The sequence below is a fragment of the Chelon labrosus genome (genome assembly GCF_963514085.1).
Source record: "Chelon labrosus genome assembly, chromosome: 5".
Taxonomy (NCBI): Eukaryota; Metazoa; Chordata; class Actinopteri; order Mugiliformes; family Mugilidae; genus Chelon; species Chelon labrosus.
Genome location: NC_140341.1, coordinates 30,785,924 through 30,855,418, shown reverse-complemented (window position 1 = coordinate 30,855,418; position 69,495 = coordinate 30,785,924). Strand labels below are relative to the sequence as shown.

At 40.6% G+C, this 69,495-nt stretch overlaps 1 protein-coding gene across 1 annotated transcript; it reads right to left on the bottom strand.

Moving 5' to 3' along the window:
- Positions 1–9,819: 9,819 nt before the first annotated feature.
- Positions 9,820–56,550, bottom strand: tfpia (tissue factor pathway inhibitor a). Its single transcript, XM_084545552.1, has 7 exons — positions 56,322–56,550; positions 30,986–31,189; positions 20,101–20,277; positions 16,473–16,547; positions 15,711–15,770; positions 12,060–12,248; positions 9,820–11,939 (listed from the first exon to the last, which is right to left on the bottom strand). The coding sequence occupies exons 1-7, from the start codon at positions 56,404–56,406 to the stop codon at positions 11,872–11,874; spliced, it is 858 nt and encodes a 285-aa protein (XP_084401678.1). The 5' UTR covers positions 56,407–56,550; the 3' UTR covers positions 9,820–11,871.
- Positions 56,551–69,495: the final 12,945 nt, after the last annotated feature.

Genomic DNA, 69,495 nt, shown 5'->3' with positions numbered 1-69,495 from the left:
TTCCCTTTCTCACGCACAGCTTCTGTGCACGGCACCTTCTCAGCAAGCAGGGGCGCCTGCAGCTGGGGGTGACAATTTGCCAGTTCCCCACACAGATATGACAGATAATAGAAAACCATGTAGCAGAGCAGAGCAGATTTATTTATTTTTTTCCAAGTGCCCGTGCCGCCCCCTTGTGTCATGAAAAAATGCCACCCCGGGCAGCTGCCCGGTTCGCCCGTGCCTAAAACCGCTACTGTGCATCCATGAGCAATGCCCCTTAGGGTAAACAGTACTTCTTAAATAGTGGGGTGCGCCCCTCAACGCACTGCAACTTCAGAAAACTCGTGCAAATAGACTTACAACATTGGCAAATACAAAAACGCTCTGCAAGTACAGAAATGCACTGCAAGTTCAAAAACATGCGGGAAATACAGAAACGCTCTACAAGTACAGAAACACGCTGCAAGTACAAAAACGCGCTGCAAACACAGAAACGTGCTGCAAATTCACACAACAGAAATGTTTCCAGAGGAACCTAAACAGTGATGGACCTTGTTTGCTCAAACCCCTGATCCTCATGAGGAATAAAACAGGTGTTTGAGGTTTTGGTAAATGCAAATAATAGCTGGCTTTGCTGCAACTCCCACCTGAACATCCCAGAAATGTGTCCCTCACTTTATTCGGTAGGATTCCTCGAGGATTATTTATATGTTAAGTGTCTGTGCCCAACATAGCTAGCCTGGTAGCAGAAGTTAATTAGATAAATAGCCGGCTAATGAATTAGCCTTAGGGTAGCCTTCCAGCATAGCTCTGGCGTGTTAGCGAGGCTATCGGAAGGCTAGCGGGAGGCACCGAAGTTAAAACGTAATATTGAAGTTTTAGAATTTAGAGGGATGATATTTTTAAATAAAGCGCATCTGTGTGAAGTTAGAAAATATTATTCCACCACATAATGTAGGAAACGGTGACGTTGACTTTTTCCATACGATCAATGTTACGGTAACAACGTTAATGACAGACTTGGTTCGGTTTGATATAAAGTGTTGAGCTGTGTTCAGTTACAATAAAATATTAAATCTCATATTACAACATGGATCCATACATAACATTAGTCTAGAACAATATTATTGAGCTGGAGTTAGTCCTTGAGGTTTAAAAAATGTACGCATTTAATCACAGTTTGCATTCCAAACAACGCAGAACTTTTGTCAGTGCACAATTTCCTGGTACAGCGATTACACGGAGGCATACGTCAGAGCTCGGCTAATCGCTACCAAAATGGAGGTATCGGATGAAAGCACAAGGAAAATTTTTTTTATTTATTTAAAAAAAACAACAACTACCTGATGGAAGCCTTGATAAAAGCGGTGTTTTGTGCAAAAAAAAGTTTACATACCACTGAAGCACTTCAACCCTATAGTACCACCTAAATGCAAAGCATGTTGCAGTGAGCACAGAAACTGCAGGAGCTATTAGCGCTAGCAGTCCTGGTCCAACAAGACATGTCGGCAGCCCAAATGTTCTTTTTTTTTTTTTTTATACCAAGTCAATACTGTTCTGAAAAAGTACTTAAAGTACTTAAAATGGCATTTTAATTTTAGGTCTGTTCAGTTTTGGCCAGGGACATTTTTCCAGACATTAAAAGAGCTCTCAATGTAAGATTATGCCATACATTCTTAAACTATTGCTTGAATAGTAGTAATAATTTTTGTTATTAATAAATAAATTATTATGATTAATGATCAATTATTATGATTTGCCTGTACTTTCAGTTGACAGTGATATTTTAATATAAAATGTATCATTTACCGTCAGCACAAAAGAGTGTAAATACAAATAGAATTTATTGAACCTATAACTTCTGACTGCAACAGAACTTAAATGCAAGACATTAAACACAAAATGGTGACTGTATTTCAAACTATAAAATGTAAAAGTAAACAGGTAGTCAAACAAGGTTTGTACAAGTCTCAGTGGGCCTAAGGGTGGGGTTATAGGAATGAGGAAGAGCAGAGGTGTAAGTGGGTGCATATCCTCCTTCATCATGGTGACCAGCTTGATTTGGCTGACCTCTTGCATGTCACTGCCACACCAGAGAATGATGAGGATGTTCGGCAGCCCTTCCTCACAGGGAGTAGGAAAAGAAGAGGAGAAAGGTTTCCATCAAAGTTCACACCAGCCAAACATCAGATGCATACGTCCAGCCTGCGGAGGTTTCTTCTGAAGGTCTCTGGCTCTCTAGGCCCCACGCTGGACAAACCTGTAACCAATGATCCACATGGTAACTATGGAGGAAAATAAAAGTACAAATACTTACAGTAATGAAAAATATAAAGGCAATACTATTCTGTCATATCTGTGTGATAAAAGAAAACAAGACCTTAAAATATAGGTGACATTTTTCAAATATAATTAGTTGAATTAAGATAACATAATACCAGCCGTCTGGAGGAGGCATCACAGGTGGGTATGAGCTGAACCAGTTACTAAAAGAGAGAATCATCTTGTAATAAACATAAATGCATCCTTCATTCATAGCCGTAATAATATAGTGTTAACGTAGCTGACTGCAGTTTAAAGGGGAACTACCGTTTTTTACAACCTGGACCTTATTTCTGGCATATAATACGATCATTTACTCACCCATATAACTTTGGTGTCATTTTTAGTCCTTTGGAAGATATTTAGCTCCAGTGCAGCGCCGTGCATATCCATATAGTGGGAGTGATTTTGGCACCAAAACACAGCCTCTAAATAACACATTATCTGCCGTGAAACTCGTTCATTTCGCCAATATTTTGTTATGATATGCTAGTGCTATTCCCCGTTGAGTCCAGAATTACCTGTTATCTATTCGTGGACATGCAGAAGTTTGCTGTTCTTTGGCCAGCTTTTCCTCTCTCTGCCTCCACATCCTCCTTTCAACGAGTTCCTCATCCATATACTCTGGCTCAAAACGGTAAGGACGTCCATCATAAACAAAGTCGTCGTCCACAACCTCAGAATCGGAAAAATATTCAGCCATTTTGCAAAAAACTAGTAATAGCAAAGTACAGGTAAACAAGCTGCACGGCGCTCAGAGATGACATCATCCAGGTCAGAGGTTAGTAGGTCAATCTACAGACCCCGAATGATGATAACAGCTAACTCCGGACTCAACTGGGAATAGCACTAGTGTATCATAACAAAATATTGGTGAAACAAACGAGTTTCGTGGCAGATAATGCTTTATTTAGAGGCTGCGTTTTGGTGCCCCGATCACTCCCACTATATGGATATATGCGGCGCTCTGCTGGAGTTAAATATCTTCTGAAGGACACTGAATGCCAGAAATAAGGTCCAGGTAGTCAAAATCATAAATATGTGCTCTATTTGCTTTAGTATCTTTTTTTTTTTTTTTGCTTTAGTATCTTTAGTAGGCTTATGTCCGCCCGGTAGAAGTGGGCTGCCGTGGATTTGTGGCAAAGTCGGTGATTGCTCTTCTGAGTGAGCTGAGCATACGAGGAAGAAGCCAGAGGACTGCGGTTAGCAATATGTCCCGGGCAGCAGAGAGAGCCAGTGATTGGTTATGGGTACGCAGAAAGCATGCTAGCTGGGGAACTAGCTAAGGTAAGGATGGCCGCATGTAGGCCACGATCGATTTGTTTGTTACGTGATTTGTTTGTTTGTTACGTGTTTCGGCCCGCAGCAACGGGGCGAATCATGGTAGATTTGTTTGTTTGTTACGTGGTTCAGTCCGCATCAACGGGGCGAATCATGGTAGATTTGTTTGTTTGGCTCGTGGTTATTAGTTACTATATTAGCCTAGTTGTTGATAGACATCGAATGGTGAGGGAAACAGGGTTGTGCAGTGGCGGTGTGGAGGGGGGTGACTCCAGGACGCTGGAAGTCACTGTTAAGCCTTCTCGAGGTGTCGTGGGCCTAATTTAACGAAACATCGGTGAAGGGAGGTGCCCACTTGAAAACCCCAATGACATGCTGCATACTGCTGTTGTCTTCTTGTTACGTGGTAGCTATGGTTAGCTGCTGAGCGGGCCATACAAGCCAGCAGCGTTTAGTTAGTTTATGTTTTATAATGTCTGAACTATGCTGCTCAATGGGCTTACAAGCCAGCAGCTTTTACTTAGTTTATGTAGATTATAGGTTAATTGTCATATTATATGACCATAGGTTTGGTAGGGTCACTTAGCTGAACAGGGCCTCTAAATGTGTTTTGCCTGGGATTTTGGCACAAGGGATTATAACATCTTATCCTGTGTATTACTGAATGAAAGTAGGAGCAGTTATGTAAGCAAACCAGTATCAATAACTAGTTTATAGTAGGGGAGAACGGTGCAATGTGAGACATCGGGTAATGTGAGACACCCCCTGTATCTAGGCAACGTGAAACATTTGTGGTCATGTGACATTATATTTTGAAGCCCCTCCCATTTTCCCTTGGCCATGAAGGAGAGGACCTCATAGTGCTGTGGTAAGCATGTTTTTTTTCACGAAAATATATATTTTTTTGCATGTAAAAGTAAATTTTCGTGCTGTCGACTTAATCAACTGTTGTGTCAGAGCAAATTGATTTAGGTAGAAAAGCGTATATCATACATGTTGATGAACTACCAACATATAAAACCATGTGATGATGCTAGCTCATGATTAGCCTGAATTGCTAAGAGAGGTTGTTTTTTCTAAAATGGTGGTGTTGGGGTAAAGTGAGACAAATGCTGTGGGATAAAGTGAGACACTGTCTCACTTTACCCCACAGCATTTGTCCCACCATGAGGCACAATTAAGTTTAGTCTTAACATCTTTTAACGTAATATTTCAGTGGGCCTACATGTTTTATTTTTAATGTCGTAAACATTGTAGAAAAGCCAGCATGCCAAGGCAATACACCAGGAAGACAGCCTGGGGCAAAACCCCCCTTGCGGAGATGGAGAGTGCAGCCGCTCAGGTCAAGGAAGGAAAGTCCATAAGAGCAGCTGCAAGGGATCTTAATATTGACAAGTCTAGCCTCCTAAGATTCATAAAGAAACAAGAGAAAGGGAAGGTAAAATCAGTAGCCTGGGGTGCAGTAGCTGAGGCAAAGAGAGTATTCACAGATGAGATGGAGGAGGAGCTTGCCGAACACTTGAAACAACTACCTGAACAGTTCCATGGCCTTCCTCCAGTTAAGTGCCGTCAACTGGCATTTGAATACGCAGAGAAAAACAATATCCCTGTCCCTGCCAATTGGACAAAGACACAATGTGCAGGTAGGCTAGGGTGTGCAAGAGATCACATGATTCTGTAAGTTAACTAAGGCCAACTGATCTTGCCACAAAGCTAAATCTTATAATAATGAATTGTCTACCCTAGGTAAAGATTGGTTTGGCAGCTTCCTATCACGTTGCCATCTCTCTGTCTGAACTCCAGAGGCAACATCCCTGGGAAGGGCTACAGCCTTCAACAAAACCACAGTCGGGGAGTTCTCTGACAATCTGGCTGTAGTGATGGACAGGTGACAGAATTAATTCTTTAGTTGCAAAGGCTAGGCTTTACCTGTGAGATTTGGTTTTGATTCTGATAAGGTTCTTCCCTTGCCTCTCATCTTTAACAGGCATACTTTCCCTCCCCACATGATTTACAGTGTGGATGAAACAGGCGTCTTTACAGTGCAAAAGCCACAGCAGGTAAGCTACACGTGATACAGTAGAGAGCACCAGACTGATACTGAGTGGTTGTGATAATGACCAGCTATAGTTATTGACAGAAGGCTGAAATTAATGCTATTAGTAATGTTGTGAACCTATGAGCTGGAAAAAATGAATGGACAGAAAGGAAATACAATGTACCTTTAGACCAGCAGTAGCCCACTGATTGCACCTGCTATTGATTCTAAACTTTCTATTTGATACAGGTTGTGACTGAGAAAGGAAAAAAGCAAGTTGGTTCTGTCACATCGGCTGAGAGGGGAGAACTGGTGACTGTGGTGTGTGCAGTGAATGCTGCTGGGAATTCCACACCTCCCATGTTTGTCTTCCCCAGAGTTAAGTTTAAGGACTGCTTCATGATAGGAGCACCTCCAGGGGCCAAAGGTACCTCCACCAGAACGGGATGGATGACTGAAGACACCTGGGCTGAGCTCCTTGAGCACCTGATACAGCACACTAACTGCACCCCCGACCGTACCATGCTGCTAATCCTGGATAATCTCAAGGCTCACATCTCACTCAAGGCAGTAGAAATAGCCAAGAGCAATGGTATTGTTCTGCTCACCCTCCCACCCCACACATCCCATCGCATGCAGCCTCTCGACGTGACCGTGTATGGCCCATTCAAGACCCAGTACAGCCGAGCTCTTGATGGGTGGATGAGATCCAACCCTGGCAAAACAGTCTCCATCTACCAGATTGCAGGACTCGTGAATGAGGCCTTCATGTCAGCCGTGACACCGCGCAACATCACTTCTGGATTTGGGTCCACTGGGATTTTCCCATATAACCGAGAAATTTTCCCCGATGAAGCGTTTGCACCACCCATGGTGTCTGACCGGCCAAACCCTGAACTGCAGGCTGCCCCTGCAGATGATCCACCCCATGCAGATAATTCACTTCCTGATGCTAATCCATCCACTGCGCATGGTCCACATGGATGTGCCTTGCCAGCTGACTCAGATGTGCCACAAGTTCCCAGCAAACCTGGATATAGATAGATAGATAGATAGATAGATAGATAGATAGATAGGTTTTATTTGTCACATGCACAGTTATACATAGTACAATGCACAGTGAAATGTACTGTTGTACCTGCAGCCAGTAGTAAACAGTAGTTACTACAGTAAACAGTAGTTGCACACAAGGTAAGCGATATAAGTGTAATGTACACCGATAGAGAAATAGAATATAAAAAAAATAAAATAAAAAATAAGAATAAAAATAAAAATATAGACTGGTAAACTTGGGGGGTGGGGGTAGTTGTATATGTACATAAATTTACAGTATTAAGTATTAAGCAGCTACATGAATAAAGTGCAGTGATATTTTAAGTCCAGTTAAGGCTCAGAGTTGAGCAGGCGGATGGCATGGGGATATGTGTCTCCTCGTGAAATCCTACAACTTCCCAAATGTCCCCCCAGGACACAAACCAAACGAAAGCGTGTGAAGACAGCCATCCTAACTGATACTCCTGAGAAGCAGGCAATTGAAAAGGCTTATAAAGAAAGACAAAAGAAACTTGCAGGGAAAAAGCAAAATAGCAAAGAAAATGGAAAACCCAAAAAGAAAGCAACCAAAAAGAAAAGCTGCTCTGAGGAGAGTGATGTCCCTGTCCCTCTTAATAATGTGTCTGATGAAGAGTGCTCTGAGGATCAGAGAAGTGATCCAGTAAACACAGATCTGTCCATGGGTGACTTTGTCATAGTTAACTTTTCAACCAAACACAGGAGCGTCTGTTACATTGGCATGATTGAGAAAGTTGAGGATGACGAAATACTGGTACAATTTCTCAGAAGAATCCAGGGAAACACGAAAGAGTGGGAGAGACCCACGTTTGCTGTAAAGGAAAATGATGTGGCACATGTTCCTAAAAGTGATGTGGTGAAGGAGCTGCCTCAACCTAAAAGGCCTGGAGGAACCACACGGAGAGAGCAATCTTTCCCTGTAACCTTCAGGGCTGGAATGTAGAGTAGGCCTAGTTGTAGAGAATGAGAGCTGATGTTCTTCCTGTGTTGTGGGTCCCAGGGTTTTCTAGCTGGCTCTAAGGGTCCTGTGTTCTGACTGGTTCTAATCTTGTATCTGTCATTTGAATGTTCTTTGAATGTTATATTATGTTGTATTTGATTTTGTTTAGAGTTACTTTCAACTGTTTAGGAAAAAAATGTGCTTAATTGACCAATCCCCACTTCTAAATGTTACAACATGTGTTGCTATGCTAGTTTCAGAGTGGAAAAAGTAAGTGGATCACTTTACCCCAAGCTGGTTCACTTTACACCCTTGATTTCTCTGGTCTGTCTCAGTTTACCCTGAAGCTGGGGTAAAGTGAGACACAAGACCACTTTTTAAAAAACAATCATATTTTCACTGCCCTTCATCCTGAATACATTCTGATAATTTCCATTGATAGGAAACATGCTGAATTAATGGAAAATGTGTACATTTTACTGATATATCATTTTAGCTTGCTTAGAGGGGAGCAAATGTAAAAAATGTCTCACTTTACCCCACTCTCCCCTACTATAAATAGCAACCATCGAATGTAACAAAGCTTAAGAACCACTTAATAAAATAATCAAGTGATCCAAATAAACTACTCTGCTCAACTAAAGAAAAGATCTAAATTTAGTTTCACTATTTTGATTAACTAACGTATTTTTAAACGTGTTTTGCTGCCGCTGAAAAATCTATCCAAAGCTATGCAACACTGCAGCACTTTAAATTGAACAATACCATTTTTTAAAACGTTAAACGAATTTGTGTAGTATAAGTTCAGTCAAACAAATCATCATAATAGAGTGTGGTATAGTGTAGGTTAACTTACCCCAAGTAATGTGAGGTGGTAATTGTAGCATCATGCAGGAGCAAGTAGCGAGGCCACCGTGTTAGCTGGCTGCTAGCACGATCGGTTCGTTTTGAGCAATTATGGTTTTGAGCAAACCTGGTCCATCGCTTTTTAGGGTCCTGTGGAAACATTTCTGTTGTGTAAGTTTTTTAGTTTGCAACGCGTTTCTGTATTTGCAGCGCGTTTCTGTGCTTGCAGCGTGTTTCTGTATTTGCAGCCAGTTGTCAGTCTATTTGCACGTGTTTTCTTAAGTTGCAGTGGGTTGAGTTTTTGTGTTTGTTGGTGTTGTGAGTTTTTTTTGTTTGCAGCACGTTTTGTGTTTGCTGGCGTTTGGAGTCTATTTGCTCGTGTTTTCTTAAGCTGCAGTGCATTCAGCTCCCCTGGCCACCGTATTCAGTCAATAGGTGGCAGCAGGACTCAAACTAATCAACAGGCCGGTCCCACCACATCATCCCAGTGAATCTTTTGCACTTTTTTCTCTGACTTCTCTCTCAGTCTGTTTTACAAAATAATTGAGAACCACTGGACTAAACACATTGTTAGATGTACTCAGCCAGGAACGACTGCTTGCCCCCAAGTCCCACACAGTCAGTAAACAAAATAAAGTCATGAGAAATACCATTTCCCTCAACTCTCAGAACTTATCAACGTAGTATGAATAGATATCAGCAAGCTGCAGAGGCCTTAGAATGGTGAAGTTTTCAGCAAACAGCATAGACTATAGTACAAGGTAAATGGTAACAGCACACAGCTCACGCCAAAATAGCCACCGTAGCTGAGACAGTGTGGTTCCAGGCTGGAAGCAAACCTCACTGCAGCAAGAGATGGGTGTTGCTGACTTGCTGTGAGTGTTGCTGCTAGAGTTTTAGGCTGAAGACTAGCCACACTGCAGCAGATACCTAGATAACTGCAACAAGAGGACAGGCCTCAGAGCAGATAGAACAGGCGAAAATTCTCCTCGGAACAGCTCACAAAGAAATAACAAGATAAATAGGCCACTGTCCCAAACTTTCTAAATAGTTAAAGTAAATTAACAAACAGCCACATGAAAACCTTTTATCAAGAGTGAGGAAGGCACTAAAATCCAGTTAAAACACACAAAGAGCAGACACTGAGCAGACAAAGGACATGCGGCCATCTTGGATATATTAGATTGCATTCATGTTCATTGAATTCATCATTCATTATTTTCTAATTATCTGGAATAATGAGTGTATAAACCAAGGGTTGAATGCAGAATGTGCGAAGACTCGCCAGATTCCAAGAAAAAAAATATACAGGACGTACTACTGCTACAGCCTTGGATATTGACCAGCAAATGTAAATATCAAGTTTACTTGACACAGTTGGATTTCATTAATGAATATGGATTAGATTAGATTTGATTTCAGAAATCAGACAAAAACAGAGGGAAAAAAAATATGTTGTTGAATTTTATTACATAAACCTTTACAGCGCAATCCATTACAGCCATGATTATAAAATGAGGCAACAAAGCAAACTGCCAAGAGGAGAACCTATACAATCATTATGCAACACCGCCCTCTTGTGTTTTTGTCTTTGTTTTTTATTAAGACTGAAATACCCCCTCCCCCCCCCACACACACACATACACTAATAGGGTAATTGTTGTCATATTGCTCATATTGGTTAACATAACTGGACCAATACCAAAACCATAGTAGTAAATCATCAATGTATACATAGCCAATGAGTAGTAAAAGCATTCATTTTGTTGCTGGAAAAAAGAGTATTGCAGGGAAACTGTAAAATACAAAAAAGATAAAATATATGTGTACAAAGTAACTTATATAAAAATCATTAATGCGGAGACCTGCCATGTTACACATTAGCAAAACAAATGTTTGTCAGTGAGATATTAAAAGAACAAAGCAGTACAGCATACAGTATAATGATTCAGTTAGAAACAACGCTATTTCAATTACACGAAAATAAATTGTTACACAAGGACTGGTTTCTTACACAACATCTGCCTCAATTTGCATATTTTTAATCATGGTATTTCTTCACAGTGAACTGTCCTGGGAACATCAGACACCAAGGAAATAGGCTATATTGTGAGGCACTGTCCCTCACCTGCACTTTCACAAGCAATTTAGCAAGTAAACAAAATCAGCATCTGGGGGTTTATGTACTCAGTCATGCATTATCATTTTCCCACAACCACTACTTTAATCATCTTTAGTATATAATAATAAGATGCCCATGTCTACATTGAAGTTGTCATGTTTCATATTGCGTATAGAATAAATATGTTCTTGTAGATAGAAACAAAATACTCCAAAAGAGTTAAATAAAAAAAAAACAAAGGCTGATCTAAGCCACATTCAAACCTTACTTGAGTTGTTCTGTTCCTCTTTCAATTTGTTGATATTAGAGATACAATTCAATCACTTTATGGCAATGTTGAAAGCAATCCTAAACCATGTTCAAAATGTATTCTTACATTATTTTTATTTTAATCACAGTTTTGTATGGAAAGCTGTGATGTAGTGGATAGAGAACCAGCTTTGGAACCGAAGGATTGCATACTGCTCCCTGGGTGCTACTCAAATGGCAGCCCACTGCTCTGAGAGTACATACTACTGTGTGAATAAATGGGTGGGTCAGCTGTAGACATCAATAGGATCAATAAAGGAATAATAAAGAAAGAAATTAATTTATAATCCCTCTGACATCAGGGCTCACCTGACAGCCAATTTCTCAGTTGTCTCAAGTTGCTAAAATAAGCTATTAGCATTTATCTTTTATCTTCTTGAATTCTTTTGCAATTACAGAGATTGCACACAGGTCTTTAGGACATGGACATTATTTTGGACATTATTTATAAGGTGACTTATTATTTGTCCCTTGAGTCAGAAGCTGATCTTTCCGCTTCCTCTCCCTTTAGGTTAGTTTGTTTTTCTACTGAACATCGTGTAAGTTCTCATCACCAAACTGAAGGTGGCTCACCAAGCAAGGCCGAGTCTCTATATGAAGGCAGTAAGAACCACTCTCATCCTGGTGCCCCTTCTGGAGAAATGAACGTCATATGCATGTTTAAAATGATGAAACGCGCACTTGCTTGTGCAATGCCAGGTATTGTACAGTGCAGCTCAGCATGGCGTACTCAACCAGATTTATTTCTTTAATATTTCCAAAAAATGGCATTTTACATGACACACCAGATCAATTGAGTTCAACATATTGTGAAGAAAAATTATGTCACGGGTTGTAAACTTGACTTGCGATATCTTGCAGCACTACAAAACAGGAGCTATGAATAAAGCTAGAAAGAAAATATCAACATAAATACAAATGACTGCACAGCAGAGCAGGATCTCATGCAGAGGCAAGTGTTCAGACTGAGCGGTTAACAATGCTGTCTATGTTCTTCTTCTTTATTCGGATCATCACCTTGCCATGAACTGCAACAGAACCAACACGATGACATTAAAGTGTGACAAATGAAACTCTTACTGTTGATTAAGGAGATTATTACACATTTTTTAAGAGGGAACAGGGACTTTGGAAATGAATACTCATACCCTTTCTGCTTCGAATGCACTTGTGAATGCAGTGTTTTCGGGATTTGAAGTTGTTGTTGTTTCCCCCGCAGCCACTGTAGGCAAACATCTGGCATCTCTTGGTTTTTGGGTTGTATGCAAACCTCTTCTGTGTACCGTGACATGGTCCACCTTCCACAGGACTGAAGCAGATTTCCGAAGGAATGAGGTCTGAAATCACAGTTAGAGACAACTAAGGATTAGATAGATAGATAGATAGATAGATAGATAGATAGACAACTTTATTGATTCCTTTAGGAGGTTCCCGAGGTTCCATCGCATACAGCACTGTCGGACATACATGTACACGAATTGTATAGAAAAACAGTGAATATACCCAACACCCAGAAAAGAATAATAATATAAATATCCTTTTTGTCCTCCTCCCCCGAAGTGAGTGGTGGTTAAACAATTTGATGGCACGGGGGACAAAGGAGTTCCTCAGTCTATTTGTCCTTTCATTTTGGGAAGAGCAGCCTCTCGCTGAAGGTGCTTCTCTGGCTGCTGAAGGTCGTGTGCAGAGGGTGGCTGGCATTGCCCAGGATACCCGTTAGTTTTTTTAGTGTCCTTCTCTCTGCTACAGTAGCCAGAGGGTCCAGCCTCATGCCAACCACCGAGCCAGCCCGCCTGATCAGCTTCTCCAACCTGGAGAGGTCTGCTTTTGAGGTGCTCCCACCCTAGCACACCACAGCGTAGGACACAACGCTAGCGACCACTGACTAGTAGAAGATCCCCAGGAGCTTCTTGCAGATGTTGAAGGATCTTAACCTCCTCAGGAAGTACATCCTGTTCTGGGCCTTCTTGTACGGCTGCCCCGTGTTGCTCGTCCAGTCCAGCTTGCTGTCTAGCCACAGCCCAAGATATTTATAGGTCTGCACGACCTCCACCTCCTCCGCTCCTAACAGAACTAGTGTGGGGTTGGGTCTGGCCCTCCCAAAGTTAATGAACAGTTCCTTAGTCTTTGAGGTGTTGAGCTGCAGGTTGTTTGTGTGGCACCAGACAACAAAATTCCTCGCCAGGCTCCTGTACTCCTCCTCTTTGTCGTGATACACCCCATGATGGCCGTGTCATCCGCGAACTTCTGAATGCGACACGTTTCAGAGTTGTAGCAGAAGTCCGCGCTGTACAGAGTGAAGAGGATAGGGGGAAGCACAGTCCCCTGCGGAGCTCCAGTACTGCTGACCACAGTGTCAGATGTGATGTCCTTCAGCCTGACGTACTGCAGTCTATCGGTGAGGTAGCTGGAAATCCAAGCAACCAGCACTAGCGTATTTTTGATTATCAATCAGTTTCCTTGACTATTAGTTGAAACCCACGTTTTTGTATAGCTTTATTTTAATGGCACATCATATTTCAGTTTGACTCCAATTGTCGGAAGGGGGTGGAGGATATCATGGTCCCGAAGCAGCTGAAGACCAATACTGGTTTGCTTTTCATAAGAATTGTCTTAGCTTTAAACTTCCACCTGGGTTTATACACTCATGCATTGAGCTTTAGTTAGATTGGAACAGATTTATCTAACCTCTGACCTGGAAGACCTGTCATCACTGAGCGCCGTGCAGCTTGTTTACCTGTACTTTTCTACTGCTAGTTTTTTGAAACATGGCTGAAAATTTTTCCAATTCTGAGGTTGTGGACGACGACTTTGTTTATGATGGACGTCCTTACCGTTTTGAGCCAGAGTATACGGATGAGGAACTTGTTGAAAGGAGGATGCGGAGGCAGAGAGAGGAAAAGCTGGCCAAAGAACAGCAAACTGCTGAATAGATAACAGGTAATTCTGGACTCAACAGGGAATAGCACTAGTGTATCATAACAAAATATTGGTGAAATGAGTTTCGCAGCAGATAATACGTTACTTAGAGGCTGCGTTTTGGTGTCCTGATCACTCCCACTATATTAATATTAACCAAAGTTATATGGGTGAGTAAATGATCGTATTATATGCCAGAAATAAGGTCCAGGTTGTAAAAAATGGTAGTTCCCCTTTAAGAACTCTGACACTTGTTGCTAGTTTTTCAGTTACTTCTGTTTTGTCTCTTTTGTTTTAGGTCCTATTATACTTTACCTGCCTTCTCCTTTTTGCTACAGATGCAGCTTTTTGCCAGCCAACTCCTGTAGACTCTGTTGTTTCTTTTTGGAACTGCACTCAAGCTTTTGTTAACTTATTCATTAAACTCCTGTTTCTGTGTCTGAACACTTGGGTCCTGCGCCCGGGACCTTCCTTGAGTTGTGAATTCTCTACACCATAACAGGTAAACTTCAATGTCCAACATTTATCTCATAACTTTATTTGTTTTGGTCAACTGGAACAATATGGAAATAATTCAAATAGTGTTTGACCAGTTTATCAATACATATCTTTTATTAAATTACTAATGTTACCAGTAGCAGAAAAGCATATGATGTAATGTGTGTAATACTAGAAGAAATCCTATTATAAAACCACCCTATGATGAACCGGAGGAGAAACTAAACATTTGCATGATATCCCAAACATAAAATGATGTGGTAGAATTTGTTTCATCACTGCACTGTTTACACTGTGGAATTCATTCTATCAAATCAGCAAATCCAAAGATGCACAAGAGGAAAAACTCAAGGACAAAATGATTCAGTTGTAGTTAAATTCATTAATGGTAACGGTATTGTGCACCAGTACTTGAAATTGCTGCCTGTGAAAGTAGTTGCAACCAGACATGTTTTTAAAACATACACTTCTCTGTTTTAGACAAAAAAAGGACACATAGTGGCTTCTTCCAAAATAAAGGTGTGCATCATCAAGCAGCCACAAGATGTCAGTCTTTGGTTTCAGTGCACTTGGACCAACATCTGCTTGGCAGACAGAATTCTATATGCAAGCCAAATTCTGTAATGCTCATTTTGCAGCTTTTGTGACGCTAAAGTTCAAGTATTGAAACCTTTGTTTGAATTATCACTTCATTTTCTCAAAATCGGTTCAATTTCAAATCTGAATAATGCTACTCTAAAATTGACTTAGATGTTAACACCGTTTAGGAGATACGCTCTGTTACATGTAAGAGAAAAATATACACAAACAATCTAGATGGCTATGATAAAGAGGGACTAAGGTAACTCATCCTCTGTCTTTCATGCTCAGTGTTTTCTGACGAGTGAAACTGAATTATTAGAATTGTAAGTCTTTGAGTAAAGGGCGTCAGACCACGGTCTCAATGTGCTCTCCTGCTGCAGCACAAAAAGGCCTTGGAACACAACAGCTGTGATATATGCTCCCTCACTGCTAATACACAGAAAATTAATAAGTGGCTATACGTGACAATTGGGATGTGGAAGGAGACCCTGAACTTTTTGCTGCAGCTTTTCACAGCCAAGGCAATTCTGCGAGCTGTCCACCATCAGTACATCACTGCACCTTGACATTGTTTTTGTCTTTTTATGAAAAGCTTCTGGCACTGCACACTGGTTTAATAAATGGCATGTGTGAGTTTACTTTGAGGGCAATGCGTATTTCAGACAAAGGATGATGGTTTTTGCATACAGATCTTCACCAAACTACGCGAACTGTTTCCACTGACTTTATACTGTGTGTGGCACACCTAACATTGATCTAGTGTCCTGTCTGTATACACATCCGGAGTTGTCTCGTCTTACCTGTTTTATCTTGATCAGTGACATTCATTTGCAGCAGAGGTTCATTTACAGTCAGTTCCCCTGAAAATCAAACACACATGCATGTCAAAGATCAATCAATTAATCAATTTCTTGTTCTGTCCTAGACTGTGCTGGAAACATTGACTGGACATTCATGTCTTCATATCTGTGTTTTAACTAGAACTATAGTATAATTGGCTGTTTTACTTGGCCTATCAACACAATTTGAAAACTGGTATATAGTTTGAAGTTAGCACGATTCCAGATGGTTAAGTATAGAACTGGAAACAGATGGTGACAGTAGAGCTGCAACAACAAGAAAGGCACCCAGGGGACATCCAAACCAGATGCCCCAACCACCTCAGCTGGCCCCTTTTGATGTGAAGGTACAGCAGTTCTACTCTGAGGTCTCTCTGGCTGTCCGAGCTCCTCACCCTATATCTAAGGCTGAGCCCAGCCACTTCATTTCATCTGCTTAAGCCTAAGATGCCTAAGAAACAGCTCAGCACAGCTCTCACTTTGGTTATAAAGGGACCTGATGGCTAACAGTGTCAGTATATGAGATTAATTACTGAGCTGTGTGATACCCCCATAGTTGGAGCACACCCTATGGTCCCCCTTTTTTAAAGATGGGTTCTGTTGCTCCACAGGTACTATTTCAGACCTCCATGCAACACTGAATTGGCGAGTCAGCCATGACAGCCCAACAATATCGGAATGTCACATAGTTTTATGTAATGTGTGGTGTATTTTCAGTGTTACCAGTTAATATGGTTGGCTGTTCATCAGCTTTTCTCACAGACTGTGTATAGACTTCAGGTGCCGTGGTTGGTTTTCCTATATTGACACACAGAAAAAAAGTAATGTTTCAGTAATTTGTTTCCACTATTCACAGATCAATCCAAGGAAGTATACTTTGAACAAAATTCATTAAACCCCAATGATCAGTCATAAGTTTCATTAGTATTAGACCAACTAAACTGTTGGTCTGCAAAACTAAACTGCCAGTCATCTGTTTGAAATTACTGTCATATTTAACCACTGATTTTCTATATAACCCCGAAAGCTGGTGGAACTGGTCACAGCTGAGAGACTTGCTCATTATTTTTCTTGACAATTTCAATATAATGAGTTTTAGATCTTGCATAATTAAGTATGCTTTGGCCACTTTAAAACAATTTTAATGCTAAATCAAGGTGTAATGTGATTTCATGGCCAACTAAAATTCATCAAATTGTAAATTTTCTGAGGTGGAACTATTTTGGTTATGTCACCTGAAATGAGTTTTGATTTATTTATTTATTTATTTATTTTAATTCTTGATTGACATTCAGTAACCAATATAACATGTACATCTATTTCGATTATCAGTTATGTTTCTGCCTGACTGTACTTTTTTTTCTAGAACCCGAAGGACAAAACATCAAGAACATTGTTACAATATTAACATATAGGGAGTGAGTTGTTGTTGTCATACACATACTCGGTGTATTATCTAAACTTTACAGAATCAAGTCCAGCCTGTGTGGTATTATATATTCCATCCATTTCCTCCAACGTGAAATAAACAAGTCCCTCTTGCAGTTCACCTCAACTGACATTCTGTCCATCCTGCAAAAAAGTTTCGGCTCATATCAGATCATGAATCTAGATGTCTATTTAACCGGCTCAGTTGAGTCCTACCATGTTTGACTGATATATAATCAATAAATGGCACCATTCAAACATCTTACATCTCACTCGGCAGAGAAACAAAACGTACTACCCAACTTGACCACTAGCAAACTAAGGCACTCAGCCACTCACTCACTTACGCACAATACGCAGAGAAACGAAACTTAACCGACTTATAACCACGGTTAACCATTTGTTTCTTATTTTCTTGATTTCTTCCAATATATCATGTGCTGTTTTTGTTTTATATGTCAACATAGCTTTGGACATGGCCGCAGCAAGTTACAAACATCAAGGATGCATAAAGCTCCTCCCCCTCCCCCCACTGGGCAGTTTTGACCACATGCTTCTGCTCCCTGCCTACATACCTTTGTTAAACAAACAACCACCAACCAAAAGGTATGTGAGGAGATGGACTGAGGAGGCCAGTATGGCACTGAGGGACTGCTCTGACACCACAATACACCACCACAATACAGACAGCTGCCACCTCCAGAAATTTTCTGATGATACAGCCATTGTCAGTTGTGTATCACAGGGAAACGATCTGGAGTACAGGGAGGTCATCACCAACTTTATAGACAGGTGTGCACTGAACCACCTGCCAGCAAGACAAAGGTGGAGGTGATTGACTTCAGCAGGAAACCACTGCACCGATGAACATCCAGGGCTTGGACATTGAAGTCATGGAGGAATACAAATACCTGGGTGAAAAAAACATTTGTAAAACCCATTCTTTTTAGTTATAGTTTCCTTACAATCTAAGGCGGGTTTCCTGTAAGTACACTCACTTCGTGCTCATTCTTTCCTCATTTCTGTTAGAATTTTAGAATTTGGGTTCAGGAGGCCATTTACATTGTAGGAGATGACTTTAACCTTGCCACTAGCCATTCTCTGACTGTCTGAATGTTTTTGAAGTGTTATAGCACGGTGCAATTGATCCGTTTATTTCTGTTAAGGGTTGCGGGGGTCTGCTGGAGCCTATCCCAGCTGTTATCGGGTGAGAGGCAGAGGTACACCCTGGACAGGTCGCCAGTCTATCGCAGGGCTAACATAGAGAGACAGACAACCACTCACACTCACACCTACGGCCAATTTAGAATCACCAATTAACCTAATGAGCATGTCTTTGGAGAGAACCTACGCAGACACAGGGAGAACATGCAAACTGCACACAGAAAGGCCCAGTCGACCCATGGATTCGAACCCGGGACCTTCTCACCTTGAGGCATCAGTGCTAACCACCTCGTCACTGTGCCGCCCCTCTGAACATACATAACTAAACATTTCAATAGAGCTGTATAGAAAGACGGCTGCAAAAAAAAAAGAAAGAATATATATTGACTTCTAATTGTGGGGTCTCCAATATGACCCTAAACAGGCCCTGATAGAAGGGGGCTTCGACGGGGGGCCTCTCTCACCTGTTGGTGGGAAAGGGCCTTCCTTTGCCATCCAGCCAATGTCCACTCCTCTGATAGCATACGCAAAATGACCATTTTAGTTTTCTCTTTTGCTAGTATATGTAGCCTACACCTCAATGCATAATCATTCTGCCATGTCAGTTTCTCCTTTCTTCCTTCGTTCTGTAGCTACGATGGACAGTGGTGCTGTGTTGGGTGGTGGTTTTTCGCATACTAAAGCGTGATGCACTCTTTCCACATTTAGTTCAGAGTCAGACAACTATAACTACTAACTAATAAATGTTCTACAAAAGCAACCACTGATGGAGGATCATCTACGGATGCCTCTTTGATGCCGTGCATTCTAACATTTTGCCAAGCTTTTTCTATCCTGGACGGACAGAGAAAAAGCTTGGCATCCATTTCGATATGGAGTTTGAGCATCCTCCTGCTTCCTCGTTAGTTTGTATTTCAGCCTCTATGAACCTTTCTTCTGCCTCTTCTACTGTTTGTTTTAATTTAGCTTTTCTGAATTTCGTTAATTCAGTATAAGGTCCAGGCTCGCGTTGTTAGCTTGTTCTCCCACACCTGCTGACATGTCGTTGTCCTCCATGGCGCTGCTAGCAGGTGAAGTCTGATCGTCAACGTCTACCTCGTGTAACTCATACTGCATAGATTTCTCACCGTTTTTTCCTCTTGGTATATTGAAGCCCTCAGTCTTATTTCATACTTTCACTACAGTATTTGTAAATTCGAGTCGCTACAGGCTTTTTTTTTTAAGTCAGATGTCGGGAGCATGTTCTCCTATACTGCCATCTTCTAGCTTGCCAATCTGGAAGTCCTGAAATGAGTTTTCAGTTGTTGTACAGCAGTTGTGAGCTCCTGTGTCTTGTCCAACTTTGAACCTTGCATACTGTTTTGAAGTAAAGACAGGAAAGTTATAATTTTTACAAGATCAAATTAGAGGGCTCACACTCAAGTAAAAATGGCACAGACTGCAATTTCACATTTGCAGCTTGACTTGCATGGCTGAAGTGAAATATGCAAGGCATTCGAATGCTTTTATTACAAATGGTGTACGAACATATATCTACATTTATGATGAAAACTTGGTTTATGGTTAAGATGACTAGCAGCTAGTGTTCAGGTGAAGTGTCCAATAGAAATAAGTGTGTGCGTGTGTGTGAGTGTGTGAGTGGATCATTCACAGTCGCTGAGCCTCTGATTGTATCTGTGTTTCGAGTAATGCTGCTGTACTGACATCTTGGCGTTTGCCAGTCTTTTGTGTAAGGAGACACACCTTCAACCTGGCCTACCTGGGTTCTGACATCTCGCCTGACACTCGGCCAAGCTCCTGAAATTGTTGGCATTGCCAAAGCAGCCCCCGTAAAAGAAATGCTTGCACTGCTGGCTGCTGCTGTGAAAGTAGTAGCGTGTCACCAGGCCTCGGCAGGGACCAGGAGCTTCTGGTAAATGACATGGATTCTTGTCAACTAAGGAAGTAAAAGAGAGAGAGAAAAAAAAACTAAGTTTGCAAGTCCATTACAGCATTTAAAAAGCCTACCGTATTCAGACTCAATTATTATGAGAATATGTGTCTGGTGACAATCGATTTGGACTTCATCAGGGGCATGTTTCAACTGATACAAAGAAAAACTACATGCCTCTGCATGCAATTGGATAGTCCTGCAACCAGTCACAGCCATATTGCTGTAACTCCAACTCCATTATGCTCAGATGACATGTATGACTATATCCGTAACTTGTCTGTCCATCACTGTATAAAGCTCGTCCAAACAATTTGATTGGTCCAGCAGATCTTTGCCTGAGTAACACTACTATTTTGTTTCACATTTTATACATTTGCATGATGGCTTACTAACTTGGGATTTCATCCTTTGTGGTTTTGGATTATCTGAAACCCAACAGACTGCAGTAAAAGGTTGTGTGAAACCTAATGTTTATTTCAATGTTCTGTAAAAACTATACAAGCCAGCAACAGGCTCAAACAATATGTTCAAACCCACTGGATGTATGGATGTATGGAAAGATTTGTAGGGTTTGTTATACCTTTTAAATGTCTCGTTAGGGCACCACCTCCTTTTATCGTGGGAAGAACACGGTTTAAGTAAATTTATCAGTCTCGGTTAAATATATTTCATAACTAAAGAAATTAAAGGTGCAGTAGGCAGGATTGCGAAGGACTTAGCCAAAAAATTTGAACATCGACAACTTCTCAGTCCCTCCCCCCTTTCCGCTAAAGCCCAAAACGGTCTCCCAAGCCCCTCCCCCCACAAGGGAGAGCTGTGCACGATAGAGCGCGTGCATATTGGCCCTGGAATACTGTACACGAGCAGAGAACCGAGAGAGAGCGAGTAAACAAACTAGCATGGAACACACCGACGTAAGAACAACAAAATAGTTTTTATAATACCCTTCGTTATTGCTAAATAATTTGACCGACAGACCGTGCGCGGAGAAGGGGGAGGGGAGGGCGCTATGAAATGCGTGTGCATGAGCAGTGATTGACACTCTGTTAGATACACCCCTGCGCTTGATTGGTGCATTTGAATGCGGAGCGTTCGATGTCTTGCAAATCGCGTTACAGGCTCTAGGTGGGACCAGAGGAGCCGAATTTTTTTTAAAATGACCTGCTTCATGCAATTATACTTGAACATAGGGTCAGTTTCAGCAAATATGACAGAAAGTTAGTTTTATAAGACTTTCCTACTGCACCTTTAATTCTTAACACAATTTATACCATTAATTCTCTGCCGTAAAATGACGTCACAGACAACTTCTCAGGTGTGAATGAATATTTATTTGCTGAAGTGACAACTATGAATAAATGAGGTACGAATAAGATATTTGAATGTGTAAAATCAAATAGAGTGGATATGATGAGACCTGAAATAACAAATTAGGAGTGTCTGAGGACCGGTGGTGAAGGATGGAGATGTATTATGGCTTAACTAACGGGAGCGGATCGACTAATCTGATCAAACTTCTCTAAAAGATATTAATGGGGAGTTTCAAAGTAATGACACCAACTCTTTGTCTCAAGCGGGTAACAGCAGCAGAAAGATTCATCCTACTTTTCGTAGAGGATTCTCAGCAGAAGACAATGACAGAGAAGGGTTGTCGTGCTCTGGTGTGACGTGGTGGCAGGGCCGTTTCTAGCTTTGTGGGGGCCCTAAGCAAAATGCTGTTTGGGGGCCCCTAGTTCATCAAACTTCGATGAATAAATTCCTAACCCTTAGATGGTCTACTAAGACGCCACAATCTATTACACTTCATGAGCAAAACAGGCTACAGTTAAAATTAAACATCTTAAGTTGAGCCACGCAGCCAAGTTAAACTGATGAAAAACTATAATACAAACAACAATCCTCTATATGTCAATAAAAAAACATATTTTGAGTTTTTAAATTAAAAAATACAACAAACCAACATCTATTTTAAGTGCAAGAATGAAAACAAAACAACAATGATGTCCTCATATGACAGATGCTTGTATGGTTGATGAGGAATGTGATGTTCCTGGAGCTTCCTGGTCAGGAGTTCAGAAGATCCCTCTGACTCAACGTCCGGAGCTCCAAAATATTTTAGAATTGCTCCTGCAAAGACAAAGCTACTTATCAAGCAAAACAGATCATGAGCGCATATTCCTATTTTATAACTGCAGTGATGAGGCAGCAATACAGAAAATTAAAATTAATCTGTTTTTATATTAAACGTTGTGATGTACAGTGTCCCTTTAGAGCTTGTACCTAATTACAAAGTTGTCACTTTAAAGAGTTTTCTGCGTTTATTTACACATTGGACTAGTTAAAGAAATAAAACTAAGATAAATGATCCATTGTGATGCCACAATAGTCTAAAATAATAAACACAATGCCTCATAGCCTATTTATAAATCACTTAAAAAAACAGACCTTTAAAATATTGATTTAAATTATAAAAAAAAGCACACTTCTAATTAGAGGACTATAAAACACACACTTAACTTTGTAAATGAATCCTAGGTAACGCTAAAATAATGTTAAGTGTCAAATATCTGAGCGACAACTTCCACTGAACACTGACAGAGCAAACAACAACATGCCCTCCCTCTCTGTAATACTACTACTACTAGTAGTAATAATAATAATAATAATAATAACAAATGGGTCTGGAGTCAGTCAGTCATTCCATGTCAGGGGAGACTGTCCATTCACATGCGATATATTAATTTATATTAGCCAGCTTTCATGAAGCAAACACTAAAGCTGAGTTTATAACAAACAAATCCAAGCCAGCTAGCTAACATTTATCACAACATTTATTAGATGGCTAGCTAACATTTATCCAGTGCTAGCTAGCTGGCTAGCAGGACAAATAAACAAACCTTCTAAAAAAGGTTTTTCCACCTTTCCAGCCCACATCACCAACAAATGCCTTATCGTAATCTTTTTACCGTTTTTCGTCCTCCGTTTTCTTTTCTTCCGTTTTTCCGCGCCACTGAGATAACTTCTTTTTGATGTCATTACTGTGTTTGTTTTGTTTAATATTCACGCTAACGGGAAAGATGAGTAGCTGTCAATCATTCCCATCATACCTGTCGGCGGCCCGGTAGGCTACGTCTCGTACGTCACTCCCTGTGTGACAGTGCGGTCCAACGAATATGACCTAATAATGCCACAAAAACACCAGCCACAGCTTATCATTGCAGTTTATTTTATTTATAAGGTACGTTTATTTTGAAGCATAAGGTATGTAACAAACACACGAGATAGCAACAGATAAAGACAGAACATTTTAATTCGCCTCAGATGAGGACAGACATGCAGCTTTGGGGGCCCCTGGTGGCTTCTGGGCCCTAAGCATTCGCCTCGTTCGCAAGAAACGGCTCTGCGAGGTGGTGACGAAACTGCACAGCTGGAGTAGTAGGTCCCACTGGGACCGGTAGACAGGTACTCGTTGCGTGGTCTGCAACTCAAACACCCAGCGGGGACACTTCGTTGTAGGTGTACAGTTTACAATGTCTTTGTAGGTGACGGTGGGAACCGGATGGCTTTTCTGGAACAGCTCGTTGCTATGGCGACAGTCTTGGTTTATTGATCTGTGGAAGAGAGATTGGGCCTTGCTCTGAAGTCCCCAAAAAACTACACTGAATAACTTATAAAACCGACGAGTGTTAACTGAGGATGGCTTTCTTACTCCATACTTCGGCGCGCAGAATAGAACAATGAATAAACTTAACTATAATAAAAGTTAAGTACAAAAATTGTGCGTCGAAAAAAAAGTTCGACTAGAAACAACAGAGCTTGGAAATTGTTGCAGACAAATATCAAATAACAAAGTTGTTGTTGAAAGACAAAATTACAAAGTATAAAACGTGAATAAATATGCAAAGAAGAAGACGAAGACAAAAACTAAAAAGCAAAGACTAAAGAATGAGAGACGAGCGGAACTGAGAGCGGAAAGAAGAGAAAGACAAAGACGTCCGGCTGGTTTTAGATGTCATTTCCCGGGGCGGGTTGTGGATAGGGTTTCCAAATTCTTCACGCGGAAAGAGACGGCAACTCCTATAGTTCTTTGTCTAAAGATATCCTGTTACCTGATCTTCTTAACCTACTTTATATTGACTAATTATTAGTCAATATGGTTATCAACCTTTTTGGGGTCCTGGACCCCCTGCATATTTTTGATCGACCCTGAGGACCCCACCACCCGATCTGGTGGGTGGGGGTGCAATTTGATATAAACAGCAGAAACTGCATTTTTAATTGCATTATGACATTTATTCACTCTTTGGGGCAAATATGAGCTTTCAGTTGTGACTTCCAAAATCATACATATGCAGTAGCTTCTTGGCATAATGTAACACAACAGCATGCAGTTTCCAGAAATGATTTTGCGCCCCCCTAAACTCGGACAATTTCCACGTGAAAAGGTTAGCAAAGTTAGCACAAATGGAAATATGGATTTGAATTTAAAACCAAATCGTCAACATAATCAAATAAATGTGGGCAGAATGTAAATGATATTCAAGATGCTCTTGCCTTGACGGCATAACACATCCTATGGCATGGAATACGACAAGGAAAGTTATTGCTTGGCAGTGGGAGAAAGCACACATTTGTCACACTATAGAATAACAGTGTGCCTAGATGTGTTATGACCCTGTTTGTAAGGGTCATCATCAAACACAGATGTGTATTCTGCTGTAAATGGAAATTTTCTTGAGTTGACTTCAAGTGAGAGCGGCACAGTGGTGTGGTGGTTAGCACTGATGCCTCACAGCAAGAAGGTTCCGGGTTCAAATCCATGGGCCAACTGGGCCTTTCTGTGTTTGCATGTTCTCCCTGTGTCTGCGTGGGTTCTCTCTGGGTACTCCACTGGCAACAGAATGTTGTTAGTGGGGGGCCTTTAGGTCCTATGGGTTGAGGGGAGGGGTCTCTGAGAATCAGACTTGTTCCAGTGCATCCCACAGGTACTTGATCAGTTTGGCATCTAGTGAATTTGGAGGCCAGGTCAACACCTTCTTAATGTTTTTTGAATAAAGTGTTCCTAAACTGTTTTTTGTGTGTGTATCTGTTTCAGGCTGCACTCTGCTGGGGATGCCTGCTGCCATCAAGGGGTGTCATTGCTATGGGGTGGGGGTGCATGGTCTGGTCTAGGTGGGTGACACATGTCTAAGTAACATCAACATGAATGCCAGGTCCAAATGTTGATGCAGAACATTGCATGTAATTCTCCTGTCATAATGTTGTGCCTGATTGGTATATTATCTTTGTTCCACTTTCTTGAAGGGCTTCAGAACTGTGTCGGTGCAGAACAACTCTTCATACTCGTGATTGTGAATCTAATTGTTGCAGCTTTGATTCCTTTCCAAAAGCAGAAGATTTGTGATGTATATAACCGTCATCCTACTTAACAAATGCTAAGTGCAGTGTGGTGAGTGACAGGATGCACTGCTTCACTATCAAGGCTGCACTTTGGGGATATCATTGGGTTTTACCAGTTGATTAGGGAGGATTCAGAAAAAAAGATCAATAAAGGTTCCATGTCCTTTTTATTGAGTACATCTTCAAGTCATATTCTCACACCTTCACACACACATTCAGAACTGCCTTTAACTCTCTGCTTTTAGTCATCATCAGGTGCTCTTGCATTGCTATTAAATGTCGAATGTCACTGTTGAGCCTAATCCAGGATTTAGTGTTATATTTTTTTCTTTGTAAGAGTGCGTTTATCCGTTAACTTCAGTCACACCACACCACAGAGAAAACAGCTACCACAGAACATGTTTAAACTTGTGGCATTCTGCATGAAGGTGAGGAGAGCTATTGCACTGACGAAAGTTGAGTAACATTTTCCATCTGATAAAAAAAGGGACGTCTTTCACAACTACCAATTTCTACTGCTAAGATTTATGTAGTCCTATTGCATGCTGTTCATATGATGTTGTAAATTAAAATAAAACAAACAACACATAGTACATTACATCAGCTAGATGCATATTGTTAATGCTAACAAATATGAAAATAGATTTTTTTAGGGTTGTCTGAGAGAACTGCGTTGTTGCTTTGAAAATCTGGAAGTTTTCCTCTGCATTTTGAACACAGCTTTTACCTGGCAACACTGTCAGAGCTTGTCTCCCCACCCATTCATAAGTATTTTCAGCTACATTTTTCCATTTCACCGCCCCCCCCCCAAAAAAAAAAATAATCTGGATCTTTTGCAGCAAGTTTTTGCTATGCGAATGCACAACTATCTTAAATTATTCATGCAGCACAGATCAAGGAGATATAGATCAAGTCTGGCACACAAGCGCTAAACAGATGTAATACACAGGCAACCCGTTATATTGCCTGTACTTTAAAGATTACCACCTGTTCTACATGATGTGGGAGTATCCCTTTCACCTTTGGACTGCTTTGTTTTTTTTCTAAATAAAGCAGTTTGTTTTGTTCACAACTACTAACCCCATCCAAGAACAGTGACTCTCCAATCACAGCTTAACAACAGTAACTATGTACACCAGATCTGTAAAGATTCTCCTCAACGTACCAGAGAGGTGTGGCTGAGTTTCTAAAGAGGACGATATAAAAAAGGGTGTTGCTGTAGGTGTACCTGACTTACTAACTTAAAGTACTAAAGCAGTAGTTGGAGATTCAATAACAAGCACCAACACCATTATTTGTGGGGCGCAGACTTCTCACGACTAAGACACCTCTGTTAAAAGTAGCTCCTTCCTACAGCAGAATTTTGGCTACTGGCTTTGAAGTTGGGTTTAGAAAGGTTTACCTATTACTGTATACCTTTGTGGAACACACAGATTAACAGGACATTTTCAGTAAATGCATTTATGCAAGAACTGTACTTAAGTACAAATCAAAGGTAATTTACTCAAATATTTCTTTGGTCCTGGAAGGGAAGTCGTTGACATTTTTTTCTCCACTTATTTGACAGATACAGTATATCTACTGCCTATCTACTGTCAAGTCCAGGTCATGATGCACATAAAAAAAAAGCAAAATATATACTATAAATGCTATATAAAAGCAAAACTTGCTAGCCTGCACCTCCATTTCCTCTGCATATATAACATTTTGTTGTGGATTCTAACCTTAAAGCAGGGATCTGAATGCTATAGCTTCAGTCTCGGCATAAAGACAAGTTTGTAGCCATTAAATAATAACACTAAAGGTGGCGGGAGATAGGGTGTACAAGGATAAATAAAGCAGCTCCCAACAGGTGGCTTTCTACTCAGTATATACTCAAGTATACTCACTGAAAATATTTATTTTTCTAAATCTGCCAACAATATCATTGTAAACTTCATATGCATCTTGCTCAAATTAAATATTGGATAGGCATAGCAATAGTACCTATTGTCTGTGAAGGTTCTCAGTCATTCAGGTCAAGATTTATCTAAAAAATGAAATTCCTCCAATTAATTCTGGTCATTGCAGACCCTAGTCATACGGCGTAACTTACCTGGACTAAAACACTGGCGGAGGAAAAGGACAACATCACCCTCCACTCCCTAGCGTTCTTCTAGCAAATGTTCAGTCATCTGAAAACAAACTGGATGAACTAAGAGCTCGACTGGCCTTTCATCGGGACATAAAGAACTGTAACAGCTTTGTTTTCACCGAGACGTGGCTCGACCCCTCGGTCCCAGACCTCACCATTATACCAGCCAGAGGCCTCTCCATTCATTCAACAAGGGGGAGGTGTCTGCATTATGGTAAACAATCGGTGGTGTGTGGACAGTAAAACTATATCGTCAGGTTGCTCCCCTGATCTTGAACATCTAACGATCTCATGCAGACTGTTTTATTTGCCCAGGGAGTTCACCAGTGGTTCCTACCACTGTTTATATGGAGGAGCTGTACAGAGTTATCGACCAACAAGAGACCTCACAACCAGAGGCTGCTTTTATCATGGCTGGCAACTTCAACAAAGCCAACCTGTGGAGGGTACTGCTGAAATATCATCAACATGTGGAGTTTCTAACCTGTGGCGACAACATCCTGGACCATGTTTACACTCTGTTCAGACACGCCTACAAAGCCCGCCGCTGTCCGGCCCTCTGCAAATCAGATCACTCTGCTGTCCTGCTGCTACCATCCTATAGGCAGAGACTAAAGCGTGAACAGCCCATGATGCGGACAAAACAGCGCTTGCTGCATCAGCGAGTACACAGAGCACGTTACGGGATACATCAGTAAATGCACTGATGACTTGTGCTGCGAGTGACCACACAGACATATCCCAACCAGAAGCCGTGGGTTAACGGTGCAGTCCACTCAGCGCTCAGAGCACGGACAGCAGCTTTTCACGCCAGCAACCCCAGTGAGTACAGGAAAGCCCCATGTGACCTCAGAAAGTCCATAAAATCTGCAAAAAGACAATACAGGGACAAAATAGAGGCATTTTACAGTGGCTCTAACAGCAGACACATATGGAGAGGGCTCAGGACCATCACAGACTACAAGGGAAAGAGCTGGAGCATGGGGGAGGTGCCTGCTTCTCTACCTGAGGAGCTGAACTCCTTCTATGCTCGCTTTGAATACAAAAGCCAGCTGGAGGTGCTGTTGGAACAGGACAATTGCCCATTCCAGGTAACCCGGTCTGATTTGTGTGCAAAAGTCTGAAAAGGGTTAATGCACATAAAGTCCCTGGACCAGATAACATCCCAGGCAGTGTGCTCAAAGCTTGTGCAAATGAACTGGCAGATGTCATTTTCAACCTTTCCCTCCATCAGTCTATAGTCCCCATATGTTTCAAGAAAACAACCATCATCCCTGTACAAAAAGCCAAATGTGAGCTGCTTAAATGATTTTTGCCCAATAGCACTCACCTCCACTATATTTAAGTGCTTTGGGAGGACAGTCAAAGCTCACATCTCTTCCTCCCTGCCCACAACACAGGATCCGCTACAGTTTGCCTACAGGCCAAACTGATCCTTGGACAATGTAATATCATTTGCACTGCACACGGTCCTCTCTCACCTGGATCAGAGGAACACTTACATGCGAATGCTATTCATCGACTTCAGCTCTGCCTTCAATTGCATAGTCCCATCCAAACTCATCATTAAGCTCAGGGACCTAAACATCAGTCCCTCCCTGCGCAGATGGATCCTGGATTTCCTGACGAACAGACCACAGAAGGTACAGATCGCCAACTCCACCTCCACCACCACCACAATGAACCTGAGCACTGGGGCCCCCCAAGGATGTGTCCTCAGCCCTCTGCTCATTTCCATACACATGACTGTACGTCCAAGCACAGCTTGGCTGCATCACGAGCTGTGATGAGTCATCCTACAGAGAGGAGGTTAGAGATCTGTCATCATGGTGCACAGCCAATAACCTCCTGCTCAACGTCAGCAAGGAGATGATTGTGGACTACAGGAGGCTTCAGGGAGGAGGACATGCTCCCATCTACCTCAAGGGTGTAGCAGTGAAAAGAGTCAGCTGCTTCAGGTTCCTGGGGATTAAGATCAGTGAGGGTCTCAGCAGGTCACACTGCACGGCCAGCATCGTAAAAGCAGCTAGACAGCGCCTCTTCTTCCTGCGGTGTCTGAGGAGGTTTTGCATGGAAACCAAGATACTCTCCAACTTTTACAGGTGCACCATCGAGAGTTTCCTGGCTGGGTATGGCAGCTGTACTTTGCTTCTGTGAAGTGGAGTGGGTGCCATGCTTCAAGAATTTCAGTACTGGTAATGGTGCTGCATTGTTACGGAGTATCTGACAATAAAGAATCTTGAATCTTGAATCTTCAGTTTCCAGCTGGCATGACCCACAGATCCTTTTCATACCCCAACTCCCCACTAGTCCTTTGAAACAAAATATTCTACTTGGAGGAGTGCTGAAACATCTTTAAGATAGACCTGTTGCCCTTGTTGCAGGTTTGATTTTGGGATAAACTACCCATTAAAGGCTTTGCAAACCAAGCATTATTGTCTTATGTCTTCAGTGGTCAATAATGGACACACGTGCCATTCTCAAAGTCACTCAAGCTGGCTATGTGATCCTTTGTTACTTTAGAAACAGGTTTCCTAAGTACACACACATCCCAGCCAGGTTTCATCTAACAGCACATGAGTAAAATGCCAAGTCATGTTGTTTCACATCATTAACTAACATGAGGAATATGTCAGAAGTGGTGTCCTATATATACTCCACCCCATGATGGCGTATTATACATTCAGCATCTGTTGCTGTAGAGTGTTTGTCCAATATATTTAGTGTTGGGATGGAATAAGACATTTAAAATCCATTCTCAGTCTGAGGACACTTAAATGAGAGTTGAGAAATCCAGCTGGTATAAGTTTGAGCACTCTGTCAATTAATTCTGCCTTAATTTATGATCCGTTTAGTGTTTGCAACCTATAACTAATACGATACTGACCACTTTCATCAGAAGTTCCCTTATTTAGTACATTAACCAGATGCTTTTGGCACAGATGTTCCCAATATTAGCTGCATACCAACAAAATTTATATTAGGATTTTATGCCCAAGGTGGCAATAAAGTCTAATTAGGAAACAACACTTGAAACAAAACTGATCATTTGGTAACAACAACATAACAATCCAAAGTTATAATACGTCCTTGTCCTATGTAGTGGCATTATGAAAAACAATCCTTTTATATCCCTTTGTATCACAGATGTTGGGGGTGTCGAAAGGTCACACTCACCTGTAACGACACACGTTTCTTCACACTGTTCCAAGGTCTCGAAATTGTTGGCGTTTCCACCACAGCCTCCATATTCAAAGTTCTGACAGCGTCCCGTGTTGACATCGAAGAAGAATCTGTCCTTGATAGCCTTGCATGGTCCTGGTTCTTCCTTCAGGGCGCACAACTCATCGAAGATGAAAAGCTCAGGTTGTGCTCCATGTGCTGAGAAGGGACAGGAAGACAACTTTTAGACACATGCTTCTTGTGAGACTCAGTGCTGAGGCACGTTAAAATAATGAACGGAGTTTGCATTCCAAACAAGGCGGAACTTTTGTCAGTGCACGATTTCCTGGTATACCGATAACACTGATGCACACGTCAGAGCTCGGCTAACGGCTATCAATATGGAGGAATATGATAGCACGTTGCTAGCACTGATGGAAGGCTAATTTTGTTTTAAAAAACTACCTGATAACCAGTGATGGGCGTTAAAATAGTTTTTTTTTTTTTTTCCTCTGGGTGGGGTGGGGTGGGGGCGGTAGCCGCATAAGTGATGATGATTGGCTAAGGTGGGGTAAGATGGTAAGCCAATCAGCGGCAGGGCAGTGTTCAGTTGGCTGGGTGTTGTTTACACACAAACCGTGCATAGCAGTATCACACAAGCGATCAGAGATAGCCTGCAGCAATGGAGAGTTTGGAGCATTCAGAGGTAAATATGTCGTTTTCAAGGTGGAAGTATAGGTACTACTTTAACCTTATTGAGATAAAAGGCAAGAACGAACACGTGAAGTGTACATTACGCTCAGAAAAAAATCTAATTCTTAGACGTATTTAAAAATTAAAATAAAAAATAAAAAATTTACCAGAGGGTTAGCGGTTCAATCCCCGGAATGTGCCACATGCCGAAGTGTCCTTGAGCAAGACACTGAACCCCCAGTTGCTCCCAGTGCTTGGCACTGGTGTGTGAATGTGTGTGTGCTTGTGTGAGCGAATGGGTAGATGTGTCTATGACTGTAAAGCGCTTTGAGTACTAATAGGTAGAAAAGCGCTATATAAAAGCAAGGCCATTTACCATTTACCATTTCAGACCTAAGCAGCTCCTTCAGCAGCAGACTGCTGCATCCACGCTGCAAGAAGGAATGCTACCGCAGGTCATTCATTCCAGCTGCCATCAGGCTGTACAACACCAGCCTGAGTCAGTAATAACTGTCTTTTTGCATCATCCCTGCTGTTTTCAGGTCATGTCTCTGTTATGCTGGCCTGCCGTAAAATGAAGAGGCCTCTTGTCTCCCAGATCAATACTCACACAACCTCACACAAATGAAAAAACATTCTACCTATATCGCCAATTCTCCAATTTTATGGCAATAATTTTGAGCATGCCAGAATATACTATGGACCAGGATGGCTGCATTCCCAGAGTGAGTATGTGTCTCTGGCTGCTTTATCCTAGCAACCATCTGTGACAGGCACTGGCGGAGCCACAATCTGGGATATTTTGTCTGAGTGTCTGTCTATGACAGAGAAATCACAACTCAAATCTTACAGTTTGAGCTTGGCATATGGTAATCATCTTGAATAAGATTAGCCATACCGACTATGCTGGTGCTGGCTCAGCAATGCTAGAGCAGACACTGCAGTTTGTTGGTCAGTCACTCTATGACTATATGATTCAGACTAAACTACTGCAGCACTTAAGGATGCTGGAAAAAATCAGAAACTAAGCTGAATTAATATGACTGTAATGTAATTTCTATAATACCTTCAAAACAATTTATCATTGTTCCATCACTTTTTAGGAGCACTGACATAAAATTTAACTCTGGCGGTTTAATCATCATCCAGTTATTTTTTTTTCCTCATGTGACTGGAGATGACTGGAGAGCTTGAAAAACGAGCATTAAGGTTCATTCTTGTAACTATAAAGTTCCATCTAAATATATCCTAATGGGAGCCACCCTGCTCTCTTCTCTGCTATCAGCACCACAGTCAACAAACAGTCCCTCTGCCAGGCAAGGTAATGAGGGCAGTAGACCACCACTTCAGCCGGCCATCCTCCTTTACCCATCTATTTCCAACTTAGAACCAGGCATTGGGGGCACAGATCAAATACTCCCCCATTTCCTTCCTACCACCAGACCTTTTGCTTGGTGTGAGGTCAGTGGGGCTTCCCTGCAGAGACTTTTGCGCTATTTTTCATTTACTCTCTGCTTGTCATGGCTGATAAGCAGTATCAGACTGGGTCTTATTGCAGGGGAGAAATTACACACCAATGCAGGTGATGTGGGTCTCTGTGTGGTACTTAACCCATTTTGGAAGAGTAACCTCAACTTGTGCAGAACATTACTAAAACAAACTTTACTGAGCAAATCATTACAAGTTACACTCTTCTTCATTCTTGAATGCGTAAAACTTTCAAGGTTGCATCAGAGCAGTACTCCTTAGGGAACAGTACAGACATGGTGTAGACTGGTCTTTGTGAAAATGTTCTCTTATAAATAGAATTTTCCTGTCCAAGCATAGGTAAGAAAACAGGTCCTTCCTATTGATTTCAGCTCCTCTCACCTGAGACCAACGAAAGTACAAAAACCACTGTGTTCTATTATCATTTGTGTTCAATTATCATTCGTGTTCAATATCCAGGCAGAGGAATTAGGAGTCAGTCCACAGAAAGACAATGATAAGAACCGAATTAAAACATTTTCTCAGCAAGGCAACCTTGCATGCTTATGATGTAGTGTATTCCCTTGAAATGCCAACAATGTTAAAAGATGCCATTAACTTGATGTCATTAAGAGCATTTTCCCATTGGAGACATGCGGTGAGGTTCCTATTCGGATTCACAAATATAAGAACCCAATAGAGTAGCTTAAATTCACCATTCAGTTGGTACTTGCTTGATTTTGTAGACTAAATGTGTTTTACCTATATGTGAAATTCATTAGCTAGACTATGGAAAGTGAGAACATATCAACAAACCTTGGTGACATAGTGATAGCAGAATGCACCAATTGCACATGCTAAACCCATTTTGAGAGGGATTACACAATCCATGTCTCTCCCCTGTACAAGAAATAGACAAATTCTCAAATTTTGATAATAAAAGTGAAATTATTAGAATCATACAGAAATTACATCAATAGCATAGATCAGTTGAGAAATATTAATATTCATTTTATCATGACAAGTTTGTTACTTTTCATGACGACTTTTTGTTTTGGATCAGGAAGTAATTCATACAGTATTGCATTTAACCTTGATTCTGCTTGTGATCACAAGACAACGCAATCAGACAGGTTTCAGAACAACAAATTAAGTGTGAGCCCCCCTTAGTTTGTACATTATCAACCATTTTTAATTGTTCATTTATTTATTCATTTTTAAATATAATAAATTTCACCCTGGTTCAATCTTTAGATGCCAGTTTCTGTAAGAGGAAACCCTATGAATCCTATTCAGCTATGGCAGTGAGACTGCCCAGAGCCCTGTGGAAGTCTGCTTTACAACTGGAAAACAAATATGAAGTACATTTAATAGGGTTCTATATTAGGGTTATTATAACCTAACCCTACAAGCAGATAACCTCATCTCTCTAGACCAGAAATGACTCTGTTTAGTAATAGTGTATAGCATAATTGATAGGGCTAAAATTACATATGTCATCAGGGAACTGTCATTTCAAATCACTGAAACATATCAAAATGATACATGAAATCACTGTTTGTTAATATGAGTAGGCTATAGGGTGGAATGGAAAATATCTATATGGTTGTCGTTAAGTCTAGGTAGAGTGTAAGGATTTATTCAGTGTATGGATAATATTGTTGAGTTAATCCCTGTATCATTCAAATCATGTTTTATGTACCCTAATTACTATGTAATTACACTTCCAGTCACCTAAGTAATTTTAATAACAATAGTTAATGAATGGTTTCAGATCAGCTGACTTCTTCCCTGATAAGTATCACTCATGATTTGAGTGTATTTATTTAGTGTATTATGTATTTATGTAATTACTACCTTATTATTTTATATATTATCGTTTAATTTCTGTGTAGTAACAATTTAATCAAGTTAATGTTTTTTTAATCAACAGACTTAATAAGCATAAACCCAGTAACCCTGACAACATTGTCAACCGTGTTATTCCCTGTCAATTGTGTTACACTTGATGGGTAACACAATTGACAGGTAACATAGTTGACATTTCCTCCATTTTAGGCCCATTTTAGGCCCAACAGACCTTAAACATGTCACCATATGACCTTGATCAACTCATATTTCTATGTACTTTCTTTACATTTTGTTGATTATAACATCTAAGGTAAATACACAAGAAAATGTTGATAATATAGTTGACGAACAATTAATCCACTCCATATGCAGACAATCATTTTGATGAAATATTGAAAAGGAGGAGTTGAAATTTACCACACTGTCTTCAGAATTCCCGCCAAAAAGGGCATTGCATCTGTTGCTTTGTTGCTTATTTGAATTTGGAGCAAAAAATTGCTGATTTATAGGGGTGATATCAATGGGTAACATAGTTGACGAAGATTTCTCGGACACACACAAAGTGAATAATTTTATGCTTTTTAAGGATTCAAATAGTTTTAAAAACACCTTTATCATGTTTTAATGATTATTTTGAAAAAATAATGCTGAAAATAATATACACAAACATGTCTTCTAGGGTTAATTTTGAAGAGCAAACTTGAAATGTATGAAATCGGACATTACAAAAACTGCAAATTCCGGTATATAATTTGCATTTTTTGCTAAATAAATTACAGAACGTGTTCTGTATTAAAAGAAAGAGAAATATCACCCAGTATAACATTGGTCATTGCTTGAAATGAATATTTAGTCTGATTGATAAATACACCCCATGGACATGGTATGTATCTGTAATTATAGAATCACTATGCAATTTTTCGAATGACCCCTCATCATGAGTTGCTCTACGATTTTGGACATCTCCGGCATATTAATTCATCTTTGAGCAAAAGAAGAAAAATAAATTTGACATGGAATGGAATAGCCCAAACAAACAATTAATCTTAATCTTAGGGGCCGTCCACACAGAGACGCTTTTTAGTCTAAACGCAGATGTTTTGCATCGTTTTGGCTGATCGTCCACACGAATCCTGTAAACGCATTGCCCTAAAACGCACTTTTCTGAAACCGGGTCCCAGGGTGGAAAAATTCGCAAACGCACCTCTTGCGTTTTTGTGGGGACGGCGAAAACGGCGAAAACGGAGAAGTGCGTTTCGATGATGTCATCGCCACACCCCTCGAGCAGCCTTCCACCTCTTATATCCCGCGAGACGTCTCATAACAACATCAACAACAATGGCGGACTATATGCTCGTGTTCCTGCTGGAGAAGATATTGAGCCTATTATGGTTACCAGGGCAAAATATCATTTCTCCTTGAGTTTGGTTTCTTATAAAGCCGTTTTTGGTGAATTTCTGAAACTGAAACAGCGCCACCTATAGGCCTGGAATATGAAGTAGCGTTTTCAGTCGTGTTGAAACGGATCCGTGTGGACGCAGATATTCTTGAAACGATGCCAGGTAAAACGGAGGGCGAAAAGATCGTTTTCGTACGTGTGGATGAGGCCTTACACACACACTCTTCTCAAACCAGCTCTGAATGCAAACAAGCTTTTAGATAAACCTACAAATCCACCCAAAACTCCACATCTGTCATCAGGAAACCTCCTCTTTGTTGAACAGAGGGTAAGTAAATACAGTGCTGTTCACAGAATGCATCAGCAAAATCCTTGGAACCCAATCAACCAACGAGCCAGCCCCTTGAATTATGGACCATGCTGAGTAGAGAGATTCATCAAATTTCCATTGACCACTGGTCTCCCAAGTATTGCTGACAGGTTCAGCTTGGCCAAGGTTTGCTCACGCACACATTTGGATAAAGATCCGAGTTGCTCAACATGTGTAGTGTGCCAAGCACCCCTGTAATTCTTGATCTGGGCAGGCTGAGTTTCTTTGAGGCCCTGTCCCAACTTGTTTGATGTACCAGAAGATTAGATACTATATCTTCATTTCTAGGTCTCTTTGCAAAGGGGATTGAATTACCAACTGTACAGTAGCAACGAAGCAGCAAACAACAAGAAACAGCTCAATGCTGATCATAAGGGTGACAGTTGACAGCATGATGCACAAATAACAAGCTGGAGAAAGGGAGAGAGATAGAAACAAGACAACAGAAAAATATCACAGAATTGCCCCAGTTATGTTATCTCTTGGGGTTTTGTCATCTGTAGCCTCAACCCACATGAGAGAAAGACATTCATGGAAAAAACTGCTTAAAGAAAAAAAATGTACAAAAAGTGTACTGGCAGCAATCAGCAACCAGTGGCATCATCCGGGAGTTTAAAGGTACACCTGAGGTTATTTCAATTTGTTTACAAGTACAAATTCCACTAAATAAAAGTGATGTTGGCTTGCAACACTCAGTCAGAGCCAACCAAAAGGGTGCACTGAGCGTGCCAGTTTTAATAGGCCTGCGATGTAAGGGCTTGTTCAGACCTTGCATTAAGATCCGATCTGGTCTATACGATCGCAAGTGACCAGCTTTAGGAACTTGTGTTCAGACCGGGCATTAAACATGCGTCTCCAGATCCAATCTCAGTTTGGTGCTCTATATCCAAATACAGCCAGACATCCTCTGGGGTGCAGAAGAATATTTTAGAATAGAATGAATTAATTAATGAATGTGTCATAGTGGAAGATGCGTGTGTTGAGTGTGTGTGACAAAAGCATGCCAGAAGTATCTACCTCTACATTTATCAATTGAAAATCCTCATGTGCACAAAGATATCATTGAAGTAAGTTTGAACACTACAGTAAGTTTACTTGTAATGCTACTAAAGTGCCAAATCTAACTCTGGTAAGTCTCCAGCTGTTGCAGGGAATGGGTGAGGCAGGCAGTTTTAGTTGCAGCCTGTTTGATAATCCTCAAAGACGTACACTAATGCTTCAGGATAAATTATTTGAGAAAAATACAACAACCTTCTCAAATGGGGTCTTGATGGCCCAGTTAAGAAATACCACTAGCCATGTTCTTGGGCACACAGTACACCTATCCCAGTGCACAATTAGAAACATACGTAAAGTAGCATGGCATAGCCGACTCAATTTTTATCAGAATGTGAGTCTGGTTACACTCCATTGGAATTTCATTATACCTTCCTGACAAATGCCTTAACCATTGCACTTTAAAGTTACTTCGCTGTCAATATCTTTACAGCAGACACGACAGAGAACAGCTCGCCGCTCATACGGCAGCATTTCATTGTAAACAAATTCTACCCTACAGCACTTAGATGACGTGTTTTACTACATCACTGTTATTCTTCTGTCCATCATCACATAAAGCCCGCTCAAGCAATATAACTTATAGACTGTGTACTGTGTATAAGTTAAATAAGTTAAAAAGTAATCTTTATAATATAAGATTTAAAAAAAAAAAAAGTTTTGCCTGCATCAGTGATTGTTATTTACTACCACCTACTGGCCAGGGGTATTTTTTGAAGTCAAACTGTTTTCATTTGATTACAGACAAGCAAGACAGTCACCGCTGTCTTGCTGATACACTTCTGCTGGGAAACTATGTGTCTGTAAGTAAGTATGTGTATAATATCACTATATTGTCATACTTTTGAAGGATTTTGTGTTTTATGTTCATGCGGTAAACATTTTCATTGTTTCAGAAAAACATGTGCTTTGTTAGCTAGTGAAAGCTAACTCTGTTCTGCTCTGAGTAGTGTAAATGGTAAATACTTTTGTACTGATTTGCATATTTTTTGTAATGTTTCAGTTTGACAAACAGAGCAAACAAAGCAACAGACAAGTCAAGCCTGTGTATTTATTGGAGGACTTGTTAACTGTCTGTCTAGCATTGTTCAAGTGAAACACCCTGCGAGGGTAGGACAAACAGTATCTGTCCATTAGACTACATTATACAATGTTTAAAGATATAATATATGGCAACTGTTGTTGCTATTTCTATACACACCATTTGAACATTGACTCGGTGAGCTTGAGAGTGAATGAAGAGAGGGAGCTGAGTAAGAAATAAAATGTTTCTTTCTGATTGTTTCACAGCATTTATGTTCTAAAGTAAAAAATAAACAAGCCCACACCTGCACACAACCCTTCAAGTAGGTGCCACATTGTGGGATCTTGTGTGAATTTAGCATGCTTCAGTATGTCTATAGACCATGATGTGGTTCTGCTCTTACACCTCAGTCATTGGTTGGAGGCTAGACACTTCCCAATGGCTGTAGTCTAATGTCTCAAGCACAGCAAAATGCAACGAAAATAAGAATATAAAGGCAGAGGGGAGATTATGTACATAAATACACCACTACATACTTTCACTGGGTCAAAAATGAAAACTGAGGCAGATTATTTTTGTGAGGAAAGGAAAACTGGAACTGTTTTGTAGAGTCAAGCTAGTGAGTATGGTGGTATTGTGTTACACTTGTTTTTTCCCACTTCTAATTTTATAAACTTATGTGTAAAGTAAGCGGATACTTGTGCATTTGGGTAACACCAAAATGAAGGTTGGATCAGCATAATAAGCATGAAACTGAAAGGGAAATACAAGCAGAACAGAAGGAAAGAATGACAAAAATCCTCCGTATTGTTTCATATTGAGCTCACTAAAATACAGTTGCACAGTCTGGCTTTTGAGCAGCTATAGTAGGATGACCTCATTCCTCCAGTAATTTCACCAAATCTGCCAAGCCAGATTTATCTTGGCTTTCCTTTTCCACCCACAACCTCTGGAGGTAGCTTTTGTCTTACTCTTGGAAAGAGAAGACTCAGGTTGAACAAACAAACCACAACAAAAACAGAAATCAAATTTTCAGTCTGCCTTTAATGGCTTTACCTCTCTTCATGCCTGAATGGCTGTTTTTATCATTCCAACTGCCTTTTCTCCAATGACGGCTCAGTGTCAGAAATCACCCACCTGCGATAGTATTATCTTTTCCTAGCGACGTTGAACCCCTAACTGTTTCCCACTTCACCTCAATAACAAATCAATAGTGGGATGCAAAAGTTCCTCTCCTTTCAGTGATTCTGCCAAATACACTCCCCGACATTTGCAAAGTCCAAGTGCTGCTGAACCAGACAATTCTGCTTACTGCCAATTAGTCTGTCTCAGGTGGTTCCCAGCCTATCAACACACAAAGTGTGTTTCCTAGACAGCACTGTAAAGGGGATGTGTGTGATAAGCTAACCTGCAAGTTGGTGACAGATATCCTCAAACATGCCTTTGCAAGATATCAAGCATGCATCTGTGGTAAAAAACAACAACAACAACAACATTTGTCTGGCTTATTTAATTTGACAGAAGTTTGTGAGCTCTCAGTCCAGAAAAAGCATATGTTAAACAATGATGCAGGCATAAGTTTGCCATAAGCTGTGCAAGCCTCCAGGGCTTGAAAGTACCACAGCGCCATCTGCCAAATTGAAGAAGTCCCAGTTACAAAAGACTCAGTGAATCATTCCTCACAAACCTCTTGCAATCACAACCAAATGATTCTCAAGAACGGAGGTTTTGAGACCAGTGAAATGTTCAGACATGAAAAAATCAAAGGCTTTTATTCAAGGTGCACTAGCATATTATAATGAGATTAAAACATACTGCTCCAAAAGAACAGGGGCTTTAAATAACTGTGATATATACATGAAATCTAACTACATTATTTTAATCTACACACAGTGGAATAATAATTTGTATTATTTGAGACAAACAGCTTATTTACCAGACCAAGGTTATAAAACTAACATATTTAATATCAGGATTTAATTGTCAGGGTAGTGCTATTTTTTTTAGAAAGCACATTTAGCACATTTAGTAATATAGGTCAGTAGTATTTATTATCTCAGTCCAGGTCCCACAAAAACAGGTATTTTACATTACAATAAAAAGAAACAAATAAAGACAAGAGAGAGAATTCAGTCTCTGGCCAGCTACTTAGTTAAAGGGAAAAGCGTTTTCAACAATTACCTCAAAATCTGTGACACTATGAAATACAGAAGCATAAGCATGTTGTGAAGCTTCACACTGAAGTCTGCTATTGCACATAGAATGATATTTTACTGCCTGCAGTTTTCTGTACATAGCTAAAAATGACTTAATACACATTACACATATGTATGATTTTAGATCATCTGTAAAGACAATCCCATTAACTGATTTCCTGTATGTATTTCCTGCTTTGTATCACATTTTTGTTTTTTTTCGTAAGATTTGAAAAAGCCCTTTATAGCTGCAGAGCAAGGGGAATTCTAGGATCAACATGCTCACATTGATAATACTCACACAATTAAGGTGTAATACTTACTGTAAAAAGGTATGGTACCAGCTAAGATATTATAATTTATCCCGAGAGAACATGAATATCTATACTACATTTATATAGAAGTTGTAGAGGCTTTACACTCAAAGTCACAAAACTGGGCATCATGGTGACACTAGGTTAGACTAGAAGTCAGATCATCATCATTGTCATTATGATTAATCCTCTGAGGTACATGAGTGCTGGTAGAAAATGTCATGGGAATCATTCTTGTAGTTGAGATATTTAGATCTAAAGTCAGGTCATGAAATGAGTCCAGATTGAAATATTTCAGACAATCAAAAGAAATTTTATAAATACTATTTCTGGCTCATATTTCCATATCTATAGCTAAGCACAAGTTTTAAATAAATAATTAAATAAACCTTATGTACAACCTGTTTTATTTCTCATAATAATGAAGTCCCAATGTCCTCATTTTTAAAGTGAAATAAGAAGCTGTGCAGTGGTTTCAGTGGTGCTGATTGTGTAGAAGTTTTCAAGTTCTATAAAACACTAATAATGATGATAACAATAACAATAATAATGATAATAATAATAATAATAATAATAATAATATAAAATAAACTGCATATAATAATAAAAAACTGCAACAGATAGAATAGCCCAGCAGGAGATTTGAGATTGTGAGTCAAACTTTATTATTACTATTATTATTATTATTATTTGCCCGCATGCTTAGAAGACCAGATGTATCCTGTTGTTATCATTCTGATGTTGTTTTTTTGTCAGTATGGGTGTTACCAGATTTCTAGTGATGAAAATGTTTGTTTTATTACCACCCTCTTTTTTAAAAATCCAAGTCACAGTGTTTCTATACAGTTATCTGTCATTTGCACCATTTTCATCTGAAAATGCTGGAAAATAGTCAAAGAAAGAGCTTGCTGACATCTTCTACCATGTCTGAATTGGTGCAGACTGAAGACAGAGTCATTGTGGTTTCACCACATATTTTGTTTGAATGTAACCTCCACAAATTCAGACTTAGTTCAACCCGTTCTTTTGTTCCCCAAAACTCTGACATGGTTGATTACAATTATTCTAAAAATCTTTTAATGATGGTAGAGGTGGTTTGTTTTTGCTACATGATATGAAGGCGTGCTGGGGTAATTTTTATGTTCAAAATTTTTAAAAGCAAAATCTATTTCAAAGAACAAAGCACAATAACTGTAGTAATTTAACACAGTTTCTCAAGCCTCAGTTCCTATCTCTATTTCAGTATTTCGTCTGAATATAGTGCCGAACATTGCTCATTTCCATATAACAGGCTGATAAGAACTGCTATCTCCCACCAGTTCAGCATCCTGCAAGACCCATAACTTCCTGAAACTCTTCATTGTCACTACTACTCATGCAGGAAACTCTTATAGGCCTGTTCATTGGTTAAAAGCCAGTTGAACTCTGCAAAAACTTTCCAAACTCGGAAGAGATAATAATAATAATAATAGTAATAATAGATACCACTATCTTGTATTAAATAAAGTGAGTGAGTCACCAAGGCGTAGGCCAGCAATACACTGCTTAGTATCCTTGTTGGTGTCATTCACCCCGAGCAAAATACCAATTATGTGTTAACATTTAAGAGATTACAGCTTCCATTAAGCTATAAAGACACTGCAATAATGTGCCCCCAGCTGCATACTCCTTCAAAGATATGGCACACTGTGCATGTGGACAGATGAGGGGACTTAAGAACAAAAGGCCTTTTGCTCTTGTTTTGCTCCCCGAATGATAAAACATCACAGATGTCAGAAATTACACGTTATGGCAACACGGGTCACATGCGAACCAATTGCAACAGTGGATGAAATCACTGAAAGGAAGACCAGTGAAACTGTAGCAAGTTTAAGAAAAGTGAACTTTGATTACAGCATCCCTATCAGATCAAGGTGTTAATTTTCTGAACTATAGTTTTGCAATGGAATGACAAATATAATAGTACTTACAGAAGTTAGAGTTTCTACAGATATTCTTAAAATCCCACTATTGATGTTTCATCTCCTGTGACAAAATTACGTGCAGGACTCTTCCTACTGATTGATTCATGTTTTCTGTCATTTTCAATTCAATGCGAGTTAGAGTGTTTTAGGGGGACTATTCATTTCAAGGACAGATGCACTGAGTCCCTTCAAAAATACCTGCCTGTATTGCTATCAGTGTTAACCACCAGTTATGTAATAGTTGACCTACAGTACCATAGCACTGTGCAGAAGCTAGATAGCTGACAAGTGCTTTATGTCACACTTCCCATGCACATGAAGAAATTTTGGTTGTTGCACAGTCATTTGATTCCAACAGCCATATCACATCATAATGTTTGCATATTTTACTATGAAATCCTTCCATGTCAGTTGTGCCATCTTCTCCTGCTAATGAGGAAATATGAGATTTCTCAATTGTCTGATTCAAAAGCGAGTCTGCTCTCAAACTGTCCTTGCACTGAGCCTACCCATGGCTGGGGAAAAAATAAATAAAAACAGGTTATCGAAATAGTGTCAAGTTAGTGGCCAAGAAGACAGTATTTAGTCTGAATATAGTGCTAATGGGGTATTGTTGGCTCATTTCTACATTCAACTGTGCACAGTTAACCTGTGGCTGCTGCTCCTCGAGTGCATTTGTCATCTCCCCAGCTGCGTCAGACTGCAGTGGACAGGACAGACACTGAACTCCCAGTTGCCCCCTGTGAATGGCTAGATATGTCTGCAACTGGCATAAAAAAGCAAGACCATTTGCCATTTAACATATTCAAGAGCTGCTATTCATGGGCTGGACAATGCTTTGTTACAGGAAAAAACAAATGTATAATTCTTGCTGTTATTAGGACTCACAAGTCATTTCCACTAATAACGTTCCTCTGTTATTTAGACCATCAACCCCACCACAAAACAAGACTTCTTTAAATATTTTCTGACGAAAACAGTATCATTTAATGTAGGAAAGAAATAAGGTTGACAACATGCTACATTCCAACACAATTAGTCAGAGCTGATTAGAATCTTTTGGATCAAGTCCAAGCCACATCTTGGGTCTATTGAGAGCAAACATAGTCTTTAGAGTCAGGTCTGCAGAGAGGATCATTGGTACTGATCTTCCCTCCATCCAGGACCTGTACCGGTCCAGGGTCAGGAAGCGGGCCAGGAAAATCACCACAGACCCCTCACACCCTGGTCACAACCTGTTTAGACTCCTCCCCTCAGGCCGGCGTTACAGAGCACTGTACGCCAAAACCACCCATCACAAGGACAGTTTCTTCCCCCGGGCTGTCGCTCTGATGAACTCTGAGCAGTCACAGAGTATCAGACCATCCACATGAACATTAAACAATAACTCTGCCCTGTTGTATATACTCACTGTACAATAACCCTGGTTTGGTGTATATATTATCCTATATTTTATGTGTACAAATTGAGATTTTATTTTATTTTATTTTATTTCACTTATTTAAGATGCTTCTGTACTAGAGAGAAAAGTTGCCGGAGTCAAATTCCTTGTATGTGTACATACTTGGCCATTAAAGCTGATTCTGATTCTGATTCTGATTAACCTACAATCTAAATGACCTAAAAAAAAATGCTGCTGGCTTGTAGGCCCACAGAGCAGCAGAGGATAATTCAGACCTTGTGAAATATAAGCTAACCAAATGCTGCTGGCTTGTATGGCCCGATCAGCAGCTAACCAAACAAAGAAATATCACTACCAACCAACATGAAGACATCCAAGATACCTGGCCTAGTCAACAGCAGTAGGCAGCATGTCATTGGGGTTTTCAAGTGGGCACCTCCCTTCACCGATGTTTCGTTAAGTTAGGCCCACGACACCTCGAGAAGGCTTAACAATACAAGCCACAACTTGTGGCCCCAACCCCATTAAGAAGGCACAAAATTCCACAAATGAACCCTGGCAAGGCACACCTGTGAAGTGAAAACCATTTCAGGTGACTACATTATGATGCTCATTGAGAGAAGTCCAAGGGTTTGCAGCGGTGTCAACAAAGCAAAGGGTGGCTACTTTGAGGACTCTAAAAGATGAATCATATTTAGAGTTATTTCACACTTTTTTGTTTATTACATAATTCCACATGTGTTCATTCATAGTTTTGATGTCTTCAGTGAGAATCTACAATGTAAATAGTCATGAAAATAAAGAAAAAACATTAAATGAGTGGGTGTGTCCAAACTTTTGACTGGTATATAAAAACATGCACTATTACACCATTTTTACATACCTCTCTGAACTCTGAACCTCACAGGCTTCCTTGACAATTTCCCACTCTTCCTGGGACGGTGCACATAGCTGCATCTGTCAAGGTTTAGCAGAGGCCACTGTGCCACGTCGGGTATATTCAGTTGTTGAGTTCACCTTTCTGATGAAAGGCATTTGAAGCTGGATTCCATTTCTAACAGTTAGACTTCAAATGTGTGCAAAACTCAGATGGTTCCTGTGCAGAATGTCACTCATAGCCTTCTGGGTATTGGCTGCACTGTCACTAAAAAAAACAACAACTATCTTGTCCCTAATGTCCCATTCATTTGCTACCCTTTCCAACTGTGAGATGGGGTGCCTGTTGCATAGGCACCTCACCTCAAGGTGCCTTTTCATATTTGATATGCTTCCCCAACTCCCCAACAGTAGAACTAGCTAAACATTTTTTTTTATTTAGCCTACTAATTACCTTTGCAAGAAAAACATAATGTGTAGAGTGAATAATTCCTATTGTGAACAACTGAGTGATTTGTTTGTTTTATAAGTTGTGCCAAGCCATTGTGAGCAACTGAGTTTGTTCACAGCTCATAGCAGCAAGGGAAAGGGGGAGTTGAGGTGAACAAGAAACCAGAGCTGTTGCTTTTCCCACAGCGATTAACTTGATATATTTATACAAATTCAGTTAGAATAGAGTTTGTTTTCTTGTCTCTTTGCAGTTAGCTAGCTAGCAGTAACAGGCATGAATTAATGGAGACCAGGAATCATCTACAAACCTGCAGTGAAACAACAACTCCAAACTACAAGAACTGTGAGGAGATGGACAGAGGAGGCCAGCGAGAAGTTGAGGGACTGCTTTGAATCGACTAACTGGGAGGTGTTAGTGCATCTGCATCATCGACTACATCAACTTCTGCGCGGAGAACACTGTGCCCACCAAGACAGTGCGGTGCTTCTCAAATGACAAACCTTGGGTGATCCCTGAGCTGAAAGCCCTACTTAATGAGAAGAAGAGAGTTTTTAGATCTGGGGACAAGAAGGAGCTAAAGAGGATATAGAGTGAACTCAAAAAGAAAATAAAAGAAGGAAAGGACATCACAGGAGGAAACTGGAAGACCAACTTCAGAAGAAAAATACCAGGGAGGTCTGGAAAGGGCTGAAGACAATTTCAGGATCCAACAATGTCAGTGGGAATAGCCCCAAACCCGGAGACAGGGGGTGGGCAAATGAACTTCATCTGTTCTTCAACAGATTTGACTCAGGATTCACTCCCTCACCTCCCCTGGGGTGGATGACACTGTCATCTACCTGCTGCACAGGTCCCTCTTGCACCTAGAGGAGCCTAGAGACTCTTTGAGAGTCAAGTTTTTTGACTTCTCCAGTGCCTTTAACACAATACAAGCCTCGCTGCTCAAGGGGAAGCTAGAGGGAGCATGGGTAAACAGCCAGCTGACTCCATCGACCATCTCACGAACAGACCACTGTCTGATGAGATGCTTTGCAGTACAGGAGCTCCGCAAGGGACAGTACTTTCTCTATTCCTCTTCTCCATCTACACTTCGGACTTCCGATATAACACAGACAGCTGCCACATCCAGAAGTTCTCGGATGATACAGCCATCGTTGGACGGGTATCGGACGGGAACGACCTGGAATACAGGAAGGTGGTCGAGGACTTTGTCAACTGATGTGAACGCAGTCACCTTCACATCAATGCCACTAAGACAAAGGAGATGGTGACTGACTGGTGAACATCCAGGGATTGGACATCGACATTGTGGATGGCTATAAATCCCTGGGCGTTCACCTGAACAATAAACTGGACTGGTCGGACAACACTAATGTCCTATACAGGAAGGGACAAAGTCGCCTCCACCTGCTGAGGAGACTGAGGTCCTTTGGGGTGTGTAGGACCCTACTCAGGACTTTTTATGACACTGTGGTTGCATCAGCAACCTTCTAAGCTGTGGTCTGCTGGTGTGGCGGAGTCACAGAGAGGGACAAAAAGAGACTGGGCAAACTGATCAAGAGGGCAAGCTCCATCCTGGGCTGTGCTCTGGACTCAGTGGAGCAGGTGGGGGAGAGCAGGACGTTGGCTAAACTGTCAAACATCAGGAACAACCCCTCTCACATCCTTTATGAGACAGCTGGGACTTTAGGAAGCTCCTTCAGTCAAAGACTGCTGCACCTACAGTGCAAGAAGGAATGCTTCCGGAGGTCTTTTGTCCCCTCAGCAGTCAGACTCTTTAACATCAGCATGTCTTAGCACTTCTGCTGCTGAACTTCTTTTCTGGACATACAAGAGCACAGTATATACCAATTAATCCATCATTACCTCATGTCTTTTTTTGTGCAATACTTGGTGCAGCTCCTATTGGAGTTTGTTTTATTCATGATATTCATGGATGTCAATATGTATATTCATCCTCCTTACCACCTCAAGCCTCTATTTACATTAGTTGGTTCTTTCAACATTTGGTTAGCTACTGAAAACTTGATGCAATATGTAAATATTTTATGTACTATAACATATTTACTTTTATACAGTTTCTCATGTCTACCTTATTCTATTTTTTGTATCCTTTTGTATCTTGCACTGTTGTTCCCTGCTGCTGTAGCACCCTAATTTCCCTACGGGTATAAATAAATTCCTATCTTATCTTCTCTCATCTTATCTCATCTTATCTTATCTTATCTTATCTCATTCACAAGTCAGTTAAATGAATCTCAAGTTTCAAACAATTTGTTCAGGATTTGCATATCACTAGCCTGAACCACCTCCATGCTCACTCCGGATACGCAAGCTCCTCAACCTGTCTCTAAGACTGAGCCCAGCAACCCAACGGAGAAACCTCATTTCGGTTGCTTGCACCCAATGTTTGTGATCATAGGTAAGGGTTGGAACATAGCAGTGACGTGCAGTGAGGTTTGTGGCTGGTGAGGCACTGACTGTTTCAGAGTCAGTTTTTCACAAAATTTTCACAAAACCCCGCTTTCATCAAGGCTTCCATCCATAAGTCCTTGCAACGTACTTTCATCTGATTCCTCCATTTTGGAAAAAATAAAAGGTCTGTGCTTTGGGGGACGAAGACGGCCGAGGCCGCCTGCGAAAAGCCCCCAGCCGCGGGAGGCCGAGGCTTCCCGATTGATGGCAGATTGCGCAATTCGAGGTGAGGCTCAGCTTGTTGCTCCCTCAATTCCTGTTTATATCACAGACCAATGGACAAATAGTATTATCTATTTAATTTATTACTTTTCATGATGACATGTGAGGCACTGCCACACCCGCCTCCCTGGATCACATGTCCCTGAAACATAGATCGACGGGTAAATTGAGAGCTTTGCCTTGCGGCTCACTACCTGAGATCTGTAACTCTGCTGTACTACGTGCGTTGTAACATGTGATATGTATTGTTACAACACAATGGCGTATGGCTGTAGCACCATTTTAATGATTTACAGGTGCAGTTATCATGACTTAAACAACTAATTTCCACTGAAGAACATTATCATTTAAACCATATACCCTATTGTAAAGACCACAAAAGAACACTTCTTGAAATATTTTATGGACAAAAACAGATGTGCTGGGGGTAGGACGGGGGAGCAAAGGTTGCCAACATGTTACATTCCAGTCTTCAAGAAATTAATGTTAAAGCTGATTAAAACTTTTGGATCGAATCTCTGGTCTCCACGTATGTTTTTAAAGAGGAAATCGAAGACATGTCTTGGAACAAATTCAAATTAAAACATCAAGTCTTTTAGATCAAGTCAAAGATCAGTCTCAGTGTTCTTTGTTTTAAACACAGTGTAGGGTTTCACCTTACTATATCCACAGTTTTGTGGAGTTTTGAGTTTTCTTCCTCTTATTCTGGTGCCAGCAGCTATGGAGATGTTCTGAACATCCATTTGATGTTATTAATTATTTATGTGCTTCAGCACTCCAAAAGCTAATGCAAATATGCAACGTGTAGCATTTTTAAATAGAAACTACTACTTCAACCAGTCACGTATCAAGTCTCAAGTCATAAAATATCATAAAACCACAGTTCAACTTATGGCTGGGCGATAAAACGATAACGATATCTATCGTGATAGACACGTGATCAATATCAACAGAAAATACGTTCGATAGAACGTTCCATAATGTCTTATGAAACATTAATTTTTTAGAAAAAAATAGGAAGAAAACCCCGAGCCAGAATTGCAAGTCATTCTGGGGGATGTAGGCAGAGGAAGGGTTTTAGCCTCGCAACCTATCATGGCCCAGCTAAGCCAGGTTGGTGGCATGGCGTCAACAACAACAACAACAAGAGGAAATTGTAGATAAAAAAGGAAAGGTCACGTCACCAGTTTGACAATATTTTGGTTATTTAAAGTCAGACAAGAGTCAGACCAATGTTGTCTGCAAACTTGGTGGCGAGTGAGCATATTAATTGTCTCTTGTCTCTCTTGATTAGTAGTGTAAAAGTCGGTTATGAGTCGGTTAAGTTTTGTTTCTCTGCATATTGTGCGTAAGTGAGTGAGTGGCTGAGTGCCTTAGTTTGCTAGTGGTCAAGTCGGGTGGTACATTTTGTTTCTCTGCCGAGTGAGATGTAAGATGTTTGAATGGTGCCGTTTATTGATTATATATCAATCAAACATGGTAGGACTCAACTGAGCCGCTTAAATAGACATCTAGATTCATGATTCTTGAGTCGTCTTTGATGGCTGGTTATATGAGCCGAATCTTTTTTCCACCGCTGTTGAATATTAATTAAAAATGAATGAAAATTAAATGCTATTGAATATGTCATTGTAATCATTTAAAAAAAAATTAAAGTGACGGGTAAAAATGGGTTATGACAGGATTTTTATGACCGTGTCAGTCAAAATGACAGACAACGAAAAAGTCTAGCGCAACCTCTGATCAAGCGGTACACGGCAGCAGTGTGATACGACAAAACATCAAAACGATATAAAGAAATAACGGATGGAGTGGCATATCATTTAGCGAAGGACATGCTCCCGCTCAGAGCAGTTGAGAAGTCTGGGTAGTGTAGGTTAAAAAAACAAATCAATAATTATCGATATCGACTAATATGAAACACTTACAGTTGAAACCAGATGTTTACATACACTGTGTTAAAAGACACATAAACCTTTTTTCCTCACTGTCTGAAGTTAAATCAGACTAAACCTCTCCTGTTTTAGCTCAGTTAGGATTACTAAAATTATTTCTATTTGCTAAATGCCACAATAATGAGAGAGAGGGAATTTCTTAGAGAATTTTTTATTACTTTCTTCAAAGTCAGAAGTTTACATACATTACCTTAGTATTTGGTAGCGTTGCCTTTAAACTGTATGACTTGGGTCAAACCTTTTGGGTATCCTTCCACAAGCTTCTCGCAATAGTCTGCTAGAATTCTGGTCCATTCCTCCTGACAGAACTTGTGTAACAGAGTCAGGGTTGTAGGCTACCTCGCTCGCACGCGACTTTTCAGATCTGCCCACAAATTTTCTATGGGATTGAGATCGGGGCTTTGTGATGGCCACTCCAAAACATTGTTTTGTTGTCCTTAAGCCACTTTGTAACTACTTTGGCAGTATGCTTAGGGTCATTGTCCATTTGGAAGACTCATTTGCGCCCAAGCTTTAACTTCCTGACTGATGTCTTGAGATGGTGCTTCAATATTTCCACATAATGTTCTTTCCTCATGATGCCGTCTATTTTATGAAGTGCACCAGTTCCTCCTGTGGCAAAACAGCCCCACAACATGATGCTACCACCCCCATACTTCACAGTTGGGAAGGTGTTCTCAGGCTTACAAGCTTCCCCCTTTTTCCCCAAATGTAACGATGGTCATTATGGCCAAACAGTTCCACTTTAGTTTCATCAGACCACAGGACATGTCTCCAGAAATTAAGGTCTTTGTCCCTGTGTGTATTTGCAAACTGTAATCTGGCTTTTTTATGTTTCTTTTGGAGTAATGGCTTCTTCCTCGCTGAGTGGCCTTTTAGTCCATGTCGGTACAGGACTCGTTTCACTGTGGAGAATGACACTCTCTTACCAGCTTCAGCCATCATCTTGACAAGGTCTTTAGCTTTTGTTTTGGGGTTGATTCGCACGTTTCAGACCAAAACACGTTCATCTCTGGGACATAGAACCCGTCTCCGTCCTGAGCGGTATGATGGCTGGACATTCCCATGGTGTCTATACTTGCGTATAATTGTTTGAACAGATGAACGTGGCACCTTCAAGCATCTGGAAATTGTACCCAGGGATGAACCAGACTTGTGGAGCACCACAGTTCTCTTCCTGATATCTTGGCTGATTTCTTTTGATTTTCTCATGATGTCAAACAAGGAAGCAGTGTGTTTGAGGTGTAGCCTTGAAATACATCCACAGGTGTGCCTCCAATTAAATGAAATGTTGTCTGTTAACCTATCAGAAGCTTCCAAAGCCATGACATCATCATCAGGGCTTTCCTTCATTGTTTAAAGACATAGTCATCTTTGTGTATACATACATACATGTAAACTTAAAAAAATTCTCGAAGAAATTTTGTGTCTCATTATTGTGGCATTTAGCAAATAGAAATAATTTTAGTAATCCTGACTGACCTAAAACAGGAGAGGTTTAGTCTGACTTAACTTCAGACAGTGAGGAAAAAATGTTTATGTGTCTTTTAACACAGTGTTTGTAAACATCTGGTTTCAACTGTATATCGTGATACATTTTTCAGCCATATCGCCCAGCCCTAGTTCAACTTGAGTCAAAGTCTAAGTCTTTTTTTTATTAAAGGTGATCAATAAGACTTCAGAAGTCAGTCATTAAAAGGCTAAGAAATAATTCAGTGAGTTGGCATGACAACTTGATGAAACTGGCAAATAAAACAAACAAGGGACTGACCAGTGGGAAAGGTTGCATGCACAGAAAAACTGTGAATTTCATTAACAGTCTAGCAGTGCTGATGCTTTGATGCAGTAAAGTTACTTCTAGCATGAGACAAAAAAATCATTTTCATATAACCGAAAACTTCAGGCTGCACCTAATAATATTCCAGGCTTTCCACTTATAGGTGTATTCATCTCATGGTAAAGTGTTTTTTTCAGTCATTGGCAAGTACTCTACTGAAGTGTACACCTTGCCGCAAACGCTAATTAACATGACACGTGCTACACAGTTACCTCTCAGTCTATGGCCTGAGGCACACTAATAAAATGACCATTTCAAAGAGCAAGTGAGCATCTAATTAAATTTCTCCACAAATTAATGAGACGTTGTTTGCCCTTCTTTGAGACAAGCAGTAAAGCAACCAGTGCTGCAATGCTGCAATGATACTGATGTTTGGTTCCAAACGGGCTCAGTGACTCCCTCATTGTTTTACCTTTCAAAAAAAGCTATGGTAAATTAAATGCAAATAATAAAAGCTAATGTTCCTCTGTGAACAAAACCTTGATGAAGGCCACTATATTGTGTATAGCACAAATTGCCTGTCTGTATTTATTTATGGCTTGCATTCTCATATCTCTGATGAATGAAAAATATAATTGCTATAATGCTTGTTTTTGCTTTGATATATTAAAGCACACTTGTAGCATATTTGTCCAAAGCAACAAACGTGTTGTTTGCAAATGTTTGCAAAAACCATAAATATAATGAGTTAATTCCTTGCTTAAGAAAAGGGTATAGGAATATTCAGCCTTGTAAAAAGAAGGCTAAAGGACATTCAAATTCAGTTATTCAGGTGTGTGTTACTTCATGTGATATTTGCTGTTAAAACAAAGTAGTGTAAAGAACAATTTAAAGCTCCCCATTATTTCAAGCTGCAGTAAAAGCATTATGTTCTTTAATCTGGGGATGACAGCATGGTGTCCAGCAGACTTTTGACATGTGAACTAAACCACAACAGAAGAATGAACAGAAATACAGTATCTTCTTCAGCAGGTGGTTTGAGTAAGGACTAAGGGGTCCAGCTGTAAATGCAATTATTTGAAATAGATGGATCAATTTAATATTGGAGTGAAACTTACACTGCTAAACTAGTTCAGTTCACCAACTTTCTCACATTTTACTACAGTGTATTATTTACCATCATCAGCTGGTGACACTGAAGCCTCTGGACACAACACTTACAGTGTGTGACACATAAGGAACACAGACAAACTTAACATGCTTTAGTTTTTTCCACAGCTACACTTGGCACTGAAACAGCAGCTTCATTCAGATTACTGCATGTGAAAGACAGGACAGCTGATACCCTTTATCAATTTACTAGCTGACTAAATACAGTCACTTCTTTTCCTCTGTCATTAACAATACAGCAACATCCAAGGGGGGGGGGGGGGGGGGGCTATCTCGCTGTCATTGGGCGAGAAGCTGGGTACACCCTAGACAGGTCTCCAGTCCATCACAGCATTAACACAGAGAAACAGGCCCCAGTCAGCCTGAATCCGAACTGTCAGGCATCCATGCCAACCACCACACCACTGTGTATATCAGGGATGGGCAACTGGCGGCCTGGGGGCCGCACACGGCCTGCGACCTCACTCGAAGTGGCCCTTAGATTAATTTTTGAAAATTATAAAAATGTGTCTTCTGCGGCACTGAATCAGTTGTAATGACACAGTTGGCCACTAGATAGCGCCTCTAATGCAGATGTCGCTTCTACTGGGTGTTCTCCAACAGTGAAGAAGAGACGTTTCGCCGTGGCTAAGAGCGGAGGAGAGGGAAAACTTGATCGAGGAAATCGTGTGTGTGTGTGTGTGTTTCAGGTGAAATGAGAAAAATATTACCTGTTCACAGAATTTAAAAGCAAACCTATGTGCTTAGTCTGCTTAGAGACGTTATCTGCCATGAAAGATTTCAATTTAAGTTGCCGCTACAACACGTTGCACAAAGCTAAATACGAGAAGTATACTGAAGCTGCAAGGGCTGCTATCATAGCGGAGCTCAAATCAAAAGTACGCAAACAACAGCGACTTTTTACCAGTGCCCACTGCTGGTAGTGGTGAGGTAGAGTGGGTATAGGCCTACAGGGAAAATGTTAAACTCTGTCTTAGCGTAAAAATGCACAAATTAGTTCTTGCAATTAATGTTTGTCTGCTGTTCTGCAGCTTTCTGCCATCCTTGAGATGGATGGTGATTTGTATGTTTTATTTTCATAAGCCCTTTGCGCTGAAAAAATAAATAAATAACAGTAAGTGGTTATTTTTTGTTTGCTTCAATAAAAACACACACACACACACACACACACACATATATATATATATATATATATATATATATAATGGCAATTTTATCATATCTGGTTAAGTGTGCGGTCCTATGTGGCCTGTGGTAGTGTCGATGAAAAATTGTGGCCCCCTCCATCATTTAAGTTGCCCATCCCTGCTCTAGATGGAATGAATGAATCAATAAATGACACTGTGATGAGATGGACAAGTTTTTGACAGGCTCCCACGCAAACGCAAACCTGTTACACTGAACATAATTACACAGTAAAGTTTACTTTTCTTTGTTCAAAAAAGGTTGAGGTTTGTATTAATTACAATGTTTGAAATAAACTACAATGAAGTCTGAAAACAAAATATTTGTGTGTCCTGTTTTTTTTTTTTTTTTTGTTGTTTTTTTTGGGGGGGGGGGGGCTATGTACCAAAGGGGGGCCCAGCAGAGAAAGTTTGGGAATCTCTGTATTAACCTAACAAGCATGTCTTTAGACAGTGGGAGGAATTTTTTTAAATATTTTTTTTAATTTGAAAAATGTGACGTTTGTCACCAGGTTACTGGTTTACAAATTCTAATTAACCTGAAATCTTCCTTCCATGCTGGGAAATGATGCATAACAAGCTGACAGACATGTAAGTAAGAGATAAGGCAAGGCAGCAACTGGCATTAAAGGCATACAGTTAAAGTTGCAGTTCATTACCGCAACTTTTCACATTCTGCCTCATTCCTCCTAGCGTAGTGACCTTTCCGGATGTGGTTATTAATAATATCATTTATTATTTATACTATTAATTGCAAGGCCTTTATTAGTGTTATGTTTGCTTGCATGAAGGGACATGGAAGCAAAATAGCCTACAGTTTCTCATTGGCTTCGGACCAGACCTGCCTCAACTCGTACCTTTCACAGTTTGTCTGACATCCAATCCCAAACTACACCCACGAACGTTGTTACGACATGGTAGGACAAGAGGAAGTGCCAGGCGGTTCAGATATGGGTCGTGGCCGGTATGAGAACTGCTGTCGATCTGGACTTTGGCCTTGCATGAGGCAACATTAATCTCCACACTAAGCGGGGCTTACAAGGCGTCCAGCACAACAAACAAACTCAGCAACGCATCATGTGTAGTCTCAATCACAATTAAGACATTTGGGATCATGTATTAGCAGTTTGTGGAGTGTTACACAGATTGACCAGTCGTTCGCAGGGGAAAAACCCCAAGATACAAAAGATAATTCCGCAATGTTCTCCAGTTTAACACGTCACAATGCGCAAATATGCCGTTTACGTTTACGCTTTAATTCCCAACATTTATGATAAAACTATTTCCCATTATAGTAATATCCCATAAACAATACTACGCACGAAAATATGTAAAACTCCAACAAGAGTATACATTATGGACGCAGTTCCATTTTACGTACGAGTTTCTTGGTTAAAAAAATACTGTACTGTAGTAGGCTACATCAGTTTTGGTGAAGTGTAAACAGGAACCCACTTAAAATAATAATCACTACACACACGCTCACTTTTTTGTCAGTCGTCTTACCTTTATCTGTTCTACAAGACCCAAAACAGATGAGACAGGAAAGTGAAACGGCGCACCAAATCCACCACTTGTTGGACAGAGGCATGCTGCTGAATGGGGGGGCTGATCCGCGCTGAATGCCAAGTTTCGAGAAAAACTATCAAGTTGAAGGGCTGGAGTTTGTGAGTGTATGCGTGTCTGGGTGCGTGTACGTGGGTGCGTACTTCCGTTCGATAACACTGTGACGGTCTGCAGGAACTATGGAATTGAAATTCCAAGTAATTTCCTGGAGGGAAACTCCGATACGGAGAAATAAAATATTCCATCAAACTCATAAGCGAATGACAATTGCTATTGTTTATTATCATAATAGCTGTCTTCATCTGTTATCATTTTTATTTTCTTTTTTGTATGACGAAAATAAAATAATACTAATGGGAACGGGCACAACCTTTCGAAATGCATCTCAACTGAAAACCTGATATGGCCAGGGCACACATAATCTCTCTCTTTCTCGGTCTCTCGCTCCCTCTGCGTTTTGTTGGTAGCTGGTAAAGTGTTGCGAGCCAAGCCCCAGGTTGCATCTTCTCTACCCCTTAACAACACTTTAATCTGCAACAATTCATCTCAGACAGATGAGAAATTTTCATCTGAAAACCCATTACCCAGACTTGGCTGTCTGGTTCATTCGGAAAATGTGTACCTGAGTTATGGCCTTTGGAGATGTTCTGAAAACCTGTTCAGCTCCTACGAGCTGGGTGACACATATTATAATTGAGTTTCAAGCTGGCAAAAAATAAAGTTAGCTGAAATTATAGTCTGTCACCCTCTTTGCACCTCTTGCTTTCATGCCTTGAACACATTTATCACACTGTGTTCAATATAGTGCTGGCTTTATGTACAGTAACACACTGTAGAATATAGATGGCAGCACCGATGAAAAGGCAGGAAAAAAAATAGCTTTGTCATTGAAGGCACTGCGGTGGAGTTTTACTTTGTCAGAATCTAAAGATTCTGAGTCTAAAGATGTCTGTCCTCTGTATACATGTCCAAAAAAAGTTTTTTTAAAAAAAAGGGGGGACGGGGGGACAGGTAAGTACCCAAACCGTTAATGGAAATTAGCTGCACCAGTTTCTGGTTGTTTACACAACAAACAGGTTTCAGTAGAGTTTCCTATTTAAACCTCAAACTTCCCACCATTCCCCTAGAACTGAAGAAGCTACTTGGATGAGTGGTGAGACGTCTTCTCAAAAAACTCTACAAGTTCACTTGCCTTTTTTAAACCTTTTTTGGACCACTGGTCTGTTCACTGTGTGTGATGCAGTACAGGAATGAGTAACCATGGTCATTGACTATGTTTGGCAATAAAATGATAAAAAGAGTATTAAAGTTCCATATCTCTGCAAAGATCATCAAGATAGTTGAAGGTGATACTCCCATCAGTTGTATGAGTCAAGTAAACTGTATCAACACACCCTGAGTAAACTATGACTACTTAATTTTCTGATTAAAAGAACAGTGTAGGTGTCCCTCCGATATGTCTTCAGTTATTTTCATTGAATACACTGAACCTGAATTACTTGAAAGCTGCTCCAGTCTATGTTATAAGAAAAGCTTCACATTCAGATTTTTTCCACTGACACCCCCAAACTCTGCAGTTACCTTGAGCAGAGAGGTGTGTTTTGCCAGCTAGTTGGTTTGGCTCTACAGTACTACAATTTTACAGTTCACACATGTCAACTTTGCTCCAACAGAAAGTGGGAAGACAAACTTATGAACAGAAATATGAAGTTTACAGGAATGCTTATGGTGCTCCATGTCTGCAGGATGTGTAGATTGTCAGCAGGTATATCTTATGTTATGTGTTATTATGTTATCTTGTTCATAACTTGTTTTACTGCAAGTATACAGTTATTTTTAAGAGGGTGGAATTAAAGCATTATTTCTTTACCTTAACCAAGTGATTTTAGTAACTTGTCTGTAGCTGTGCCTCAGTTTGGAGACCTCAAATACTGGTCCCTGGAAGATTACTAGGTCACAAGGCATTTTGTTGTGAGTGATCCAGAAAAAACCCTGAGTAATAAATATAACACCATATGCCATATGTTAATTACACTGAACTTGGAACTGTCTTTCTTTGTTGCACCTCCCCACACCTCAAGGGGGAGCTAACTGACTAGGGTTTTCAGCCACTAAAGCGACACTCTTAGAAGAAGATAGCAAAGTGTTGTCTATAACTTACCCAGTGAGCTCAATTTGCCTCTTCTGGAAAGAATGATAACAGTTTCAAGTTCATTCAAAATCAATTTGCAACCGTAGGAACCAAAGGCAGGAGTTTTTTCAGTAGTTGATTATATTCTTCAGCATTAGCTTGGATTTTGGGAAATCTAAAGCTGGGCCGTTACTAGCTTTGTTGTCAGCACAATTTGACTATTGCATACAATTTGTTGAGATTTGCCAAGAAATGCAAAGGAATAGACTCATGGCAATGTCAGGCGAATAGTTGGTGGCCTTAAAAGTAATGGTAAATGGTAAATTGCCTTGCTTTTATACAGCACTTTTCTACCTATTGGTACTCAAAGCGTTTTACAGTCACAAACGCATACACCCATTCGCTCACACACATTCACACACCAGTGCCACTCACAGGGAGCAACTGGGGGTTCAGTGTATTGCTCAAGGACACTTTGGCATGTGGCACATTCCAGAGATCGAACTGCTTACCCTCTGGTTCGTGGACAACCCGCTCTAATTACTGAGCCACAGCCGCTGTCTGTTTTCCATCATATCTCTTTAAAACGGGGATGGGCAACTGGCGGCCCAGGGGCCGCACATGGCCCGCGACCTCACTCGAAGTGGCCCTTAGATTAATTTTTGAAAATTATAAAAATGTGTCTTCTGCGGCACTGAATCAGTTGTAATGACACAGTTGGCCACTAGATAGCGCCTCTAATGACACCGCCTTGTACACGCTTCCACTGGGTCTTCTCCACCAGTGAAGAAGAGACGTTTCGCCGTGGCTAAGAGCGGAGGAGAGAGAAAACTTGATCGAGAAAATCGTGTGTGTGTGTGTTTCAGGTGAAATTAGAAAAATATTATCTGTTCACAGAATGTGAAAGCAAATCTCGGTGTATAGTCTGCTTAGAGACGTTATCTGCCATGAAAAATTTCAATTTAAGTCGCCGCTACAACACATTGCACAAAGCTAAATAGCTAAATACTGAAGATGCAAGGGCTGCTATCGTAGCGGACCTTAAATCAAAAGTGCGCAAACAACAGCGACTTTTTACCAGTGCCCACTGCTGGTAGTGGTGAGGTAGAGTGGGTATACAGGGAAAATGTTAAACTCTTTCTTAGCGTAAAAATGCACAAATTAGTTCTTGCAATTAATGTTTGTCTGCTGTTCTGCAGCTTTCTGCCATCCTTGAGATGGATGGTGATTTGTATGTTTTATTTTCATAAGCCCTTTGCACTGAAAAAATAAATAACAGTAAGTGGTTATTTTTTGTTTGCTTCAATAAACACATATATATCAAATGGCAGTTTTATCATATCAGGTTAAGTGTGCGGTCCTATGTGGCCCTCTGGTAGTGTCGATGAAAAGTTGTGGCCCCCTCCATCATTTAAGATGCCCATCCCTGCTCTAAAACATCCCCTAACTCACTAAAGCATTTTCTGCCCACCTCATCCAGGCGATCTGACTGATGCTGACCTGACAGAGTTGCATCCATTGTATCCAAGTTGCATTCTGCTGCCGCCACTTTTCCCCCCTCTTCAACAGAGGAATGTGAATGTTTCCACTGCTGCCTCCACATTGCTGCTGAAGGCTCTTTTTCTTGGAACCGTCATGCCAAATGTCCTGTAGGCTGTGTTGCTCACAGAGTGACTGCCGAATTCCTGACTGCCCACCTCCATGGGCATATACCTGGTGTTCTACGCCATTACCCTGAGAATCCTCCACTCGCGCTTGGCAGGGCGCTGTAAGCTCCTGCAAGATTTGTTGTCCTGTGGCCTCTGAGACTAAGATAATGTAAGGTCTCAGTGTGCACTCGGTGATGTGTGATGGAATTTTCAGCTGCCTTTCCAGGTCAACCCCTAGTCTTTGGCCATGGAGAGCAAACCAACAGAGCAATCCTTCAATGTTTTGTTTCTCTGCCAGCCCTTAACAAATTGATTGGGCTTGGCTGCAGCTTGGACATATCGGTTTAGATGAGATTGAGACAGTGGTTAATTTCTTTACCGCCTGTGCTATAATATTTGTAATGCACTAATAGAACTGAACTTGTTTAAAGATGTCAGTCCGTGGTGTAGCCACATACATACATTGTAAGATTAAATGCAGATGCAAACTTGTTTAAAGATATTCAAAATAACTTTTATGAATCCGGAAACAAAAGAACACAGATTTGGAATCTGAATCATCTAAAGCTATTTCATAATTTGTCCTTTATTTAAGAAAAAGGAGCATTGAAGGCAGACAGAGTGAATCACTTGTAACAAATCAGTCCACAGTCATGGTACTTTGCAAGCTTGGTACGTGTATGCTTGGTTGTACATCTGTTCACATATGTGGGTTGTTAGGCAAGAATGTGCCTGCCTGTGAGACTAATCATGCAGAGATGTTACTCACTCTGTTTAGTGAAATGGTGCCTCTGTGGAAAGTTGCAGAATGAAAGCCAATATCATATGGTCAAATCTCTAGTGGAATTTCCTGTGGGCTAATTTTCCCCTTTGGCTTGTAGTAGATGACATCGTCTGTCCTCTTTTCACACAGGACTGTCTTCCTGGTAACTCAGGAGAGGAATATGGGTTCTAGGTTCATCTGTGTATTGGGAGAGGGAGACGGTGTATCAAAATGAAGAAAACGCGGTTGTTGGCAGCACATGTAGCAGTCTGATATTAAAAACTAGAATATCAGATATTTATTTTACAATGGATTTGTTGCTGTTGTTCACTGATGTGAACTGATATGACTCATTTTTCTTACCTAACAAATACTTAACATAAACCATCAAACAAATGCATAAGTAGCTGTAGAGAAAAAAAAAAAAAAAACACTACAGTTTTAATACGGTTTACCTGCACATAGAGAACTGTTAAAACCACAACAGGTAATATTTATTTCTGGTCCTTGGCAGTGCTTTCCTTTGATATAACAGGTCACGAAAAAAAATCTGAGGGGCCCTGAGAGAGAAACATTACTCTTTGGATGTACTGTTCACAGCATCATGCAACTTATGATATTGAGTCATGAGTTAATATGTATCTATCCAGATCTGACATACATTTTGAATAAATGCTTAATTTTTCATACTAACTGTGCACAAACTATTTTGGATATTTCAGTGTATTTCCTTTTTCTATGTGCAAATTTTAAAAGTACTGGTGGATGACAGGTATAATTGACTACTAAAGATCACAAAATTGTTCTTCTAAGTTGCTTCCTAACGAGTAGTTCAAGCGCAAGCCTGGTAGTAAGTGAATGAGGTGAATACGTGATGTTATTTCTCAAGTTTTTAAAGTTTAAAATTTAGACCCAGACATCCACCCCACTTCAGCTGGTGCTACTCTCATATCTCTAGGATTGTGGTCGATTTTATTAACCCCCTGAAACCATGATAAGAGAGTAGCAGTAACCAGAGTTCAGACCAGAAGACAGAGTTGTAGTCTTATACACTACTTCTCTGCCGCTTCTCAAGGACTGTCTCACACCCAAAACTCTCTAAACTCCATAGATGTTCTGTCTGCTCCCAGATTTTTTAAATCAAAAAAACAAAAGAGGAATTCATAGGAACAAATCAAATCAATGCAAATTCATTGGTAGAACAGAAGAATAGGAAAATTAAATGTGGTCTTTTAAATATCAGATCTTTCTTGTTTAAATCTATTTTAGTGAATGATTTGATAACTGATCATCAGATTGATCTGTTCAGTTTGACTGAAACGTGGCTGCAGGATGATGAATATGTTAGTTTAAATGAGACTATGTCACCCAGTCATAGCAATTATCACATTCCTTGAGCACAGGGAGAGGAGCAGGAGTGGCAGCAATCTTCCACTCTGATTTATCTATTAATCCTAGACCTAAGGAGAGCTTTAATTCATTTGAAAGTTTTACTCTTAGTCTTCCTCATCCAGACTGGAAAACACAAAAACCAATTCTTAGAAACCAAATTTTTGAACAGATAGTCATTAGTAGTAGGTGACTTTAACATCCATGTTGATGTTGTCAGTGACAGCCTTAGCTCCTCATTTACATCATCTACATCATTATTAGAGTCAGTTGGCTTTTCTCATAATGTAAACAGATCAACTCACTGTTTTAATCACACCTTAGATCTTGTCCTATCATACGGCATAGAAACTGAAGGTTTAACATTATATTTACTCATAGCCCTCTTTTGTCCAATTGGTTCCTCATAACATTTGAATTTACAATAATGGATTACACAGGAATTGGAAAGATATTTCATTACAATAGATGCTTATCTGATGATGCTGTAACCAGATCAGGGATGGGCAACTTAAATTTTTCATCGACACTACCAGAGGGCCACATAGGACCGCACACTTAACCAGATATATACATATATATATATATATATACATATATACACATATATATATATATATATACATACATATATATATATACATATATACACATATATATATATATACATACATATATATATACATATATACATACATATATATATACATATATACATACATACATATATATATATTCAGCGCAAAGGGCTTATGAAAATAAAACATACAAATCATCATCCATCTCAAGGATGGCAGAAAGCTGCAGAACAGCAGACAAACATTAATTGCAAGAACTAATTTGTGCATTTTTACGCTAAGAAAGAGTTCAACATTTTCCCTGTATACCCACTCTACCTCACCACTATCAACAGTGGGCACTGGTAAAAAGTCGCTGTTGTTTGCGTACTTTTGATTTGAGGTCCGCTACGATAGCAGCCCTTGCAGCTTCAGTATACTTCTCGTATTTAACTTTGTGCAACGTGTTGTAGCGGCAACTTAAATTGAAATCTTTTATGGCAGATAACGTCTCTAAGCAGACTAAGCACATAGGTTTGCTTTTACATTCTGTGAACAGATAATATTTTTCTCATTTCACCCGAAACACATACACGATTTTCTCGATCAAGTTTTCCCTCTCCTCCGCTCTTAGCCACGGCGAAACGCCTCTTCTTCACTAGTGGAGAACACCCAGTGGAAGCGTGTACGAGGCGGCGTCTGCATTAGAGGCGCTATCTAGTGGCCAACTGTGTCATTACAACTGATTCAGTGCCACAGAAGACACATTTTTATAATTTTCAAAAATCAATCTGAGGGCCACTTCGAGTGAGGTCGCGGGCCGTGTGTGGCCCCCGGGCTGCCAGTTGCCCATCCCTGATCTACTAGATCACCCAGTTTACGGACTTGGGCACGCGTCACAACACACACCGGAAAAACAGGGAGCACATTTGGTACAATTGGGACAGACACATCAGAAACAGGAATTTCAGTTACCTCAGGGGTCGCTGGAAACACCTTACTTCCAGCCAGATCATTCCCCAAGATTAAATCCACCCCTGCCACTGGCAACTGATTACGTACCGCCACTCGAACTGGACCGGACACTAGTGCAAAGAAAAGTGTAACATTGTGCAATGGCACACGCAAATCATTAATTTCAAGTCCCCACACCATAAAATCAGATCCACAGTACGACACGTCAGAAAACGGCACCACCCCACGACAGGCTACAGATTGCTTTGCACCAGTATCTCGTAAAATGGTTATTGGGACCTTGTCTACCTCAGTACCAGTCAGAGAAAAGAAACCCCTTGAAATGTATGGCTTAAACTCTTCATCCATTTCCAGATCTAGCAAACCCACCGATTCTAGCTGTTCAATGAACATCTCACTCTGAATTAGGTTGACAGCTGATGGAGTTTCACTCTTAACCTGGTCTTTTCTCTTCAGCACCGGGCAAACAGCAAGAAGGTGGCCAGACTCGTGACAGTAATAACATTCACGGGTCCCACCAGATAAATTATTCCTGGAGGCTTTTGGAGAACACATCTTACCATCAACTGGCACAGCTGTATCAAGATGACCGGGGACACATAAAAACTCTTATGAGTAAGGATGAACTCATCAGCACGAACGGCAGCTGCCGTGAGAGTTTCCATCTTCTGTTCATTTAAATAAACAATGCGTTCTGGCAAACACTTTTTAAATTCCTTCAGAAGCACCAACTCGTGCAGCTGCGCAAACTCTTTAACTCTGCTGGCTTGACACCATTTATCGAAAAGAACCCCTTTCTCCCGTGTTTATTGAAGCAAATTCCACACAAGTCTGGTTGCCATTTTTCAAAAAGGTTCTAAATTTTTGTCTGTAAGCTTCAGGAACCAATTCATAGGCATGCAACACTGCAGCCTTCACAGTTTCATAATCTAAGCTCTGTGACAAAGTCAGTGCGGCACACACCTCTTGAGCTTTACCATACCAGTTTGCATTGAAGCATCAAAGACCAGACCTCCTGTGGCCAATTTAGCATAACTGCAATTTGCTCAAATGCACTGAAATACAAATCCACTTCAGATTCTCTGAAAGGTGGTACCAGTACTATATGCCTACTCACATCAAAACTTTTGTGAGAGGTTTGCCAAGAGAAATGCGAGTGAGGGGCCACACTGGGTTGGCACTCCAGCTCCAAAACCTTCACCCAAAGGTGCATAGCCTCCACCTCCAACTTGCGGTTCAGCAGCTCCATTTCTTTTATGCGAAGTGTGAGCTGGAGCTCTTCTGCAGCTATACCAGGTGGATCTGTGGAAACAGGTGGAACAGGTAAATGGCCTTGCTTTTATATAGCGCTTTTCTACCTATTGGTACTCAAAGCGCTTTACAGTCATAGACACATATACCCATTCGCTCACACAAGCACACACCAGTGCCACGCACTGGTGTCTTGCTCAAGGACACTTCGGCATGTGGCACATTCCGGGGATCGAACCGCTAACTCTCTGGTTCGTGGATAACCCGCTCTACCTACTGAGCCACAGCCATCCACAAACATCCCCTCCATGTCAGCTTTTGCGGCTTCAGCATCAGATAGCCCTACCACCAACCCCTTCTCCAACAGTGTCTTCTGAACAAGTTGTTCGAGTTCCTCTTTCTTTACATTTACGGGTACAGGCACATTAAAATGACTTGCAACAATCCTGAAGCTCCCAAAGAAGAACCAGAGATCCACGAAAATGTGCAGTCCATAAACAAATTTATTTTGCCATTGTTGTATTCAGGGTGAGCGATGCCAAAATAACAAACAAAACAACTAAAACAACTAACCATTTTAGTCATCTCCTTAAATTCTACCTAACTATCAAACAAATCAATGAAATGAAATACAGGAGTTCTTCCCTAACTCCCTAACCCAAAAAACAGGAGAAAAGAGAGATAAACAAAAACAGGCTTCTCACCCCTACTCGGCCAAACTGCAATAAAGAAAACAATCAGACTGGGTAGATCATTTGATGTGTAGTGTGGTTCAGCTCCGGATCGGGCCGCAGGAAGAGAGGAGATCACCTGGGGCCTCATGTACGAACGTTGCTTAAGTACAAAAACGTTACGTAAGTACTCGCTCACGTAAAAGTTCAGATGTATCAAGAGTGAAATGTCCGGGAATTTTGTACGTGGCTACGCCAACGACGTGGCTGGCGTAAGTAGGATTCTACAGATGTCGATCCTTTGGCGACACTTAGAGGTGATGCCAGGAAACTGTCATAAATGTGAAAACTATTACTCCGACCGATCGGGACTGTGCCGGTCGACCCTGAGCAGATCCATGCAAGCCGCGTGGGACGGAATTATCCGCATGTCAGCCAGGTATATCAGATTCCCATACAATGCATCTGAACAGGTCAACGTTAAAGAGCAATCTGCAGCGAGAGACGGTTTTCTGAATGTAATCGGAGCTATCGACTGCACACACATTGCTATAAAAGCGCTATCGCATGAATTTGTAAATGTCAACAGGAAACATTTTCATTCGATCAGTGTGCAGATCATACGTGATGCGCAAATGCAAGTAAACATTGTGGCAGCGTGCCAAAGAACACATTTTACCCATCCCCACTCCAGTGAGTAGCGTCTCCAATTCTATTTCTGTGAAGTTCTTCTTCTTTCCCGTCTTCCTCATTCTTATGTTTTCGTTTTCTGATCGCGCAGAGAGGGGAATCTCAGGTGCAGAGTCAATTTAAATATAATTTCCATATTTAAAATGGGCGTGGACAGGGAGTTGCATATTTAAAAGGGGCGTGGACAGGGAGGAGTCGGGTACGTTCAATCGGGATGTACAAAGGAAATGTGCTTCGAAATGCTTCTAAATCTGAACTTACGTCACGATTTACAAGGAAATCTACGCAACTGTTAGTACATGAGGCCCCAGGCTTCTCCAACAAAATGTTGGTTCAACCAGCCCCCTCCAATCAGGGGCCCACAGGAAGCTGAAACGAGAAAAATGGGACAACAGCAACCCCTACAGGCAGGGAGGGAGTTCAATACCACAGGTATACAGATGCATGACTCACAGTCATAACACCAGGTTCCTAAGTTTTATAGATGATGAACTCAGTCAGCTCATGTGGGGATGCCCCTGAGGTAACATTAACTGATCTGCCTTTCAGTCAGTGGCTGAATGCTGATAAGACTGTGCTCAGATAATTACATTACAGGCTGAAATTAGAGGCCACCCCCTCAACAAATTTTGCCAAATGGCAGTGCTTTCCCTTTATAAGACGTTATGCTCCACTGCACAAATAAAGAGACTTTACTTTTAGGTGATGCAGTCACATCAGACTATGCAAAGCCAACCCTCTAAACCCATTTTAGTCATCTCCTTAAATGTCTAAGCTTTGTTCGAACAGACCAAAAGAAAGAGGATAGAATAGAACCCATCAGTTGGACAGATTCACACTGTAAATTGAAAGTTTAATATTACTGTGTCTACTGTATCCTATGGTGGCAGTCTTTTCAGATGTACCACTGAACTGCACCTCATATTGGGGAAGACAATACCTGTGCCAAACCATTTTCAATACACATTTAAGAGTTCTTGTAACCCAGAAGGGTCATGAATATGTCTGTCATAGGGACATATTGTGCGGACAAATCTCTAAATTTGCTGAAGAAACCAGTGAGACAAACCAACAGACTACTCCTGAAAAAGAAAAAGATGCTGTTGTCGTTCTGGTTCATAACAGTGTAATCATTTTGGTGCAGACTTATTTTTTTGAGATGTTTTTACAACAAGCAGGGATGGGCAACTGGCGGCCCGGGGGCCGCACATGGTCCGCGACATCACTCGAAGTGGCCCTTAGATAAATTTTTGAAAATTATAAAAATGTGTCTTCTGCGGCACTGAATCAGTTGTAATGACACAGTTGGACACTAGATAGCGCCTCTAATGCAGACGCCGCCTTGTACACGCTTCCACTGGGTCTTCTCCACCAGTGAAGAAGAGACGTTTCGCCGTGGCTAAGAGCGGAGGAGAGAGAAAACTTGATCGAGAAAATCGTGTGTGTGTTTTCAGGTGAAATTAGAAAAATATTATCTGTTCACAGAATGTGAAAGCAAATCTAGGTGCATAGTCTGCTTAGAGACGTTATCTGCCATGAAAGATTTCAATTTAAGTTGCCGCTACAACACGTTGCACAAAGCTAAATAGCTAAATACTGAAGATGCAAGGGCTGCTATCATAAAGGAGCTCAAATCAAAAGTACGCAAACAACAGCGACTTTTTACCAGTGCCCACTGCTGGTAGTGGTGAGGTAGAGTGTGTATACAAGGAAAATGTTAAACTCTTTCTTAGCGTAAAAATGCACAAATTAGTTCTTGCAATTGATGTTTGTCTGCTGTTCTGCAGCTTTCTGCCATCCTTGAGATGGATGGTGATGTGTATGTTTTATTTTCATAAGCCCTTTGCGCTGAAAAAATAAATAACAGTAAGTGGTTATTTTTTGTTTGCTTCAATAAACACCTATCAAATGGCAGTTTTATCATATCAGGTTAAGTGTGCAGTCCTATGTGGCCCTCTGGTAGTGTCGATGAAAAATTGTGGCCCCCTCCATCATTTAAGTTGCCCATCCCTGAATTAGAGCTTTAAATAAATCTGGAATCTGTCAGGTTGCCCTTTTTGATAAATGCATTTCTATTGTACTATTTTAAGAAAATGAAAGGCCTATCAATCAAACATATTTCTATTCCCAACTCTACAGGTGACAGTAAAAGAAATCTCATATTGCATGGAGGGTTCTCGGGCTTGCCATATATCAATAATGCCTTTCTCAAGAGAATGCCATGGTCTGAAAGAAACATTACTTGGTTCAGCAGTGAAGACTTGATCCCCTGCAATGGCTGTCTTTTATTAAACCAGACAAAACATCCAATAGCTTGATCTGACACTGCTACACTGGGTAATCTTATGATAAGCTACAAATAATAACTGCCGCTCCCTGCTGCCTGAATCAGGGTACAGTCCATACCAGTGGGAAGCAGAAAACAAATAAAAGCACATAGCACGTAGCAAGTGTGAGGAGTAAACACTTTCAGGAGATTTCAGGACAACAATCAAGAACTTCTTGGACAAATAATTCATAGGTGCAGACATTTTACTTATTCTTTGTTTATCACTCACAGCTGCAAAATACCTTGTGGTACATACTTAGGTGATCACTGATGGATCATGTATATCCATCTGGGGCTGCATCCTCTTTTTAGTCTAATATGTTTCTTGTATTTGCAGGACAATGTCCTGGTGGGACTTCCGCATGCATGTTACAGTTTTTTACGATTGTTTACACACTAAAATAAAAATTTCCACACAATTTGCAAAATTCTACTCCAAGGAGCAAAACACCTCCACAGATTTCCACAACATTACACACAATGTCTGCTTCACTCTTTTTGCAAAACATTACACACAGTGATTTGTAAAACACTACACACATTTCGACACCTTAGACACAGATAAGGATTGTGAGGTTACTTCCTTGTCATTACAAAGCCCCGGATTGCCAATGACCACACTAATGAGTGAATTGGATAATCACATCCACCAGGTGTGGAAGCACACATGTGCTAATTTGAAAACGCAGCACTCAGGTGTGCTATAAAC

Excerpts from the sequence above, each read along its gene's own strand:
- tfpia (XM_084545552.1), bottom strand. The coding sequence starts at position 56,406 with ATGCCTCTGTCCAACAAGTGGTGGATTTGGTGCGCCGTTTCACTTTCC. Across the intron at positions 20,278-30,985 it reads AGAAACGTGTGTCGTTACAG|TTGACAAGAATCCATGTCAT; the intron begins GTGAGTGTGACC and ends TTACTTCCTTAG. Across the intron at positions 15,771-16,472 it reads ACAGCCAACCATATTAACTG|GGGAACTGACTGTAAATGAA; the intron begins GTAACACTGAAA and ends TTTGATTTTCAG.